The sequence below is a fragment of the Triticum aestivum genome, chromosome 3A (assembly GCF_018294505.1).
Source record: "Triticum aestivum cultivar Chinese Spring chromosome 3A, IWGSC CS RefSeq v2.1, whole genome shotgun sequence".
In the NCBI taxonomy this organism is placed as follows: Eukaryota; Viridiplantae; Streptophyta; class Magnoliopsida; order Poales; family Poaceae; genus Triticum; species Triticum aestivum.
In genome coordinates this window covers 352,887,117-352,959,205 of record NC_057800.1, presented here as the reverse complement: position 1 = coordinate 352,959,205, position 72,089 = coordinate 352,887,117, and the positions used below count along the sequence as shown (strand labels likewise).

General features: G+C 48.2%; 1 protein-coding gene across 2 annotated transcripts; it reads left to right on the top strand.

Annotated features, from left to right (window-relative positions):
* Nucleotides 1-20,096: 20,096 nt before the first annotated feature.
* On the top strand, nt 20,097-51,684 carry LOC123061286 (condensin complex subunit 2). 2 transcript variants are annotated; one of them, XM_044484339.1, is made up of 13 exons: nt 20,097-20,479; nt 20,570-20,671; nt 20,788-20,905; nt 21,561-21,631; nt 21,711-21,771; nt 21,866-22,060; nt 22,148-22,425; nt 23,305-23,464; nt 23,538-23,794; nt 23,873-23,903; nt 24,628-24,767; nt 37,860-37,970; nt 38,042-38,362. In XM_044484339.1, exons 1-13 carry the CDS (start codon nt 20,180-20,182, stop codon nt 38,081-38,083), a joined length of 1,866 nt encoding a protein of 621 aa, XP_044340274.1. In that variant the 5' UTR covers nt 20,097-20,179; the 3' UTR covers nt 38,084-38,362. The 2 variants fall into 2 exon arrangements, with proteins under 2 accessions (XP_044340274.1, XP_044340273.1); XM_044484338.1 differs by lacking the exon at nt 38,042-38,362 and adding an exon at nt 51,287-51,684 and having other exon boundaries at nt 20,098-20,479.
* The last annotated feature ends 20,405 nt before the right edge of the window (nt 51,685-72,089 follow it).

Sequence of the window (72,089 nt, the reverse complement as noted above, 5' to 3'; positions counted from 1 at the left end):
GGACGACCCGGCGGCGGTTCAAGGACAACAGACAACAACTCGAGACATAGGCGAAGCTTGTTTGCTCCCTAGTCATCGAAACCCCATCAATTCCATCACAACTAGACGTAGGCTTTTACCTTCATCGAAGGGGCCGAACTAGTATAAACTCTCTTGCGTCCTTGTGTCCGCTTTAACCCCTTCAAGCTAACCCGTCGCGATGGCTCCACGACTAAGTCCTTTCTCTAGGACATCTGCCATGACAAAACCACGACAACAAGGCCGAAGAAAAGTGGCATCATGGAGGGGCGTGGTTGATGCCTCGTCTCAGCTAGACACCGTATTCGGTGGTCTGCTAAGACAAGGATCACGCCACCCGTACGACAAACGAGACCTGATGCAATGAAGGGTGCACCTCGTCTCATCTGGATGCCGCATTCGGTGGTCCACCAAGTCAAGGGCAAAGCATCATGGTGCCGAAGAAACGTGACATCATGGAAGGGAGTGGTTGATGCCCCATCCTAGCTAGACGCCGTATTCGGTGGTCTGCTAAGACAAGGAGCACGTTGCCTGTACTCCAAGACCTATACGCCATGAAGAGTGCACCTCGTCTTGGCTGGACGCCGTATTCGGTGGTCCGCCAAGACAAAGGAAACACATCGCGGGGGTCGTGGTAAGGGTTGGTGAAGACGTGTCATCGCGTAACACCATCTTCTTCGTATCACGGGCTCCGTGTTGCGGGCAGCACCGGGGGCGTGTGTCATCTTCATGGACTCCAGGTCGCGGGCTCCGTCTTGATGAGGTAGACATCGGTGGTGTCGTCCCGCGAGCTCCACGCCTCCATCCATCGCGGCACCAGCTTGATGATGCTGGCAATGGACGTCGTCCTAGCGAGCTCGGTGTCACCATCCATCACCGCATGGCGGCGGCATCCTCGCTAGCTCCAGGCCTTCGTCCTCCATAGCACGAGTTTGATGAAGAAGACAACGAGCATCGTCCTAGCAAACTTCGAGTCGCCATCCTCCGCGACACGTAGCAGCATCCCCGTGAGCTTCACGCCACGATCCTCCGCGGCATTGGGTTGTTGATGTTGGCGATGGGAGTCGTCTTGGCGAGCTCCGCGCCACCATCCTCGATGGCGCTGGCTTGATGACGAAGTCGAGGGCGTCGTCTAGGCAAGCTGCACGCCTCCGTCCTCCATGGCGCCGGCTTGACGAAGTAGATGGTGGTCGGCCTCCCAGCAGGCTTGATGCCTCCTCCTTGTTGTGTGCGTCCATGGGCGAGTGTGCGCCCATGTGTGAGAGCGCCACATCGGTCGCCACTTCGTCTGCTGCATCTAGGTGCGTGATGACCTACACACATAGAACAACAATAAGATTATTGCATCACCAGAAATCCTCCTATGGGCATGTTCATCTGCTCACCGCTGCTCTGCTTCCGTGTGAGGGTGTCGTCGCCGTGTTCCCTTGGCGCATGCGCCGCTGCATGAGTGCGCCCTCCGATCTCCTCAACGCTGCCACCAGAGGCGCGGGGTCCTTCTCTTGTTGCCTACGTGAGGTGCTCTTCTTGGTGTGTTGCGTGCCTTCTGTCTCCCTCGCAAGTTGTGTTCTTGCGTGAGGTTCTCCGTCTGTGAGTCTTGCTGGGTGTTGCGGGCAGCTGCGTGAGATGTGTGCTTGCTACCTGCATACACAAAAGAGATAGATGTACATATCGGGCCTCCACGGATCCTTCTTGGTGCATGCACTGCCGCCGTTGCCTGACGAGCGTGCCGCCGCCGTGGGTGTGACCTTCATGTTGTTATCGACGCTGCCGCCACGCCGCGTCTTCTGCGTCCCCTCTCTCCTCTGGTACATACATGAGGTCTCGGCTCGCCGTCCGTTGCCACCGGGTACATGGCGACCTCGTCTTTAACCCAGCCATGCTTGCTTTGAAGGAAATATGCCCTAGAGGCAATAATAAATTTGTTATTTATATTTCCTTATATCATGATAAATGTTTATTATTCATGCTAGAATTGTATTAACCGGAAACTTAGTACATATGTGAATACATAGACAAACAAAGTGTCACCGGTATGCCTCTACTTGACTAGCTCATCGAATCAAAGATGGTTGAGTTTCCTAGCCATAGACATGAGTTGTCATTTGATTAACGGGATCACATCATTAGAAAATGATATGATTGACTTGACCCATTCCGTTAGCTTAGCATTTGATCATTTAGTATTTTTCTATTGTTTTCTTCATGACTTATACATGTTCCTATGACTATGAGATTATGCAACTCCCGAATACCGGAGGAACACTTTGTGTGCTACCAAACGTCACAACGTAACTGGGTGATTATAAAGGTGCTCTACAAGTGTCTCCGATGGTACTTGTTGAGTTGGCATAGATCGAGATTAGGATTTGTCACTCCGATTGTCGAAGAGGTATCTCTGGGCCCTCTCGGTAATGCACATCACTATAAGCCTTGCAAGCAATGTAACTAATGAGTTAGTTGTGGGATGACGCATTATAGAACGAGTAAAGAGACTTGCCGGTAACGAGATTGAACTAGGTATTGAGATACCGACGGTCGAATCTCGGGCAAGTAACATACCGATGACAAAGGGAACAACGTATGTTGTTATGCGGTTTGACCGATAAAGATCTTCGTAGAATATATAGGAACCAATATGAGCATCCAGGTTCCGCTATTGGTTATTGACCGGAGACGTGTCTCGGTCATGTTCACATAGTTCTCGAACCCGTAGGGTCCGCACGCTTAACGTTCGGTGACGATCCGTATTACGAGTTTATGTGTTTTGATGTACCAAAGGTAGTTAGGAGTCCCGGATGTGATCACGGACATGACGAGGAGTCTCGAAATGGTCGAGACATAAAGATTGATATATTGGATGGCTACATTCGAACACGGGAAGGGTTTCGGGTGATCTCGGAGAAAACCGGAGTGCCGAAGGGTTTACCGGAACCGCCCGGGGACTAATGGGCCTTGATGGGCCCTAGTGGAGAGAGAGAGGGGCCGGCCAGGGCAGGCCGCGCGCCCCCTCCCCTTGAGTCCGAATAGGACAAGGAAGGGGGCTCCCCCCTCGCCTTTCCCCTCTCCCAGTCCTTCCTCCCCCCTCCTAGTGGGACTAGGAAAGGGGAGTCCTACTCCCACTAGGAGGAGGACTCCTCCTCTTGGCGCGCCCTCCTAGGGCCGGCCGGTCTCCCCCCTTGCTCCTTTATATACAGGGGCAGGGGGCACCCTATGGACACACAAGTTGATCATTGATCTTTTAGCCATGTGCGGTGCCCCCCTCCACCATAATCCACCTCGGTCATATCGTAGCGGTGCTTAGGCGAAACCCTGCATCGATAGCTTCATCAACACCGTCATCACGCCGTCGTGCTGACGAAACTCTCCCTTGAAGCTCTACTTGATCGTGAGTTTGTGGGACGTCACCGAGCTGAACGTGTGCAGATCGTGGCGATGCCGTACGTTAAGTACTAGGATCGGTCGATCGTGAAGACGTACGAATACATAAATCGTGTTGTCATAACGCTTCCGCTTACGGTCTACGAGGATACGTGGACAACACTCTCCCCTCTCGTTGCTATGCATCACCATGATCTTGCGTGTGCATAGGAATTTTTTGAAATTACTGTGTTCCCCAACATGCTCTCCATCACTGCTACCTCCGTCGTGGTATTTGTTGAGTGCATGATGGCTGGATGTGGTGGATGCCTGGTCGCCATACACGCTGCCGCCGTGGGCGCGTCTCGCCCGGCTGGCCTTCGTCTTCTCTCATTTCTCTCCTCTGTTGCTTACCTCCTGTAACACAAGATAGATGAAGGATATGGGTAGCAAAAGAAACTAGTGAGCGGCGCTTTCTCCTCGTTCTTCGTCTTGCCGGGCACTTGCTCACCGTGGGCAACATTGGATCATCGGCAACGTACTGCTGCCACCGCCATCATGGTGCCCGCATCACTACTGTCACGGGCGCGTTTCAACTTCCATGCATAACGGTGCGGTCGGCGACACCTCTGGCACGGCGTTGATGCGAGGTCTCGCACCAAACCTTCGCGTCCTTCGGTTAGGCCACAGTTGTGTCTTGCCCGTATGTGCCGTCGTCACCGCCTTGGTGCCTCCTCGCGATCCGGTTATCATCCGTCTCCTGGACGCTGCCCCCATGGCGCGTCTCCTCTGGGTCGTGGTATTTGCTGGGTGCCTGAGATGTGTTGCTTTGCTGCATGGGTGCCTCCTTGGATTGCTGTTACACGTGTAAGATGAAAGACAAAAGGTCCAATAAATTAGCGGGGCTTGCTTTGCTCCCTGTTCTCCATCCCGGCAGGCGCCGGTTTGCTTGCGGGCAGTTGGAGGCAATCCATTACGGGTGCGCCCATCGTTGTCATCAAGTGTGTGCCTCCGCGTCGTCGTTGCTGTCATTGCCGCATCTTTGTTGTCTTGCATGCCACCGCTGCCGCAGGCGCGTCCACTGCGTGGCTTCTCTTCTCCTGATGCTTCGTGCCTCAGCCTCCCCTTCAGGTCGTGTCATCGTGCCTTTATATAGGTGGCTGGCTGATGTATACTTCCTCCGTTCCTAAATAATTGTCTTTCTAGACATTTCAAATGGCTACCACATACGAATGTATGTAGACATATTTTAGAATGTAGATTCAATCATTTTGCTCCGTATGTAATCACTTGTTAAAATATCTAGAAAAACAAATATTTAGGAACGAAGGAAGTACAAGGCAACATGTATAAAAATCTCGGAGGCAATCTCATCCGATCAGTTGTACGTGGGCTCTTGCTCGGCAAGTTGGCGTCTTTAAATTTCCTTTTGCGATCGCCTTTCCTTTTGATACAAGTCGTGTCGTGCAAGAGAACGTTAGCTTCTTGCTCTTTCCAGGTATATGCATGGAAATCAAATCCAATGGAAGCTAGCAATCCTACCAGCCGCCCTATACGTACGCACCGTAACGCAGTTGACCTTGTACGTGCCAGGTACCGGCATAGTAGTGAGTCCAAGTACTTTTTTTTAACACAGTATAGACGGAAGCGCTCATATACATACGCATATACTTATCCTTATGAATGCACACACGCATACCCTACTCCTATGAGCACCTCCGAAAAACTAAGCCGCATATCATCTTAAAATTTACGAAGTCGCCATAGGCACCTTGTCGTCGACGGGAACGTCTCCTCCCGCTGAATGCGCATCGCCGAAAATCCTGAAATAATTTCAGGAATAAATGCGAGCACCAGGACTTGAACCCTGATAGCATGGGGATACCACAATCCCTCTAACCATCCAATCACAGGTTGGTTCGCACGAGTCCAAGTACCTATCTATTTAAACAACAAAGAAAAACACGCACATGTACGCATGATTAGCTAGGTACATCGGGTATTCGGGTATGTGTACATACGCGAGCTTGCCGGTATACAAATATGTAAGTACGAGCACCATGTATGTGGCTGAATACATGCATGCACATATATGCGGTGCACCATAACTTATTGTTAGAAAAGAGAGAGGATTGATGGAATTATTCGTTGTATTGCTTGAGGCTCGTGGGCATATATATAGGAGTATATGGTCAATTTGAAGTACAAGACAAGCCGAAACATATCCTAGTCTATCTCGTATTTCCTAACTAAACATAATACTCAACATCCCCCACAGTCATAACGGTAGCGACGCATACAATAAGACTGGAGAATAATCTGAAGGCAAGCCGACGGACACCCCCCACAGTCGAAACAGTCGATGCATCGCGGAGTCGTGGCTGGAGTGGAAACCAACAAGATTTCTCAAGCAAGGTGGTAGCCCTTTGTGCCGTTTGTCGATGTAGCCGGGAGCGTGGGTGGTGGAGCCGTGGTCGAGGTAGCCGTGCGAAGAATGCCGCGGCGCCAATTGGCGCGAGGTCGAGGTCGAGTCGGGGTAGCCGGTGTCGAGGAAGTCGCCGTGGAGCCGCATGCGCAAAGAGGCGCCGAGTTAGTCATGGGCGCAGTGGTGTCGAAGTGGTGGTGCGCCGAGAAGAAGATGTTGTTGACGACGCGTCACAACGGGTTTGCCAAGCCTGGGGACACATCATAGACGAAGGCACGCAGCGGTTTTGTCAGCCCCGGGCATGCGTAGACGGACGAAGACGAAGTTGACAAAGCGGCGCACCAGACTTGCCAGGCCCGGGGACAAGTCGTGGATGAAGGCATGCTTCGGTGTTGCCAGCACCGAGCATGCGTAGACTGGGACCTGCACGAGTTGTACGCCATGTCGAAGAAGTCGGAGAAACCAGCAGAGAAGGACTCGACGACGGTTGCGGCGCAAATCAGCGTGGGGCCGATGTCGCCCGCGGTTGTCGGAGTAGACGAAATTGTCGGGGTAGATGACGGCGACGCTGGCGACAGGCTAGTGCTGGACGAAGACGAAGGAGGTGGACATGCGACAACGGCGGCTACGGGGGTAGCGGCGGCGACCAAAGAAGAGCGGCGGCGGCAGCCTGACGGCAGCAGCGGCGGCTAGGTTAGGAACGCGGCGGCGGTGCTCGAAGTAGCCGAAGAACCCGGACAGCGTGACGAAGACCGGCGCGGACGATGGCGTTCTCGCGTCAAAGAAGATGGCGCGGCGCATACCACGGAAAGTCGACGCGCGGGGACGGCGGTGGACCGCTGGCCGCGGCACTATGACCCGAAGGGGCGACGTAGCGGCGACGGGCAGGTCGGGGCGACGGTGGAAGACCTCGGGGCGGTCGCAGGGACCGCAAGCCGCGACGCTACAACCCGAAGGGGCTGCGCAGCGGCGGAGCGCGGGTTGGTGCAATCGCGGGGACGGCCTCGGAACGACGGCGTGGATTGCGTGCAATGCTCGCTATGACCCGACGGGACGATGCAGCGGCGACGCGAGGGTTGGTGCAGCCACGGGAACGGCCTCGGGGCGACAGTGGACCGCCGACCGCGGCATTACGGTCCAAAGAAACTACGCAGCGGTGACGCGTGTCGGTGCAGCCGGGAGAAGAACCATGGGGCGGCGTTGCGGCTTGACGGGGCCATGCAGCGGTGGCTTGTTGCTTGATCGGTTGAGACGCACTAAACTCGGGGACGATTTTCGCAGAATCTACGAAGGCGCGTGCAACCGACGGATCAGGTTAATCGCGCAGCTTAGATGAAGCGGATCACAAACAGTTGGGTGATCAATCCAATCACTCGAGAGGTTGGGATAGCTGCTCGGCTGATGATAAAGATGCCTGGGTAGTGCGTTCCGCGGCCGGACACGCCTCTGACTGCATTGAGCCAATGCCAGATTACGTGATGTAGATGGCCTCGTGCACTTCCATCCAGTACACGCACGAGCAAAGGACTAATGCAAGTCTGTATTCGGCGTGCGTGAGACTCGCCTTGGGCCGCACCGTGTGGATAACCATGTCGGGACTCGGGGCAGCGCGTTGCACCAACGCACCACGTGTGTGTCGTCTTGCAGGGAGGGGCATGATGGAGCCGAGCTGAATGAAGGCGAGGTGGAAGAAGGGTCCCGATCCAATCAAGGCAACGATGGATGGCGCAGAACGACGCGAGTGACGGATGCGCGGACAGCGGCCGTTCCGGGCCATCGCATGTTGCGCGAGGCTGTCGTGTCAGAAAAGAAGCCGCGTAGTTGTGCCGATGTTGGAGTAGAGGCGTGCGGGGTCGACGGCGGCGGCCGGCGACGCAAACCGATCTTAGATCAAAAAATTAAAAATTAACCGCCAATGAAGATGACCGGCGGAAAAGAGAAAATCCAAATCAAAGGACGAAAAAAAGACTTTCTAGGGCAGTCGGTCAACACGACCGGCGAACGAACCCTAGGTACGGGCGGCGCGGCCCCTGGCGGCGATCATGGAGACCGACCGTCCCAGGGGCGGCGTGGAGCGGAAGCGACGGCGGCGGCTAGGGTTTGAATCGGTTAGGCCGATACCATGTTAGAAAGGAGAGAGAGGATTGATGGAATTATTCGTTATATTGCTTGAGCCTCATGGGCATATATATAGGAGTACATTGTCAACTTGGAGTATAAGACAACCGGAACATATCTTAATCTATCTCGTATTTCCTAACTAAACATAATACTCAACACTTATGCATGTGCAAATACGTGGGCAACTTGCCATGCTAATTTTTTTTGTCTTTATATTTTAACTTCCCTTTGCATAGATATAGCCTGCATCAAAACTCATAAAAAAGATAAAAATTATTTTATGCTATAATGTTGGTGATTATGTACAAAAGCTTGATAAGATTTGAAGACCAATGTAATAATAAAACACTTATTATTTAAATATATTTATAACAAAATGTTCAGCCTTGTTTATTTTTTGATAATATTACTGCTTCCAACCCAACATTATAATTACTACTAGCCAGTAAAATCGTGTATTTCGAGAAAGTGCAAATGGGTTGTAATTTTTCAGGAAAAAATAAATGAGCCGCATTGATGTTACATTATTTGTTTACATAGGCCAGAAAATTCATGTATTTCGAGAAAGTGCAAATGGATTGTAGTTTTTTAGAAAGAAAAAATAAATGGGCCGCATGAACGCTACATTATTTGTTCACCCAACTCGGCAATGGATTGTAAATTCTAAAAAAAGTCGGTTGAATATGTGCCACATTTTTGGAGACTGAAACATGGGCCAATAGGTTGAAGCCAACGCAAGGCGTTGTCAACTTAGTCAACAAATGGTTCTGACATCGATAGCCGTTGGATTTACATTCAACGATAGACATCCATCTTCAATCTCTCGTCTTCTTTCTTCAGTGCCGCCGGGACCACCTGCTCCCGCCTTTGGCTACTAGCAGCTCTGGTTAGCATGCTTCGCTGTGAAGCGCTACCCCACCGCCGGTAGGTCACCCCTCCACCCCCTGCACACCTCATGTTATTCTCCGCCTAGTGCAGAACCACGTTGCACCAGAACCAGTTAACCCTCGTACACCTCTCCGCCTGTGACTCCACTGCCGCGCCTTCCCATCTCCGGCTCGTTGTCGTCCGGGGCCTCGCCGTCGTCCACCACCTTGGTGTGCTCAGTGCGGCGTGGTCAACATGGTCAAGGAACGATTTCCATCGGAAGAGGACTATACGTAGAGAGGCTGACAACTGGGTCCACGACCGTAGCAAGGAAGTGTCTCCTTATTACGTTCAAAATAATGATTCCTCCACCTGATAGCGGGGACCCACCAGAAGGGCCTCTGTATTTTGCGAAAAAAACATTTCCCCCTGACAACTGGGACCCACTAGCTACATCTTTGCACGAAAGGAAGTGTCTTCTCACCCCCTGACAGCTGGGACCCACCAGGTTGAAGCGAAGGTAGCGTTATCTGTCTGACCATGAATGTGTGGAGCTCCGCTCCCATGGCAAGACCATTTCATACCATTCACCACATATGAATCTTGACCTGAGCTAGTGCACTAGTTTCCCACAAAGCCATATCCCCTTTATGTTTGGATACGAAGCTAGATGCCTTCGGCTGTCTGGTTCTAACTCTATTCAGAGACATCCGCAAATGATAAGCATATTTTACCGTAAAGATGCCGTTCTTTGTAAAGTTCCAAGATCATGAGCTCTCGGGCCCCCAATTGCAATTTGCGTGATATCTAGGGCATCCGTCGGGGTGAACATGGCCTCCACTTTTTCCTCATTCCATTTTGTTCTACCATCACTCAGAAGGTCAGCGACCTTAGTAATTCCATGTATGTAAATCTGGCCCAATGGTTGTGAGCATCCACTTCGAGGTATCCAGGGATCTTGGTGAATGTTGATATGAGCTCCATCCCCAATTCTCTAGATCAACCCTTCCCTGAGAAAATCACGTCCGTGTAGTATGCTTCGAAAAGTGTATGTCCCCGATGATGGACAAGTGTCAAACATGATTGTATCATTCATGAAGTACCGCGCTTTTAGCACTCTCGCACATAGAGAATTAGGGACTAGTAAAATGCGCCATGCTTGCTTGGCCAACAAGGCTTGGTTGAACGCTTTGGGGTCCCAAAACCCCATCCCACCGTCACGCTTGCTAGCACACTGTTGGGTAACGTAGTAATTTCAAAAAAATTCCTACGCACACGCAAGATCATGGTGATGCATAGCAACGAGAGGGGAGAGTGTTGTCTACGTACCCTCATAGACCGACAGCGGAAGCATTATGACAACGCGGTTGATGTAGTCGTACGTCTTCACGGCCCAACCGATCAAGCACCGAAACTACGACACCTCCGAGTTTTAGCACACGTTTAGCTCGATGACGATCCCCGGACTTCGATCCAGCAAAGTGTCGGGAAAGAGTTCCGTCAGCACGACGGCGCGGTGACGATCTTGATGTCTACCGTCGCAGGGCTTCGCCTAAGCACCGCTACAATATTATCGAGGAGTATGGTGGAAGGGGGCACCGCACACGGCTAAGAAAACGATCACGAGGATGAACTTGTGTGTCTAGAGGTGCCCCCCGCCCCCGTATATAAAGGAGCAAGGGGGGGTGCGGCCGGCCCTAGGAGGAGGCGTGCCGGAGGAGTCCTACTCCTATCGGGAGTAGGACCCCCCCTTTCCCTAGTTGGATTAGGACTTGGGGGGAAGGAGGAGAGGGAAGAAAGGAAAGGGGGGGCGTCGCCCCCCCCCCTCCTTGTCCAATTCGGACTTGGGGGGGAGGGGCGAGCGGCAGCCCCTAGGCCTCCTCTCCTCTTTCTCCACTAGGCCCATTAAGGCCCATTAGGTTACCGGGGGGGTTTCGGTAACCTTCCGGTACTCCAGTAAAATGTCGATTTCACCCGGAACACTTCCGATGTCCAAACATAGGCTTCCAATATATGAATCTTTATGTCTCGACCATTTCGAGACTCCTCGTCATATCCGTGATCACATCCGGGACTCCGGACAAACTTCGGTACATCAAAATATATAAACTCATAATGAAAATGACATCGTAACGTTAAGCGTGCGGACCCTACGGGTTCGAGAACAATGTAGACATGACCGAGACACGTCTCCGGTCAATAACCAATAGCGTAACCTGGATGCTCATATTGGCTCCTACATATTCTACGAAGATCTTTATCGGTCAGACCGCATAACAACATACGTTGTTCCCTTTGTCATCGGTATGTTACTTGCCCGAGATTCGATCGTCGGTATCTCAATACCTAGTTCAATCTCGTTACCGGCAAGTCTCTTTACTCGTTTCGTAATACGTCATCTCGCAACTAACTCATTAGTTGCAATGCTTGCAAGGCTTATGTGATGTGCATTACCGAGAGGGCCCAGAGATACCTCTCCGACAATCGGAGTGACAAATCCTAATCTCGAAATACGCCAACCCAACATGTATCTTTGGAGACACCTGTAGAGCTCCTTTATAATCACCCAGTTACATTGTGACGTTTGGTAGCACACAAAGTGTTCCTCCGGCAAACGGGAGTTGCATAATCTCATAGTCATAGGAACATGTATAAGTCATGAAGAAAGCAATAGCAACATACTAAATGATCGGGTGCTAAGCTAATGGAATGGGTCATGTCAATCACATCATTCTCCTAATGATGTGATCCCGTTAATCAAATGATAACACATTTCTATGGTTAGGAAACATAACCATATTCGATTAACGAGCTAGTCAAGTAGAGGCACACTAGTGACGTTTAGTTTGTCTATGTATTCACACAAGTATTATGTTTCCGGATAATACAATTCTAGCATGAATAATAAACATTTATCATGATATAAGGAAATAAACAATAACTTTATTATTGCCTCTAGGGCATATTTCCTTCAGTCTCCCACTTGCACTAGAGTCAATAACCTAGATTACACAGTAACGATTCTAACACCCATGGAGCTTTGGTGTTGATCATGTTTTGCTCGTGGAAGAGGCTTAGTCAACGGGTCTGCTACATTCAGATCCGTATGTATCTTGCAAATCTCTATGTCTCCCACCTGGACTAGATCCCGGATGGAATTGAAGCGTCTCTTGATGTGCTTGGTTCTCTTGTGAAATCTGGATTCTTTTGCCAAGGCAATTGCACCAGTATTGTCACAAAAGATTTTCATTGGACCCGATGCACTAGGTATGACACCTAGATCGGATATGAACTCCTTCATCCAGACTCCTTCATTTGCTGCTTCCGAAGCAGCTATGTACTCCGCTTCACATGTAGACCCCGCCACAACGCTTTGTTTAGAACTGCACCAACTGACAGCTCCACCGTTTAATGTAAACACGTATCCGGTTTGCGATTTAGAATCGTCCGGATCAGTGTCAAAGCTTGCATCAACGTAACCATTTACGATGAGCTCTTTGTCACCTCCATATATGAGAAACATATCCTTAGTCCTTTTCAGGTATTTCAGGATGTTCTTGACCGCTGTCTAGTGATCCACTCCTGGATTACTTTGGTACCTCCCTGCTAGACTTATAGCAAGACATACATCAGGTCTGATACACAGCATTGCATACATGATAGAGCCTATGGCTGAAGCATAGGGAACATCTTTCATTTTCTCTCTATCTTCTGAAGTGGTCGGGCATTGAGTCTTACTCAATTTCACACCTTGTAACACAGGCAAGAATCCTTTCTTTGCTTGATCCATTTTGAACTTCTTCAAAACTTTGTCAAGGTATGTGCTTTGTGAAAGTCAAATTAAGCGTCTTGATCTATCTCTATAGATCTTAATGCCCAATATGTAAGTAGCTTCACCGAGGTCTTTCATTGAAAAACTCTTATTCCAGTATCCCTTTATGCTATCCAGAAATTCTATATCATTTCCGATTAGTAATATGTCATCTACATATAATATCAGAAATGTTACAGAGCTCCCACTCACTTTCTTGTAAATACAGGCTTCTCCAAAAGTCTGTACAAAACCAAATGCTTTGATCACATTATCAAAGCATTTATTCCAACTCCGAGAGGCTTGCACCAGTCCATAAATGGATCTCTGGAGCTTGCACACTTTGTTAGCTCCCTTTGGATCGACAAAACCTTCTGGCTGCATCATATACAACTCTTCTTCCAGAAATCCATTCAGGAATGCAGTTTTGACATCCATCTGCCAAATTTCATAATCATAAAATGCGGCAATTGCTAACATGATTCGGACAGACTTAAGCATCGCTACGAGTGAGAAGGTCTCATCGTAGTCAATCCCTTGAACTTGTCGAAAACCTTTTGCGACAAGTCGAGCTTTGTAGACAGTAACATTATCGTCAGCGCCAGTCTTCTTCTTGAAGATCCATTTATTCTCAATTGCTTGCCGATCTTTGGGCAAGTCAATGAAAGTCCACACTTTGTTCTCATACATGGATCCCATCTCAAATTTCATGGCTTCAAGCCATTTTGCGGAAGCTGGGCTCACCATCGCTTCTCCATAGTTCATAGGTTCATCATGATCTAGTAGCATGACTTCCAGAACAGGATTACCGTACCACTCTGGTGCGTATCTTACTCTGGTTGATCTATGAGGTTCAGTAGTATCTTGTTCTGAAGTTTCATGATCATCATCATTAGCTTCCTCACTAATTGGTGTAGGTGTCATAGAAACCGGTTTCTGTGATGTACTACTTTCCAATAAGGGAGCAGGTACAGTTACCTCATCAAGTTCTACTTTCCTCCCACTCACTTCTTTCGAGAGAAACTCCTTCTCTAGAAAGTTTCCGAATTTAGCAACAGAAGTCTTGCCTTCGGATCTGTGGTAGAAGGTGTATCCAATAGTTTCCTTTGGATATCCTATGAAGACACATTTCTTCGATTTGGGTTCGAGCTTATCAGGTTGAAGCTTTTTCATGTAAGCATCGCAGCCCCAAACTTTTAGAAACGACAACTTTGGTTTCTTGCCAAACCACAGTTCATAAGGCGTCGTCTCAACGGATTTTGATGGTGCCCTCTTTAACGTGAATGCGGCCGTCTCTAAAGCATAACCCCAAAACGATAGCGGTAAATTAGTAAGAGTCATCATAGATCGCACCATATCTAGTAAAGTACGATTACGACGTTCGGACACACCATTACGCTGTGGTGTTACGGGTGGCGTGAGTTGCGAAACTATTCCGCATTGTTTCAAATGTACACCAAACTCGTAACTCAAATATTCTCCTCCACGATCAGATCGTAGGAATTTTATTTTCTTGTTATGATGATTTTCAACTTCACTCTGAAATTCTTTGAACTTTTCAAATGTTTCAGACTTATGTTTCATTAAGTAGATATACCCATATCTGCTTAAGTCATCTGTGAAGGTGAGAAAATAACGATATCCGCCACGAGCCTCAACATTCATTGGACCACATACATCTGTATGTATGATTTCCAACAAATCTGTTGCTCTCTCCATAGTACCAGAGAACGATGTTTTGGTCATCTTGTTCATAAGGCACGATTCGCAAGTACCAAGTGATTCATAATCAAGTGGTTCCAAAAGTCCATCAGTATGGAGTTTCTTCATGCGCTTTATACCGATATGACCTAAACGGCAGTGCCACAAATAAGTTGCACTATCACTATCAACTCTGCATCTTTTGGCTTCAACATTATGAATATGTGTGTCACTACTATCGAGATTTAATAAGAATAGACCACTCTTCAAGGGTGCATGACCATAAAAGATATTACTCATATAAATAGAACAACCATTATTCTTTGATTTAAATGAATAACCGTCTTGCATTAAACAAGATCCAGATATGTTCATGCTCAACGCTGGCACCAAATAACAATTATTTAGGTCTAATACTAATCCCGAAGGTAGATGTAGAGGTAGCGTGCTGACCGCGATCACATCGACTTTGGAACCATTTCCCACGCGCATCGTCACCTCGTCCTTAGCCAATCTTCGCTTAATCCGTAGTCCCTGTTTCGAGTTGCAAATATTAGCAACAGAACCAGTATCAAATACCCAGGTGCTACTGCGAGCATTAGTAAGGTACACATCAATAACATGTATATCATATATACCTTTGTTCACCTTGCCATCCTTCTTATCCGCCAAATACTTGAGGCAGTTTCGCTTCCAGTGACCAGTTTGCTTGCAGTAGAAGCACTCAGTTTCAGGCTTAGGTCCAGATTTGGGTTTCTTCTCCTGAGCAGCAACTTGCTTGCTGTTCTTTTTGAAGTTCCCCTTCTTCTTTCCTTTGCCCTTTTTCTTGAAACTAGTGGTCTTGTTGACCATCAACACTTGATGCTCCTTCTTGATTTCTACCTCCGCAGCTTTCAGCATTGCGAAGAGCTCGGGAATTGTCTTAACCATCCCTTGCATATTATAGTTCATCACAAAGCTCTTGTAGCTAGGTGGAAGTGATTGGAGAATTCTGTCAATGACGCAATCATCTGGAAGATTAACTCCCAATTGAATCAAGTGATTATTATACCCAGACATTTTGAGTATATGCTCACTGACAGAACTGTTCTCCTCCATCTTGCAGCTATAGAACTTATTGGAGACTTCATATCTCTCAATCCGGGCATTTGCTTGAAATATTAACTACAACTCCTGGAACATCTCATATGCTCCATGACGTTCAAAACGTCGTTGAAGTCCCGATTCTAAGCCGTAAAACATGGCACACTGAACTATTGATTAGTCATCAGCTTTGCTCTGCCAGACATTCATAACAACTGGTGTTGCTCCAGCAGCAGGCCTGGCACCCAACGGTGCTTCCAGGACGTAATTCTTCTATGCAGCAATGAGGATAATCCTCAAGTTAGGGACCCAGTCCGTGTAATTGCTACCATCATCTTTCAACTTTGCTTTCTCAAGGAACACATTCAAATTCAACGGAACAACGGCACGGGCCATCTATCTACAATCAAACATAAGCAAGCAAGATACTATCAGGTACTAAGTTCATGATAAATTTAAGTTCAATTAATCATATTACTAAAGAACTCCCACTTAGATAGACATCCCTCTAACCCTCTAAGTGATCACGTGATCCAAATCAACTAAACCATGTCCGATCATCACGTGAGATGGAGTAGTTTCATTGGTGAACAACACTATGTTGATCATATCTACTATATGATTCACGCTCGACCTTTCAGTCTCCATGTTCCGAGGCCATATCTGTATATGCTTGGCTCGTCAAGTATAATGTGAGTATTCCGCGTGTGCAACTGTTTTGCACCCGTTGTATTTGAACGTAGAGTCTATCACACCCGATCATCACGTGGTGTCTCAGTACAAAGAACTTTCGCAACGGTGCATACTCAGGGAGAACACTTCTTGATAATTAGTGAGAGATCATCTTAAAATGCTACCGTCAATCAAAGCAAGATAAGATGCATAAAGATAAACATCACATGCAATCAATATAAGTGATATGATATGGCCATCATCATCTTGTGCTTGTGATCTCCATCTTCGAAGCACCGTCATGATCACCATCGTCACCGGCGCGACACCTTGATCTCCATCGTAGCATCATTGTCGTCTCGCCAATCTTATGCTTCCACGACTATCGCTACCGCTTAGTGATAAAGTAAAGTATTACAGCGCAATTGCATTGCATACAATAAAGCGACAACCATATGGCTCCTGCCAGTTGCCGATAACTCGGTTACAAAACATGATCATCTCATACAATAAAATTTAGCATCATGTCTTGACCATATCACATCACAGCATGCCCTGCAAAAACAAGTTAGACGTCCTCTACTTTGTGGTTGCAAGTTTTACGTGGCTACTACGGGCTTAAGCAAGAACCAATCTTACCTAAGCATCAAAACCACAATGATAGTTTGTCAAGTTGGTGCTGTTTTAACCTTCACAAGGACCGAGCGTAGCCACGCTCGGTTCAACTAAAGTTGGAGAGACTGACACCCGCCAGCCACCTGTGTGTAAAGCACGTCAGTAGAACCAGTCTCGCGTAAGCGTACGCGTAATGTCGGTCCGGGCCGCTTCATCCAACAATACCGCCGAACCAAAGTATGACATGTTGGTAAGCAGTATGACTTATATCACCCACAACTCACTTGTGTTCTACTCGTACACAACATCAACACATAAAACCTATGCTCTGATACCACTGTTGGGGAACGTAGTAATTTCAAAAAAATTCCTACGCACATGCAAGATCATGGTGATGCATAGCAACGAGAGGGGAGAGTGTTGTCTACGTACCCTCGTAGACCGACAGCGGAAGTGTTATGACAACGCGGTTGATGTAGTCGTACGTCTTCACGGCCCAACCGATCAATCACCGAAACTACGGCACCTCCGAGTTTTAGCACACGTTCAGCTCGATGACGATCCCCGGACTTCGATCCAGCAAAGTGTCAGGGAAGAGTTCTGTCAGCACGACGGCGTGGTGACGATCTTGATGTTCTACCGTCGCAGGGCTTCGCCTAAGCACCGCTACAATATTATCGAGGAGTATGGTGGAAGGGGGCACCGCACACGGCTAAAAAAACGATCACGAGGATCAACTTGTGTGTCTAGAGGTACCCCCCGCCCCCGTATATAAAGGAGCAAGGGGGGTGCGGCTGGCCCTAGGAGGAGGCGCGCCGGAGGAGTCCTACTCCTACCGGGAGTAGGACTCCCCCCTTTCCCTAGTTGGATTAGGACTTGGGGGGAAGGAGGAGAGGGAAGAAAGGAAGGGGGGGGGGCGCCGCCCCCCTCCTTGTTCAATTCGGACTTGGGAGGGGGGAGGGGCACGCGGCAGCCCCTAGGCCTCCTCTCCTCTTTCTCCACTAGGCCCATTAAGGCCCATTAGGTTACCGGGGGGTTCCAATAATCTCCCGGTACTCCCGTAAAATGCCGATTTCACCCGGAACACTTCCGATGTCCAAACATAGGCTTCCAATATATGAATCTTTATGTCTCGACCATTTCGAGACTCCTCGTCATATCCGTGATCACATCCGGGACTCCGAACAAACTTCGGTACATCAAAATATATAAACTCATAATGAAAATGACATCATAACGTTAAGCGTGCGGACCCTACGGGTTCGAGAACAATGTAGACATGACCGAGACACGTCTCCGGTCAATAACCAATAGCGGAACCCGGATGCTCATATTGGCTCCTACATATTCTACGAAGATCTTTATCGGTCAGACCGCATAACAACATACGTTGTTCCCTTTGTCATCGGTATGTTACTTGCCCAAGATTCGATCGTCGGTATCTCAATACCTAGTTCAATCTCGTTACCGGCAAGTCTCTTTACTCGTTTCGTAATACATCATCTCGCAACTAACTCATTAGTTGCAATGCTTGCAAGGCTTATGTGATGTGCATTACCGAGAGGGCCCGGAGATACCTCTCCGACAATCGGAGTGACAAATCCTAATCTCGAAATACGCCAGCCCAACATGTACCTTTGGAGACACCTGTAGAGCTCCTTTATAATCACCCAGTTACGTTGTGACATTTGGTAGCACACAAAATGTTCCTCCGGCAAATGGGAGTTGCATAATCTCATAGTCATAGGAACATGTATAAGTCATGAAGAAAGCAATAGCAACATACTAAACGATCGGGTGCTAAGCTAATGGAATGGGTCATGTCAATCACATCATTCTCCTAATGATGTGATCCCGTTAATCAAATGACAACACATGTCTATGGTTAGGAAACATAACCATATTCGATTAACGAGCTAGTCAAGTAGAGGCACACTAGTGACGTTTAGTTTGTCTATGTATTCACACAAGTATTATGTTTCCGGATAATATGATTCTAGCATGAATAATAAACATTTATCATGATATAAGGAAATAAATAATAACTTTATTATTGCCTCTAGGGCATATTTCCTTCACACACATCTTCTTCCACGCTATCCAATGAACCTTCCTTTCACCATTTATTGCACCCCACCAGAATTTCGAAGAGATCGAAGTCAGGTTCCGACACCTCTTCTTAGAGAGGTGAAAATAACTCATGGTGTAGGTCGGTGTCGCCTGGAGGACAACTTTTACTAACACTTCTCTGGCCGCCTTCGACAACCCTTGTCCCTTCCATTCACTAACTTTACCTTTGGAACATTCAGTAACATGCTTGAAAGTGCCATCCTTGGACCTTCCAACCAGTGTTGGAAGCCCCAAAAATGCTCACTAAGAGCCTCAGACTGAATACCACCCGTCTGCTTCACTTGCTCCTTCATCTCGCTTTGACTCCCCTTCCCAAAAAATATAGATGACTTCTGCAAGTTTACTTTTTGTCCTGAAGCTTTCTCTCTCATATTTGAAAAGTATCTGCTTGAGAGTCTCCATATTTCCCCTTGAACCCTCAAGAAAACACAAGGATGTCGTCTGCAAACAGAAGATGAGTAATATGGGGGCCAATGCTCCCAAACTCGTCTCCTTTAATTTGCTTGTGTTGTTGTGCTTTCTTTAATAGTGCCGAAAAGCCCTCCACACACACAAAAAAGGATAAGGTGACAAGGGATCGCCTTGATTGAGACCACGTGAAGGTGAAAAACTTCTCGAACAACCCACATTAAGCTTAACAGGAAACCTTGCTGACGTAACACATCGCATGATCATAGAGACCCATTGGGGGAGGGGGGCAAAACCAAACCGAACCATCATCTTTTCTAGGAAAATCCACTCCACCCTGTCATATGCCTTCAACATATCAAACTTTGCTGCTCACATACTCTTCTTCTTCCTCCTCGTAGTACGTATTGCATGTACACACTTGTATGCTACCAAGACATTATCCGTGATCAAACATCCCGGGACAAATGCACAAGAAGGAGAAGTCTAAAGGACATCCTCCCTATTCTTATTTCAGAGGAAAAGACATAGTAGATTGAACTGAAAAAGTAGGAGAAAAAAAAAGGCTTGTTGAGGATATAAAATGGCTAAGGGCTTATTTATAAGAGAAAAGTTGAGAATTGGGAGAATATATGTGTTACCGTTGCCACGCACGGGCAGTGTCCTAGTATGCTAAAAAAAGAATACCATGAATTTTAAGGTTCTTATTGGGTTGAAAATTTTGGCCTAAACACATGGGCACGGTAGTACCGAGGAAAAGAAAAGCAGCCCACTGGATCGGAGAGAAAAAAAAAAACTGCCCGTTGGATTCGCGAGTCGCCGATTGCCGCTTCTAGCGGCTCCCGAAAATTTGAAAAAAACCCCGGAGGGATGGCTATGGAGCCTGAAACTCCCAAGCGGTGTGGAGTAACCCCCGCAAATCCCCCGAACCCGATTCCCTTTCCCTCGCCGCCGTCCTTCCCCACGAGATGCCGCCCGCCGAGGACGCCTCCGCTGCCGCCCCCCCGCAGGCGCCGACTCCGCCTCGCGCCCGTGGGATGGCGGTCGGCTCGAGGCTGCTGCTGCAGTCGCCGCCGCCTGCGTTCCCGCTCGGCTCCAACGACGACCAGCTCGAGCGCGCTCGCGCTCGCGCCATGGCCCGCGCCGCCTCCGTCCGTCGACGCTCCCTTGCCGCATCTCTCGCGCCCAAGACCCCGCACCCCAACCTCCTCAACCGGGACGAGGTCATGGACCTATTCCATAACTGCATCAAACTCGCCTCGGAGAACGTACCTGCCTCACCCACCGTCAAAACCCTACATCGCTCCTGGATCTTACTAAGCTTTTTTTCTTCTTCTCTATCCGTGGAAATTTGGCAGAAAATCAACCAGAAGAATACGTGGGAGCTGGGGCTCATCGACCACCTCAGCGAGATCATCCATGCCGGGGAGGAGGAGGACGACGAGACCAACTTCCAGAAAGTGCGCGTGATATGATCTTCCGTTTCCTTTCTTATTTTCAATTTGGGAACAGCTTTGTGTTTCTTTTTCTTATAAAATAATAAGATTGAGGAAACAAATTATGGTTTTGCGACCAGGCTAGCTGCACGCTAGAGGCTGGCGTCAAGATCTATTCTCTGCGTGTGGATTCGGTGCACTCTGAGGCGTACAAGGTGCTCGGTGGTATCAACCGCGCAGGAAGGGGGGAAGAGACTGGTATGTATCCACTTGCGTTGTTAGTATCTTCTAATTGTGCACCAATTTGAATTTATTTATCTCGTTTAAGAGGCTGGTATGTATCACTTGCGTTGTTAGTATCTTCTAATTGTGCACCAATTTGGATTTATTTGTCTTGTTTAAGCGGCTTGGTATAAATTGCAAATACTCTTATAATGCTGGAAACCAACTTTGCAAGCTAAACTCTGAAGTAAGCTGTCATACATGACGTCCGTTTGTGGTTTACTGATAAGATCAGTTTCTAAACTGATGCAAAGGAAAATAAGAACATCTTTTAGGTTTTTAATTTAAAAATATCACCATATCAGGACGACCTTAGCACCTTTTTGTTAAGGTAATAATTACAGTGTAATATTACCATTTCTTTGGGAAACCACTCGGTGCTACATTACCATGTTACACTGGTTTACACGAGTGTGCACTTTGCATGAGGCATCGACCTTCTGAGAATGACGTAGGTCTGGTTTGGTACATCTTTTTTTTATATTGTTATATGACTATTGTTGTGAATTTCCTATCTGTTTACTATTGTCATAAACTTAGCTTTGTGTTCATAGTTGCAAGTTTAATAACCATAGAAAAATATAAGCTACACAACTACATTACAGTGTTTTGATTTGGAAATTGTAACAAGATTTGGGAGAAGGTGGCGATGCAGAGCCTGCACAAGAAGAAGGCGTCAACAAAAAGGATGATGATAGGAGGGTACATTTCTTTAATACGATTTTTCACTACCTGTACTTCACTTGTTCTTTATCTTTCCAATGCTGTTTCGGCTATGCAGATTTCACCTGCTTCGACGCTGGAGTCCTCGTTTGAGGCTCTTAATGTGAAGAAGTTTGATGGTATGTTTCAAGCCTTTTCTCATTGTGCTTCTGTGGAATTTATTAATTCTATAATGTGGCTGAAACTACAAGGTCATTTTATTTGCAATTATAGCTGCCTTCACGGTGGATCCTCTATACCATCAGACCACTGCTCAGTTTGATGAAGGTGGAGCAAAGGGGCTCTTATTGTATAATCTTGGAGTATATGGCAGTTGTTGTGTGCTTTTTGATTCGTTTGAAGCGCCAGACAAATGCATCTTATCTGATCCTGAGAAGGCTGAGGTGATTGATCTTTCATTTGCTAAAGGTAATATCAGTTTGTCGCTCTGCTGTGTATGCTCTTTACATGTTGCTTCCAATGGGATTTCAGTGAGTCGCTACTACTCTTTGACAGAACAAATTGAGCAAATGATAGTTCACATGCCTCTATCCAATGACATCTCTCCTACCTTGAGGGATATCGTGGCTCAGTTTGATGAAGAGAATAAAAGGCCATCACATGATGCATCTTCCGGGCAAATGCTGGTGATGGAAGATCAGGTGGTTGACAGTAATGATGACAGCATGCCACCTGATTGTGGAACTTGGGATTTTGGTGGTTGTGATGATCAGGACAGTGCATATGATGAAAACTGCAACCCAATGAATTTCAACTCAACAAACTATGAAGAGGTACTTGTAAACTAGACAAAATTGAGACATGGTCCTTCAGAAAATAGTTACTACCTGGTTAGGGATCTATCTGTTATGTACTTATCCATGCACTCCCTCCATTCCACAATAGAAATCCTCTTAGCCTCTCGAACTTTCCTCAGAAATACTGGTCTTTCTAAACTATGATGAAAACTGCAACCCAATGAATTTCAACTCAACAAAGTATGAAGAGGTACTTGTAAACTAGACAAAATTGAGACATGGTCCTTCAGAAAAATAGTTACTACCTGGTTAGGGATCTATCTGTTATGTACTTATCCATGCACTCCCTCCATTCCACAATAGAAATCCTCTTAGCCTCTCGAACTTTCCTCAGAATACTGGTCTTTCTAAACTTCCAACACAACTTTAGTGACGGTGTTCCAGTTTATCGCTTCATCAATGCCATCAAGAAAAGAGTTAATTAATCCTTCTTGACTTCTTGTGCTTCCGTGCCTTGCTTTTAGGAAGAAAAAGAGGCAATTTAATTCCTTGGTGATAAAAATGATAAAGGCATGAAAATAACTGAAGGGTAACATGGACATCTCACTCACACTCTTAACTCCAATGTCCAACTCCCAAACGATATCTTTTGAAACGAGGGAGTATTTGAAGGCATATGAGGAAAAGTCAATTAGTCATAGGGTAGAATTATTGATTTACATTTTGTATCTTGTACCTCAAGCATTTCTTTTGTTGTTATAATCTGCTGCCTACAACTGAGTATTGCTATTTCTCTTCTATTAGAACAATACCCACATCCAAGGTAGTACAAAAGAACAGTTATAGTTTGTTACAGGTTCAAAGTTCCAAACCTGATTCTACAAATTTGTTGTCTTGATGTGTATTGGTATACAGGGAACCGATGACTATGAGTACACTTTCCAGGGTCCAGACGGTCCTGATGTGGATGAAAGGCTCGAGAAAATTGCAGATTTGTTGTCACTCGGTGCGGGATTCTCTTCCAAAACAAATGCTTGGGCTGGACCCGAGCATTGGAAATATCGAAAACTTAGAGGTAAACCCTGGCCAGTCCTATTTTGATTCCATTTCAAACTAGCTTATTTAATACTGAGTTTACCATTGTCTAGATCTGGAGCCTGCCCAAACTTCTTCTGGTGATTTGGAAGTAGCAAAAAAGTCAAAGAAGAAGAAAGGCAAACAGGAGCCTGATATTGATTTCACCAAAGCATTGGAACATGAGAAGGCAAATGTTTTTGCACCTCCCAAGAACCCAAAATCATTGTTGCTGCCTGCAAATAAGGGTAGCTGCAACAATAAACTTCCAGAGGATTGTCATTACCAACCCGAAAGCCTTGTTAAATTATTTCTTCTTCCAGATATTTTGGTAATGCTTACTTTCATGAAAATTATTCTTGATACGGGCCTAGGATCGGCTGTAATAACTGTGCGCCTTTTTTTGCAGTGTCTGGCTCAGAGAAGAAGAAAACCACTTGGTAAGTTTTGTTACATTCTCGCATTCTTATTTGAATTGAAGATTTCCTCTACCTGCTTAACACTCTATTGTACTTCTTTCTGGACCTGCAAAAATGGAAGCTTGAAAACAATAGGTTTACTTTTTTTCTTTCTATTTATACTATATGTGTCTTTACAAGTTAAAATTGTTGTTCCTCGCGTATCATATTGCATCATTGTACTTCTTTCTGGACTTGCTGGTTTTGATTAAAGACTTTATTGCTCTATTTACACAATCCGGGAAAGATTTAATCTGTTATGAACATTGATGTTGGGTAGCATTCCGTTAGCAGTATGTCTCAGCTTACAGTTGATTTTTGTAATCTAAAAAAATGGTAGCCCGGTGCACGTATCTCCTGCTTGCGCAGGGTCCGGGGAAGGGTCCGACCACTTTGTCTTTTGTACGCAGCCTTTCCCTGCATTTCTGGAAGAGGCTATTTCCAGCAAATTATTTTATAATCTGCTGCAGAAAAATAGCCTCAAAAGTTAAAAAAAATTGTCAAGAAAATGATAATTTTGATAAAATCTGGCTAGATGATCCCATTTATCAGAATCCGCCGCAATGCGAAACGAAGCCTGCAGCTCATACTAGGTTATGCCTTCATGAGTACTATTTGCCTATATTTCTGTTGATGTGATTTTGTTATTTTTTCTGACATCACTTATCTGGCACAATGGTCCACGGTGCCTTTGACCTCCTTATAGATGATTCAAGGGACAACAGCGATGACTTTATGCCATCCAGACCTTGGGACAATGATGACCTGGGCAATGATCATGTTGATGAAGGGGATGCGGCTAGTGATGTGGAAGAGCCAGTAAATCTTATTGCCAAACCAAGACAGGTACATCCCTTCTGCTTTCAAGACATTCATCTCTATGTACTTATATTTGGACGTTGTCCTGTATGTTTATCTTTCTGTGTCCATCTGAATGTCGATGGCCAGAAAAATCATCAAATGAACAATATTGCAGGCTTAAATGGCAGATAGTGGTTTAATCTCCACCGAGCAATTACTATCACCGGCTGTATTTAGTGCTCGTGATTGTCTTTGCCATATTATGTTACAAGTTTACAGTAATATACTGATCCAAGGTCAAGACATGTATAGCAAACAATATTGAAATAAGCAGTTGGAAATTTGCTACATGGCTCCAAGTCAGGCAGTGGGTTGTATGCACTAAGGCGCTGATGTGGACTTGTGCACCAAGTTCTATAGTTTACCATATAATGGTATGCAAACCTCTGAAATGACTTGACAACATTCAGACAACATGCATGTAAACATGCCATACAATTTCAGGTCAAAATTTTACCCACACATCAAAGACCAAAAGGGACAAATTCAGCAGTGAATATTTCCAAATCTGAAATGAAACAATGTTCTGGTGCTATCTAGTACTCCCCACTTCCCAAAATCTTCGGCACATAAACTTCTCTAAAAAAGCCGAAAATGTAAGGCAGATTTGGAACTCTACCTTCTGCCTCCCAACACACGGTATTCTCTCCCGTACAGTAAAGCCAGATTTGGATCTCTACGTTGCGGTTAGACAGAGCCCACCTTGTCTAGCTCTTCCCGTGCAATTTCTCCTCTAGAGCCACCCTGTTTGCTATTTTCATGGACCGGACAACCACGTTTGTTACAGGATATCGTCTATAACTGTGCGGTTCAGCAATGACCATCTGCATGCTAATTTTTCTGCCAAAAGTTTACGCGCCATAGATAATCATAAGGAGGGAGTACTATGCTTAGTCAATTTTTTTCTTTATTGTTTCGTAGTGAGAGGATTGAATTTGGATCTGATTTTTCATTTCATGGTAGATGCATGTAGGAAAAAAATAGATGTTTTCCTTAACTTTTTGAATGTTGAACTAAAGGTGTGGTGCGCTGAGCCGCTGATTGCACCTAAAATCCTCAGTGCTCTCAAGTCTCTCAAAGGATCTGATAGGATCTGAGATCCTACCGGGTCTAGCTCGTAGGTTGTAGGGGTGGAAGGGGGATTGGCGAGGAGGAAGGCGAGGTCGCCGGCGCTGGGGTGCCGTCGTCACGTGTACGAGAGAGAGAGGAGAGCAGGGTGCGGCGGCTAGGGTTAGGTCTCCCGGCTCCCTTCGGGAAGCCGAGCAAATATGATTGCTTCTCCTTAATCTCAAAACGGGTCCTTACATGAGTTTATATAATCTCCAAATATGATAACTGGGCTAAGCCCCTAATAACGATAAGATAACTGGGCCAGACCCCTAACAGCTGTAGTATATGCCGGTCATAACATTGTTATGCCTAGACTAATCTCATGCATGCAACGTGGTAGCTTTGTTTTCTGTTTAAAATAATGTGTGCATGCGGGATGATGTGACCCGGGCATGCACATAGCTAGGTTGTGGATCAAGTGCTGTAGTACGCACTGACCACGTCTTCCTTTCTTTGTTTCTCCTCCTGGTGGGTGCATGCGCTGTAAGTCGTGGTCGTGGGATGGCGCGGCCATCGCGGATCATGGCGCGCCCGCCAGGAGGTAGCTAGTTCGTTGTAACAGATAAAGAGAAGAGAATGGAAAACAGAAAAGCTGCGCAGTTGGTGGCAGCACAAAAAACACTCCCTCTCCAGTTCGTGTTCATCGCTCCCTCTCTTTGATCTTCGTTTGATCGCTCGCCTTGACAACGACAATTGGCATCAGAGCTACGTGGTTTTCGATCCACTCTTTGGTCGCCGGCGGTGTTCGATCCGCGCGTACCATGTTTGGCGACGAGTCGGATAGGAAGAGCAAGAGCGGCACTCAGTCGCCGCCGAAGACGCTTTCATCCAAGGCGCCGCTCGCGCGCTTCACCGGCAGCGGCGAGTATCGCGTGGTGGAGCGCGTCGTGCGAGAGGAGTCGGGGGTGTCCATGATGCTCACTCGCACGAACTACCAGGAGTGGGCGCTTGTGATGCAAGTCAAGTTGCAAGTCGCCCGCGTCTGGACTGCGGTGACTGACGCCGCCGCCGACGAAAACGACGACCGGCGAGCGCTGCAGATTATCCTCACCAAAGGACACATCGAAGACGGCGTGGGAGACCATCAAGACCACGCGGATGGGCAGCGAGCACCCGCGCGAGGCCAAGGCGCAGGTGCGCCGGCGGGAGTTCGAGGACCTCTGTTTCAAGGACGGGGAGTCCATCGAGGACTTCGGGCTGTGGCTCTCCGCCCTCGTCGTTGATCTGGAGCTGTATGGCGACCCCGTCACCGAGCACAAGGCGGTCCAGAAGTTCCTCCGCGTGGTGCCACGGCGGTATCGCCCGATGGCCATGGCGATCGAGTCTTTGATCGATCTAAAGACCATGTCCATTGAAGAACTCGTCGGATGCCTCTCTGCCTGCAAGGATCACTACGACCTCGACGACGGCGCGCAATCCACCGGACGCCTTCTGCTCACTCATGAGGAGTGGCTGGCCTGAGAGAAGCTGGCGGCGGTGGCGGTTCATCGTCCGGTAGCGCCGGCGGTAAGAACAAGTCGCCAGGCAAGCCCAAACCTCACGGCTGCGGCGGTGGCAGACCTGTGCCGGGCAGTGGCGGCGCGGGAGGATCCGGCGGCTCTGGCGGGAAGAAGAAAGGCAAGTGCCATTACTGCAACAAGCCGGGCCACTGGAAAAGGGAATGCCGCACCCGGATCAAGGACGAGGATGAGAAAGGCAAGCAGGGCCAAGCACATCTTGTCCGTGACGGCGACGAGCACCATGAGGGTCTCATGATGGCCACGGTCACCAAAGAGCTCGCCGCCGGGGGTGTGGTACTTCGATACAGGCGCAACCAGTCACATGACGTGCCAGCGTGGGATGTTTACTACTATTGATGAGTCAGTACAAGGCAGTGTGAAGTTTGGAGATGGCTCTCATGTTGCGATCCGAGGCAGGGGTTCAGTCATTTTCAAAGGACAAAGTGGTAATCAGCGTGCATTGTCAGAGGTATATTTCATTCCAAGTCTCAACAGCAACATAATTTCCGTGGGTCAGTTGGATGAAGGGGGATGCAAGATAGAGATACATGAGGGTCTGATGACGATCTACGACCCTGGACGGCGCATGATGGCTCGTGTCCGGCGCTCCCGCAGCCGCCTATACACCGCAGCCCTCACCATTGATGCTCCAATCTGCCTTCTAACGAAGAGCGACGATGAGACCTGGCGTTGGCTTGCTGGGATGGGACATCTCCACTTCAGAGCATTGCGTACTATGGCCTCCGAGTGCATGGTGTGTGGCATGCCGCAGATCGATCGTGTCGACGAGTACTGCGACGGATGTGCCCTCGGCAAGCAGCACCGAGCTCCATTCCCGCAGGTAGCGGCGTACAGAGTTGAGCATGGCTTGGTGCTTGTACACACTGATTTGTGTGGACCGATCAGTCCAGCTACTCTTGGAGGTAACAAGTACTTTTTGCTTGTTGTTGATGACTACAACCGATACATGTGGTTAGCTGTGCTGAAATCCAAAGATGAGGCCTTCAGTTCTTTCAAGAAAATTCAGACTTTGGCTGAAACTGAAGGAGATGCAGGCTGCGTGCGTTCCGGTCTGACAGGGGCGGCGAGTTTAACTTCGGTTACTTCATGGATTACTGCAGCGAGCATGGAATCAAACAGTACACGACCGCGCCGTATTCGCCACAACAAAATGGCGTGGTTGAGCAGCGTAATCAGACTGTCGTCGAGATGGTGCGGTGTTTATTGAAGAGCATGGGCATGCCCGCTGTCTTCTGGGGGGAGGCTGTCAGAACAACGGTCTACATCCTCAACCGTTCCCCGACGCGCAGCCTCGACAGTGCTACCCCTTACGAGGCGTGACACGGCCGTAAAACCGAATGTGCAGCACTTGCGCACTTTCGGTCGCACGGTTCACATGAAGAAGCTAGGTTCGGGAGTAACCAAGCTTTCGGATCGATCAACACAGATGGTCTTCATCGGCTATGACGAGGGGTCAAAGTGCTATCGGGTGTATGATCCAGTGGGCAAGAAACTTTAGGTAACACGTGATGCTTTGTTTGAAGAAAGCAGGCCATGGACTTGGAGCACCCGGGGCACGTGGTCACCACGGCGCCGGCAACATTTACCGTGGTTTACACCATGGACGATGCTGTCCAGGAGATCGACAGTGGGTCGACCACGCCGTTGGTCACCCCTCGGAGCGCGACGACACCCTCTACACCAGCCTTGGGGACGCCGCAATCGCCTGCAGTTGCCACGCCGGTGGTGGACGCGCCCGAGTCGTCGCAGTCCGAGCCAGTGACACCCACGGACTCGCCGAGGGCTAGCGGGGACACGCCTCCGTCACATGACTCCAGGCACGATGTGCCAACGGGGTAGCCAGTTCACTATCGGAGCTTCATGAGCGTGCTGGAGGAGACCGAGGATCAGGCGGTGCGCGAGCAGTTCGAGCGGTGCCTGCTCGTGCGCTGTCTGTTCAGCGCCGAGGAGCCGCGTGGCATGGACGAGGCGCTCGCAAGCAAGGTGTGGAAGGGCACCATGGACGTCGAGATGCAGTCCATCATCGACAACAAGACATGGGAGCTCGCTCAGCTCCCAGTTGAACACAAAGCGATCGGTCTGAAATGGGTATATTGCGTCAAGCGTGATCCGGCGGCCAACATCGTCAAGCATAAGGCTCGCCTCGTCGCCAACGGATATGTCCAGCGCCAGGGGGTGGATTTTGAGGAGGTCTTCGCTCCAGTAGCTCGCATGGAGACAGTACGGCTGCTGCTAGCTCTTGCTGCACACTCTGGCTGGGAGGTCCATCACATGGACGTGAAATCTGCTTTTCTGAATGGTGATCTTACTGAAGAGGTGTATGTCGCTCAGCCGCCGGGGTACGAGGTCGCCGACAAGGAGGAAAGTGTACTGCACCTCCGCAAGGCGCTGTACGGACTGCATCAGGCCCTGCGCGCTTGGTACGCGAAGTTGGACGAGTCGCTGGCTGCTCTCGGCTTCACGCGCAGTCCATTGGAGCATGCCGTCTATCGACGCAGGGACGCGCACTCGTATTTGTTGGTGGGGGTGTATGTGGACGGTTTGATCATCACAGGCACAAGTGCAGCAGACATAGTTTCCTTCAAGGAGCAGATGCTACAACTCTTTAAGATGAGCGACCTTGGGCAGCTAAGTTACTATTTGGGCATAGAAGTGCAACAAGGAAGCAGCGACATGAGCTATGCTGGCAAGGTGTTGGAAATGGCAAACATGAGCGGCTGCAACAACTGCCACACGCCAATGGACTGTGGCCTCAAGCTGAAGAAAGAAGATGGTGAGGAGCCCTTCGAGGCCACATTGTACCGCATGGTGATCGGGAGCCTGCGCTACCTGGCGAACACGCGACCAGACATCGCGCACTCAGTCGGCATCGTTAGCCGGTTCATGGAGAAGCCTAGCACATAGCACTGGGCAGCGGTCAAGCAAATCCTAAGGTTCATGGAGAATCCTAAGGTACATCAAGGGCTACAAGAGAGGCTAGGGTAATGCTGACTTGCTCGGGTTCAGCGACAGCGACCACGCCGGCGACACCGGTGATCGCAAGAGCACCTCCGGGCATGTCTTCTACTTGGGTAAGAATCTAATCACCTGGAGCTCTCAAAAGCAAAAGATAGTCGCTCTTTCCTCTTGTGAGGCGGAGTATGTGGCCATGGCAGCTACAACATGCCAAGGTGTGTGGCTGAGCCGGCTGTTGGAGAGTATGACAGGAACTGCACCAGCAAAATTCAGATTGTTGGTGGACAACAAGTCAGCTATAGCCTTGAGCAAGAATCCTGCCCATCATGATCGAAGTAAACACATAGATGTGAAGTTTCATTTTGTCAGAGATTGCATGGACAAAGGGGAAGTGGAGATCAATCATGTGGGGACGCAAGACCAACTGGCTGATGCACTCACAAAGGCACTCGGGCGGGTTCATTTCATCGAGATGAGACAGAGGCTTGGAGTGATTGGCTTGGTGCAGTTAGATTAGGGAGGTGAAATGTTATGCCTAGACTAATCTCATGCATGAAACATGTAGCTTGTTTTCTGTTTAAAATAATGTGTGCTTGCGGGATGATGTGACCCGGGCATGCACGTAGGTAGGTTGTGGATCAAGTGCTGTAGTACGCACTGGCCACATCTTCCTTTCTTTGTTTCTCCTCTTGGTGGGCGCATCATTGTGAGTCGTGGTCGTGGGATGGCGCGGCCATCGCGGATCATGGCGCGCCCGTTGGGAGGTAGCTAGTTCGTTGTAACAGATAAAGAGAAGAGAATGGAAAACAGAAAAGCTGCGCAGTTGGTGGCAGCACAAAAAACACTCCCTCTCCAGTTCGTGTTCATTGCTCCCTCTCTCTGATCTTCGTTCGATCGCTCGCCCTGACAATGACAAACATCTCTCCCCGCCTGCACAAATAGCTCGTCCTCGAGCTGGAAGGAAGCGCTTGCGGAACTCCTTGAGGTGATCAACGGGCGCCAAACACCTCCGCGTCAGCTGGGGCGGGCAGGTCGCCGAGCCCGGCGGCGGTGTTGTCCTTCTCAATGTAGTCCACAGTCTCCAGGTAGAAGAGTCGCGGGCAAGCGTGGCCGGGCACGTAGGGCTCGTCGCAGTTGAAGCACAACCCTTGGCGGCGACGCTCGAGTTGCTCGGCTGGGGTGAGCCGGCGGAATGGGCGCGGCGCGGTCGCGGCGAGGGGCGCTGCGGAAGCCTGAGCAGGCCGACCTGCGCGGAATTTCCGGCCAGGGTGGCGGCCTAGAACGCGCGGGCGTAGTACATAGCCGTCTGGACTAGCGGCCCGGGACGGTGACGCCTGCTGGATGGCCACCGCGCGGCGCTAGAACGCGCGGGCGTAGTACATAGCCGTCTGGAGGTCCTGTGGCCCGCGCATCTCCACGTCCACGCGGATGTGGTCCGGTAGGTCGCCGATGAAGAGCTCAGCCCCCTGACGAGCCGAAAGTCTTGCACTGTGGTGAGGAAAGGAAGGCGCCCAAGCTCCGCCAGACGGCTCCCGCGTATAGGCGGACCGAAGCGCAAGAGGCATAAATCGCGGAAACGCTCCCATGGAGGCATGCCGCCCTCGTCCTGTTCGAGGGTGTAATACCACGTCTGGGCGGCGCCTCGTAGATGATAGGAGGCGATCCATGTGTGGTCGGACGCGAGCATGCGTTGCCCCCTGAAAAATTGGTCGCATTGGTTGAGCCAATTCAGGGGGTCGACGATGCTGTCGTAGGTTGCGAACTCCAGCTTGGAGAATCTCGATGGTGGCTGGGCGTGGACGACGGGCGGATATGTGTCATCCGCGCGGAACAGTGAGGGCGACGACGCCGAGTGTGTGGGCTGCAGAGTACCGCCATGGAAAAGGGCCTGTCCACACCAGTGTAGGGACCCGCGACACCCGAGGACCCGCCGAACTGCATGGGCGGGGGCGGCGCCGGCGGTGACAGCACGTGCGGCTGTCCTGAGGCCATCGTGTAGACCGGCTCGATGGACCCGGCGAGCCATGCCGGTAGCGGAGATGGCGACGGGGGGAAACAAACCTGGTGGATGGGCACCCCGGGCGCGCCGTTGACGGAAGGCCCGCCGGTGGTGATGGCGGCGGCTGCTGCTGCAACGACATGATGGATGCGACGGAGGTCACCGGTGGTGGCGGCTGCCACGGGAGCTGCTGCGGCCCCGTGATGGTGGTGACGGGGGCGGGCGGCTGCAGCCCATAGTGCCCCGCGAGGAAGGTGCGGATGCCCTGGACCGCCTGAGTCAGGTCCTGGAGCGCCGCCGTCATCTCCTTCGGCGTGAGCACGGCGGTGGCGGGCGCGGGTGGCGTCTAGGCGGCGAAGGAGACCGGCCCAGTTAGGGGCGGCGTGCTGGCTGCGGCGGTCATCGGCGACGAAGAGACGATCGGCAGCTGGAGGGAGGGGGTGGGCGGTGGCGCGGACATGATCGAGCCTGAGACACTTGATACCGGATTGATAGGATCTAAGATCCTACCAGGTCTAGCTCCTCGTAGGTTGTAGGGGTGGAAGGGGGCTTGGCGAGGAGGAAGGCGAGGTCGCTGGCGCTGGGGTGCCGTCATCACGTGTGCGAGAGAGAGGGAGAGCAGGGTGCGGTGGCTAGGGTTAGGTCTCCCGGCTCCCTTCAGGAAGCCGAGCAAATATGATTGCTTCTCCTTAATCTCAAAACGGGTCCTTACATGAGTTTATATAATCTCCAAATATTTTTTCGAGAAAACGCAAGAGAGTTTGCGTTTCATTGCATTGAACAGGAAGACATCGGGGGTACAACCTCCAGGAAGGAGGGACACACACACACGACCGTCCTCACCAAGCGACTACAACTAGGTAAGGAGGTGCCCTCAACTACAATACACAACGACATTAGGCCTCGCCCAACCAGACCTCCAGCCAAAGATGGCGATGTGCCGAGACTCGGAGCAACTGGGCAGCATCACCGCCATTGCTAGACACCACTAGGGGCGATTGCAGCTCCAGGACTGCCCAGGCCAACGTACCACACACCCATGTGCCTAGGAGTCGGCAGGTGAAAGGCAGGGCCCGACAGGAACTGGCATAACATTCGTTGGGGGAGCGCTGGCGCTGGCATACGTTGCGACCTGCTCCCTGTGCAGCCGTCGACACCAGAGCGATGCATCACCAGCCACCATCTGCCGCATCAAACTCCACATGCAGCCAAAGCAGCGCCATCAAGAGGGTAACGGCGTTGAGACGCCGCCGCTGCCCGGTCCGGGAGGCCGGAACTAGGATTTGTCCCGGTGCTCTAGGAGGAGGTCCGGTCAGGGTCATGCCAACGCCTCCAAGGAGGTGACGGCACCCTCAGGCGTCGCTGTTGACAGCGCAGGCCATCGCTGTGCGGGGATTTTGCCCCGACCCATGAGCAAGGACCTCAGATGCAGATTCAGACTGGACATGGCAGAGAACGCCGGAGAAGACAGACACACATGGAGGAGGGAAGCCTAGGAACATCGACAGTCGCAGAAGTGGGCACCGGCTAGCGCAGCGCCAGCAGGCCGGCCACCGCCGGGAGCGCGTTCAGCAGGCGACAACAGTCACCTGCACCGCGCCGTCGCTGCGCCTGCTCGCAGCCTCCGCCACCAGGATTCGCCGGGGCACATCATCGCAGCAACTGTCAGGGTTGTCGCGCGCGTGCTCACCAACCCAACGGCGACCACTGGCGGCGGCTGGGAGGGGAGGGAGAAGGGTGGGCAGGGGCAGAGTGGTTGACGCGGGCCAGGGCGGGCCCGCGCGGCCTAGATCTGGGCACCTGCAGCTTTGCCGCTCGCTGCAGCGGCCAGCCGTCGCCAGGCAGCTCCACTGTGCGCGCGCACCGCGCCATCTTGACCTCCCCTGCACGCAGACCGCCGTCCGCCGCGCCACCGCACGCTCCAGCGCGCCCAACACCTGCGCGCGAGCACGCGAACAAGGGCCCCGCCGCCGCCGTCCACCGGCGTGGGCTTCGCCCGCCGGCATCCTCCGGCGGCGGCGAGGGGAGGGAGGGGGCTTGGGTGGCGGCTAGGGTTTCGCCACCCGAGTCTCCCCTGGGAGCGACGCGGGGGCTTGGGGAGGGCATAATCTCCAAATATGATAACTGGGCTAAGCCCCTAATAACGATAAGATAACCGGGCCAGGCCTCTAACTGCCTGGCTGTAGTATATGCCGGTCATAACATGATCTAAGCACAATCTTAGATGTTTTTACACGAAAGGCTTATATAAAGCCCCAAACAGCCGGCACCCGACCATACAAACACCGCACTGAGTTCGTCAGTATAACAATTACAGCCCAAAACAAATCAAACAATAAAAGAAATATCAAATGTCTGATACGGCGACAACTTAGCACTCGGCACGAGCTAGGATTGACCCTTAGCCACCCTAATTGTAGAGTGAAGAGCTCTGATTACTGCCATCGGTGCTCCCAATGGTGCTCTGCCTTCTTTGCCAATGGCATCCTAGTGCCATGCAATAGAGATAAGTTGCTCCTCTAACATGGTATCATGAGCCCTGGTTTAGTTTTTTTTTTCTCTGGACGTGCAACTTGTCCAAATCAATCTTGATCAAATTCTTCTTTTTCGTCTCGTCACATCTGGATTGTTTCCACCGCTCCATTTTAGTTCATACCTTGTTGTCTTCTCTGTTTTCCTTGCTCAAATCGGATCACGACCTCGACCCGGTGGTGAGATCAGACTGAGTTTTTTCTAACGTATCACTATTGGACGAATCAGGCCGTTGCTAGGCCGGGCCTCCAACTCGTACTCTGCCTTCTGGCCCTCGCCGCTGTGACTCATGCCATTTGGGAGCTTGGCTGGCTTGATTTTTTCTTCTGCTGCCACCATCGCCATTCTCTCTAGCCCGTCGCCTTGTCTAGTATGCGCTTCATAGTTCTATATTTTCCGTTGTGTCCACCAAATTCGTTGCTCTTTCGTGTTTCTCATGCCATGCGAGGCCAGTAGGCCACCAAACCTTTATATGTCTGCCTTCTTTTCTGGTCCTAGTCCATTTCTAATACAACTTTTGTGGTCTTTCTGGTCCTTGTTGTCTTCAATAGGATTTTTATGGCCTCCTTTTGCATCGTCGTCGATCTATGTCCATTTTATTGCCGCCGAGTTTCTTTGCTGCCAGTTTCTTGGGCTATGATTTCTTGCACAATGCTTCATTCTCTTTATGTGCCGTCTTCTTTCGATGACCCATCTTCTCTTGTATCTTCCCATGATGCATTATCTTCTTGTGAGGTACTGCCTTCTCGCCCCCCCCCCCCCCCGGCTTGATTTAACAGTTTTTTTGGTCTATTTTACTATATATTTGCCCCATGTGGTGTATGCAATAGAGGTAAGTTGCTCCTCTAACAGGAATCACCCCACTTGACGGTCAACTTGTTTCTAATATTCGACAGAGCCCAACTCTGTGCTGCGAATCATGTCTAATTGATCCTACGTCATTGACCTAAGGTGTCTCCACTTAAATCGAAGAAATCACCAAAACAAGAATGGTTCCAGTTGCACATGAGGAGTTCCCTCGCGCAGCTCCACATAAACTTGGTCATCGGGCACCAATACGCAATTCCCGGAACTTGGCCCATTCCCCTTCTAGATCTGATCACTAGAGGGCAAATTGCCTCGAAATAACTTCCGTGGGAAGATCTTAACCTTTAGAGGGATTGATCTTTGTTAGATGTAGCAATCATAAACTTTCAATAACAAAAGAATTGTAGTGTACACAGAAGAGTATTCACAGGAGTGCACCCTCTGACTGGACAACATATGTCCAGGCCACCACATGCACAAACAAAGTGAGCACATCTATGAAATTGTTCATGATACTGGACCACCGTATTAGATGACATGCCCACTCGGTCTCTTACTGCATTAAAGCAGGGGCAGGAAGTGATAACATTGTAACAGCTACGCTTTTCTTGTCACAAATATTGAATAATGCTTAATGGCAGTGCTAAGCCGAGATGGTGAGTTAAAAGCCATTTTGAAGAACTGTCTCTATCTACTTTTTAGCTATTTTGACTTGCGCTAATCCATCAATTGTATTTGGAATTTAACGATGTATCACCCCTATTGATTCAATCTTGTGCATGATCAATCACTTCATATTCAACCTGCACATAAACTTTGCTTTGTGCTGCTTAATAGTTCCCTAGATTAGGAAATCACATGTTAAATACCTGGGGTGTGTTCCCCACCAAACATTTGGCTAGACAATTTTGATCAAGGTTTTGTGTGCCCAAGAGTTGGCCAACCTTGGCTAAATTTTTTTACTAGAGTGGGTAAGGAGCTATTGGCATGCCAAAAAGTTCAGAGCCATCCAAACCAAGTCCAAAGTCTTGGCCATGGCCGAAAAATTGGGAAGGCACATGTTGGCTACAACCAAACATACCCTTTAACCTGTGCCACTGATGTCCAAATTTCACTCCTATTCATTGGGCACTGACCCAGGTTGTTTTCTTAGTGTGGGCATATTTCTGTATGCTTTGATTGTATTTTCACTTTTCTGGAATCAATGGCTAATGCGTTAAAAATCACATATGAATGTCTGATGCTTTCATGAGTTCATGGCTCTGCATAGAGTTGTCCAACAATTCGTCAGCCACTTGGGGTATTAGTTTGTCCGACTTCATCAATAGTGTGGTTTCAATATGCTCTGGATCTGGCCTGTACCTTTGCAATATTATTGCTAGTATTTTGGTTTGGGTAGTATGTTATCATAAGAATTTGGGTTAAAATGGATTGTCAGGATAAAGTTTCAGTCTTAAGTGGCTAGTTCGGTCTGTCCATGGGCATGCTTTGTAATTTAGTAGAATGCAAGGAAATATAATTGTCCTTTTGACCTTTTCCTCATAAAGAGTCTTCTCTATCACCACCACCACCATCACCACCACCAACAAAGCCTTTAGTCCCAAACAAGTTGGGGTAAGCTAGAGGTGAAACCGATAAGATCTCGCAACCAACTCATGGTTCTGGCACATGGATAGCACACTTCCACGCACCCCTGTCCATGGCTAGTTCTCTGGTGATACTCCAGTCCTTCAGATCCCTCTTTACGGACTCCTCCCAGGTCAAGTCTTCTCTATCACCAGTAGTTTATTTTTAGTTTTTTACCTACAATCATCTGATCTTGCTTTCAAGCCAGCCAATATCTATCGACCCTCTTCTGCACATTATACCCTGTTATGAACTACTGTTTCTGACACTGATGATGCCACATAATGTCTGTGCAACATCGGGTTAGTCTATACTCAACTACCGAGGGCTCCTCCAATCTACAGTTGTTGGCCTTTGGGCAGCGTGCTAAGCCCAAACAGTTATATACAGAAATTTTTATTGTTCCAGGCTGATGACTCTTATAAGTCTGAAATTGACTTATGTTGCTCTTTGTGGTATAACCAATTTACTTTTGGGCTGTTGGTCAGTTCTGAGCAGATGCCTGTTTTCTTTGTGATTGAATCATAGGTCAATAAGATCGATGTACAATATGACAAGGTATCGAAACAAGTCGATGTTCATGCATTAAAGGAATTGCTCTGGAATCACATTCATACATCTGCTAAGACTGCTGATCTGGTAATACATGTGCTTTGGTTACTACTAAGTACTATCATAAAATATAGGTCTAACTGTCATTTTTTATGTAGATTAGCTGTGGCAAGTACTTGTTTAGGCTTGATGGATTATGACTTTTTTCCTATTCATTGCAATGCTACATATCTTGATGGATTTTTTGATATATTACATACGGGGCCACTGTAATCTAATACGGTATATACCAAGTAACAACCATGCTATTGCCATTCACTGGCTTTCTTGGTCCAAAACAGTTTTTGGTAATCAAGTTGCTTAGACTAAGGTGACATTTTGGGTCTGAGTTTTCGTATTTGATAGTATACTATACATATTATATATTTGTAAGGATGTTCTATTTGTCTTACTGTAATAAGCAATAGCCTTACTGCTCATCGCTGGAATGTTTCAAATTGCTATGGGCGGGATGTGTCCAGCCTTTGAGGGACTGAAAAGAAATACCTTTAGCCGTCGAAAACAAATTTGTTGTGGTTTAACAATTTTTTGGGTGCCACATATTCTTAGTTTGATTTAAGAAAACATAAGAATTTTCGTTGTGACCAAACGCGGAATATTTGAAAAAAAGGATCATTTGCAACACAGGCAACTGGAGTTATGTAGTACTTACATTCATATGCACCTACATACCTAATACGTTGACCATGTTTTATTGATACCTTTAAACAAAAAACAAGGGTTTTAATAATAGTATATTACTTAAAATCAACCCTCCTACTTGACTTTATACTCCCTCTGTCCGAAAAAACTTGACCCAAGCTTGTCTCTCAAATGGATGTATCTAACACTAGGTGCTAGATACATCCATTTGAGGGACAAGTTTTCTCAGACGGAGGGAGTATTCATGTGACGCCCCCGATTCAATCGTACACTAATCATGCACGCAAATGTGTACGATCAAGATCAGGGACTCACGGGAAGATATCACAACACAACTCTACAAATAAAATAAGTCATACAAGCATCATAATACAAGCCAGGGGCCTCGAGGGCTCGAATACAAGTGCTCGATCATAGACGAGTCAGCGGAAGCAACAATATTTGAGTACAGACATAAGTTAAACAGGGTGCCATAAGATGGCTAGCACAAACTGGGATACAGATCGAAAGAGGCGCAGGCCTCCTGCCTGGGATCCTCCTAACTACTCCTTGACATCGTCAGCGGGCTGCACGTAGTAGTAGGCACCTCCGGTGTAGTAGGGGTCGTCGTCGACGGTGGCGTCTGGCTCCTGGACTCCAGCATCTGGTTGCGACAACCAGAAAGAAAGGAAAGGGGAAAAAGGGGGGAAGAAAGCAACCGTGAGTACTCATCCAAAGTACTCGCAAGCAAGGAACTACACTACATATGCATGGGTATATGTGTAAGGAGGCCATATCGGTGGACTGAACTGCAGAATGCCAGAATAAGAGGGGGATAGCTAATCCTGTCGAAGACTACGCTTCTGGTAGCCTTCGTCTTGCAGCATATAGAAGAGAGTATAATGTAGTCCTCCAAGTAGCATCTCCAAGTAGTATCTCCAAGCAGCATCTCCAGGTAACATCTCCAAGTAGCATCTCGAGTAGCATAATCCTACCCGGCGATCCTCTCCTCGTCGCCCTGCGGAAAAGCGATCACCGGGTTGTCTGTGGAACTTGGAAGGGTGTGTTTTATTAAGTATCCGGTTCTAGTTGTCATAAGGTCAAGGTACAACTCCAAGTCGTCCTGTTACCGAAGATCACGGCTATTCGAATAGATTAACTTCCCTGCAGGGGTGCACCACATAGCCCAACACGCTCGATCCCATTTGGCCGGACACACTTTCCTGGGTCATGCCCGGCCTCGGAAGATCAACACGTCGCAGCCCCACCTAGGCAAAACAGAGAGGCCAGCACGCCGGTCTAAACCTAAGCGCACAGGGGTCTGGGCCCATCGCCCTGAGCACACCTGCACGTTGCGAGGGCGGCCGAAAGCAGACCTAGCCTAGTGGCGTTCCAGTCCAATTCGGCGCGCGCCGCTCCGTCGCTGACGTCTGAAGTGCTTCGGCTGATACCACGACGTCGGGATACCCATAACTACTCCCACGTAGATGGTTAGTGCGTATAGGCTAGTAGCCAGACTCAGATCAAATACCAAGATCTCGTTAAGCGTGTTAAGTATCCGCGAACGCCGAACAGGGCCAGGCCCACCTGTCTCCTAGGTGGTCTCAACCTGCCCTGTCGCTCCGCCACAAAGTAACAGTCGAGGGCCGTCGGGAACCTAGGCCCACCTCTACCGGGATGGAGCCACCTGTCCTTTCAGCCCCCTCGTCAGAATCACTTGCGGGTACTCAATGAGCTGACCCGACTTTAGTCACCATCTGTATAGTATGTATGTAAGTATAGTATATACCCGTGATCACCTCCCAAGTGATCACGGCCCGATAGTATAGCAAGGCAGACTGACAAGAATGTAGGGCCAATGATGATACACTAGCATCCTATACTAAGCAATTAGGATTGCAGGTAAGGTATCAACAGATGTAGCGACAATGTCAGGCTATGCATCAGAATAGGATTAACGAAAGCAGTAACATGCTACACTACTCTAATGCAAGCAGTATAGAGGAGAATAGGCGATATCTGGTGATCAAGGGGGGGGCTTGCCTGGTTGCTCTGGCAAGAGAGAGGGGTCGTCAACTCCGTAGTCGAACTGGGCAGCAGCAGCGTCGGTCCCGTAGTCTACCGGAGAGAAGAGGGGGAAGAAACAATGAATACAATGCAAACAAATGCATAACGATGCATGACATGACAAGTAACAATGCTAGGTGTGCCCAATCGCGGTAGTAGGTGATACCGACGAAAGGGGGAAACATCCGGGAAAGTATTCCCGGTGTTTCGCTTTTTCGGACAGATGAACCGGAGGGGAAAAGTTGCGAGTTCGATAGGTTAGGGGTGTGTGGCGGACGAACGGACCGCGTATCCGGATTCGTCTCGTCGTTCTGAGCAACTTTCATGTTGAAAATATTTTAATCCGAGTTACTGATTAAAAGATATGATTTTCTAAAGATTTTATTAATTTCTGAAATTTAATTAATTATTTAATTTAATTCGAAAAATGGATTAATGACATCAGCATGATGTCATGCTGATGTCAGCAGTCAACAGGGTTGACTGGTCAACCTGACCAGTGGGTCCAGGGGGACCCACCTGTCATTCACTATGATTAACTAAAACAAATTAATTAGTTTAATTAGTGATTAGATTAATCTAATCAGGATTAATTAACTTAATTAATTACTTAATTAATTAATTGATATTTTAATTATTATTATCTATTTATTTTATTTTTAATATTATTATTATTTTTTTATCGTCCTGGGGGCGGGCCCCTCTGGTCAGTGGCACAGGGGGTTAGTGGGTTTGGGCATTCGGGTGCGGGCGTGCGCCCGAGGGGCGTAGCGGGCAACGGGCGCCGTGTGCAGGGGGGCAGGCGCCACTCGGGCGGGCGTATGCCCGAGGGCACTGGGCGCGCGTGGCGCACGCCGGCGCCGGCGATCAGGCAAGAGGAGGCGATGGAGGGCCGACTGCGGTGGCGGCGGGTGCGCGCCTGGGCACGTCCAGGGAGCGGCGTGCACGACCGGGGTGCGTCCGATGCGCGAGCATGGCCGCCGGGCGCGTGCGGGGAGGTGACCGCAAGAGGTGGCCGGAGCGGGGGGGTGTGGGAAGCGACCTACGTCGACCGGATCACAGGGGAACGGAGCAAAGACGGACGAGGCCTCACCGGGGCCTGTAGTTGTGCAAAAGTCGGCTCGGGGAGGGGCCGGGGATGCGTTTCCGGCGACGAGGACGTTGGTCGGCGACGGCGAGGCAGAGGCCTCAGGCGGGCGTCGCGCGACGGAGAAGAAGGGGCAAGGAGGCGACGCAGATGGGTACCAGCGTCGGGGGCGCGACGGTGACGAGGCACTCAAGTGGCAGCGTCATGGCGAGGGCGACGGGAGGTGTTGGGGCGGCGTCGACGAGGTGATGCCGCGGAGGGGGACGGAGGCGCGGCGGGGCAACAATGGGCGACGTTCGGGCCGCCGGCGACGAGGGCGGCGGGGCCATGGCGCGCAACGGCAGCGGGAGGGGTCGGGGGCGTCGGTTGCCCCCCGATCTCGATCCGTTCGTGGGGGCGGGGGAAGGAGCGAGGGAAGTGGGGTTTCGTCCCCGATCCAGATTGGATCGGGAGTGGGAGAGGGAGTGGGGGGTTAGGGTTTCTGGGGTGTGGGGCTATGGCCTATAGGCCAGGGGGTTATGGGGGGGGGGAACCGGGGTGGGCCGGCCTGGCCGGTTGGGACGTGGGGCGGCCTGGTGCGGAGGCCAGCTGGGCCGCTCGGCCCAGCGTGGGGGGGGGTGTTTCTATTTTTATGTTTTTTTTAGCTTTGTTTTCTGTTTTCTTTTCTTTATCTATTTTCTTTTCTATTTTATTCTTTTAACTTTGTTTTATAAAATATAAATACAACTCCTAAATTAATGTTATAATTTATTCTACTGCCCCAAAAAGTTTGACACCTAATAAAAATAGTTTGCATTATTATTAATTATAAAAGGCATTTAATTAATTGTCACAGCTGCTGTTTTAATTACTCTAGAGCCTTTAACATATTATAAAATTGTGGTTTCTCCACAATAATTACCTGTGCATTATTTTGTTCACTCCGAACATTTTAGTTTTAAAAATTGAAGACTTTTATTGTTTGCCTGATTTTGAACTTGAATTTGAATCGGTTTCGAACTAACTCGAGATTAGCAACTATAATTGAGGTGACGTGGCATCATTAGCAGAGGAGCACTGTAGCTTAATTACCCGGGCGTCACAATTCTCCTCCACTACAAGAAATCTCGTCCCGAGATTTAAGAGGGGAAGTGTGGGGAAGGGATTAGGTTGCGAAATTCTAACGGGTCTTGTTGGTCTTGGCTACTCTTCTCGAAGAGGTCGATCCATTACATGGTTGTCTTCACTTCTCTGCTTCAGGTCATCATGGTGATGTCGTTCTTTTCTCGGGAACTCCAACGTACTTACGAATAGGTAAGGGGGCAGCTCGGCTACGACAGAATGCTTATGAGGGAACAATCTGGGGGTTAACCCATGAATGAGCATAAGATTATCTCTTGAGTCGAACATATCGAATACATCAAGAGTAAGGTACGAAGGTACAATAAGAGGTTCCAAGTGGATAGATAGTTGCTCGAAGTCTGACCCAGAGTGAGAGAGGGTTTCAGAGCAGCGAGAGTAAGTATTGCGTCTGATACCAGAATAGAGCATTAGGAAGGTGGCCCGTGAATTAAATACGAAGCCAAGCGCGAGGAATAACTTCGACAACAGGGTGTATAGGAGAGTCAGGTTTCGATCCTGTGGAACTGTGGGTTATGGGCCCACCATGTGGGTTAGAAGTAGGAAGGGCGGAGACGTCTTGCGTGATCATGCAAGCAAGGCAAGGCAGAGGCTAGCCTGTCGATTATGTCGGCAACAACGACGGTACCAAGGGCGAGGGACGAAGAGAACCATTTTCCTGCTCGTCGAACGAGGCGGACCAATAGGCAAGGTTCTCGTCCATCGGTGGTTACCGGAATGTCATCAACAATAGTAATAGGGTCTTACTTACAGAGTGGTACAACGAGGTGCTTACCTAAGCAGGGGATTATCACTGCTTAGATTGAGGTGAAGAAGGGTCAAACAGACCCATGGAAAGGAAAATGTGATCATTAGGTTAAACAGAACAATGGAAAGGAAAAATGTGTTTAAACACATATTTCGGGGGTATATCCTTCCCAAGGATAAGCAGAGCATGATATCCATGATAGGATATAATGTAGAAAACCCTTTAGGTAAGGGGAGAGAAATTTCATGACATTACCCATACAGCGGTGTTTGGATAATTTAGCAGGAAACATTTAGCATTGGCTTCAAATGTCCTTGTTGAAAATCGAAGTACCACAAACATGCTTCGAGATAGCATTACATGGTCTTCAAGCAAGTTAAGGCTTTGGAAACAAAAGGGTCCATCAGGAAGAACTTATAGAATAAGTCTTACAATTTCCTCATGGGTGAATGGATAACCTTGCTGAAAAGGAATCTATAATGATAGGTCCTCCAGCCGGGGGGGGGGGTGCTAGGCATGACATCATGTTACCGGGTCATCAAAGGATCAACATCATAACTCTTGGAAAGTTGTCCCAACCATCATATCCGACCAAGATTCAGATCCGATTGGTGTCATGATACCTCAGACTCAGGATGTCCGAGAAGAAAAGCTGCGGCACATATCAACGAAATGACATTGTAAGATTCTCGGGAAATGAACTATGAAGTGATTTCCGTTATCAAGAGTTCATCATTAACCCAAGGAGAGGACAAGGAGGTGTCTAGTGAACTCAACGGCAATTCACCGAGATTCCCAAAAGATGGATGTCCACAATTAAGTGAACAAGGAGATAACATTTGTCAGATCAAAAAATATAAGGAAGTATGCTCGAGGAAAACATACACAACTAAACATTGGTTGAAAGGTGCACCCGAAATATGGGCTGGGTCGCATGACCAACGTCGGAATGGTGATTCAATAATCAATAGTCTAAGAATTTCACTTCAAAGCAAGAGGCTTGCTAGAAGTTTTGAATTCACACGTCATAGCTCAATTGTCGGTATTCCGGTTGAGAACAATACGGGGGCCAAGGAATGAACGAAGATGGCAAGAAGTATTATGATATCAAGAATTCTTAAGAGGTGGTGAAATTCTCACCACATTCTTGACAAAAAGAGATGGTAATACTTCCGAGGTAAGGAAGATCAACTGCTGGGTAGCAGGGATCTCAAGGTTTACACAAAACACGAACAAGTTGTGTTGAATGGAAGGCAATAAAGTGGTCGATGATAATACAATTCATCGAGGCAAGGATGGTATTTCTCATCATGAATCCAATTGATATCCTGGATGAGCTCAGAATGATGATGATGATCACGACACATTTGTCGAGAGATTTCACGAAGATGTAATCGATCGACGATGACATCAAGTCAAACAATGATGAAGTGAAAGGTTATTGGAACCAAGGGTACGACACCACTCGAAACCAAGCTTGTTGTTCAAGGCGAAATGATATGACGATGAGGATCGACGTAAGGTTAGTCCATCGTCAAAAAGTGTGCTCCGAGAGGAAGGACCGGGTAGCACAGTTAAAATAATCACGACAATGATATAGCCAAACAGGCTAGGAATGGCGTGGTCGGGTACAAACTCGTACTTATAGAAGCTTACTGAAGAGTTTTTGAACCATAGTGCGGACTCGGTTCAGTTATCGATGTCTTTGAGTGTTTAATAACTCAGAGCCCGTGAAAAAATGGAATCAGTGGGAATGTAGCACTAGATGAAGAACTCATAAGAAGTTATGCAGTTCCAAGATAATCTCAAGATACCAAGGGGGGTAGTACTCGACACAAGATCAAGGTAAAGGTTGGACTGGTGTATCGATCCATAGAAGACAATTGTTTTAACTTGTCCGAGAAATGGAATCAAAGAAGAATAATCATGGTCGGAACCACGGTTGCAAGGGATCAATTCATAGATACCATATGTTAGCTATCAAGGAAATAATTATTATTACAAGAAGCTTCCATGATAGGATATACATCGCGTCCATGGGCATGAACACAAGGTTCAAGGTCGACTCCCACTTCTCCAATGCATACCCTTTCATTCACTTCTCGCTTTCGATGAAGTTATAGCGTTGAAATTTTTATCTGGCCAAATACCAGAAGAGTACGACTCGTGAAAACTTTCGAGTTCACACATATTAAGGAAGGCACAGGTTCAACCCATCGGGGCATCTTAGAATCATATACCAGAATCTTTAGAAGTAATTAACTCAAGCTCGAAGGCAGAGCATGGTTGAGAAGCAGACGATACAATTTACCAAAGGCATTATGTATCCGAGAAAAGGCTCACAAGTTTATTGACTATGAAGGGCGTTGTCAGATAAAATCCAACAAAGGATCTGGTGGTCCACAAAGGATCTGACGTGAGCCTCGATACTCAACTAGAGGAAGCAGATTATAGAAACAACTGACTAACTCAATTGTCAAATGCAAAGGAATTATGATTTCCAAATCAAGGGATCGGAAGCAATGCTCTGATTAGGGGTGGATAAGTTGAATAGTCTTAGGGTACAATCAAAGACAATTGGATTGGTCGAGAACCAATTCCAGTTAAAAGGATGGCAGCTCAGCCAGAAAATTAATTTATAAGGATCAATGATGATTGCGTGTATTCGCAAACATATTGAGTCAACGGACTCAAAATGATAATGACAAGGAATGTCATTAAGACTACGAGACTTATGGGATTAACCATAATGCAAGCAAGCAAGAATTTCAAGAGCCAAAGGCTCTAGAGGATTTTCGGAAGATCGAATATTATTTTGAAGACTTTTGCGAAACACATGAACAACTGGGGATAAGCGGATACTCGACAAGTGCGAGAATTATCCATAGGGGTATTCAGGTGACAAGGAATTGCAAGACAGTAGGCACAAGATATTCTCGGATCAATAGAGAGAATTTTGGGGTATCTTGTAATAACAAGATCAACTGGGAATAAAAGTAAGAACGTCAAGTGTATGTATTTATCCATAGGGATATTTCGATGGTAGGGAATTGCAAAAGCAACGGACACAAAGTCTCAAAAGAGTTTCGGCGAGTAACTTCGAAATCTTCTGGTGCAGTCGGCGATCACCTGGACTGAAGGGGCTCTCCGGGAGAAAGTATTTTCGAGAACCTAAAGTCAGATTTTAGTAGAAATCGTTTAACCCGAGTAGAAGAGAGTTCAGAGTCCCAGAGTAAAGGTCGAGGAGTAAAGATCCTACTACCACCCAATGGCGACGTGGGCCCATGGGCCGCACAGCCATGTTAGTAAAAGTTTTGTAAAGTCTAGACTCGACTTCGGCCAAGGAGTTGGAAGGGGGATTCCTACAGGCAGTCGGCTCTGATACCAACTTGTGACGCCCCCGATTCAATCGTACACTAATCATGCACGCAAATGTGTACGATCAAGATCAGGGACTCACGGGAAGATATCACAACACAACTCTACAAATAAAATAAGTCATACAAGCATCATAATACAAGCCAGGGGCCTCGAGGGCTCGAATACAAGTGCTCGATCATAGACGAGTCAGCGGAAGCAACAATATTTGAGTACAGACATAAGTTAAACAGGGTGCCATAAGATGGCTAGCACAAACTGGGATACAGATCGAAAGAGGCGCAGGCCTCCTGCCTGGGATCCTCCTAACTACTCCTTGACATCGTCAGCGGGCTGCACGTAGTAGTAGGCACCTCCGGTGTAGTAGGGGTCGTCGTCGACGGTGGCGTCTGGCTCCTGGACTCCAGCATCTGGTTGCGACAACCAGAAAGAAAGGAAAGGGGAAAAAGGGGGGAAGAAAGCAACCGTGAGTACTCATCCAAAGTACTCGCAAGCAAGGAACTACACTACATATGCATGGGTATATGTGTAAGGAGGCCATATCGGTGGACTGAACTGCAGAATGCCAGAATAAGAGGGGGATAGCTAATCCTGTCGAAGACTATGCTTCTGGTAGCCTTCGTCTTGCAGCATATAGAAGAGAGTATAATGTAGTCCTCCAAGTAGCATCTCCAAGTAGTATCTCCAAGCAGCATCTCCAGGTAACATCTCCAAGTAGCATCTCGAGTAGCATAATCCTACCCGGCGATCCTCTCCTCGTCGCCCTGCGGAAAAGCGATCACCGGGTTGTCTGTGGAACTTGGAAGGGTGTGTTTTATTAAGTATCCGGTTCTAGTTGTCATAAGGTCAAGGTACAACTCCAAGTCGTCCTGTTACCGAAGATCACGGCTATTCGAATAGATTAACTTCCCTGCAGGGGTGCACCACATAGCCCAACACGCTCGATCCCATTTGGCCGGACACACTTTCCTGGGTCATGCCCGGCCTCGGAAGATCAACACGTCGCAGCCCCACCTAGGCAAAACAGAGAGGCCAGCACGCCGGTCTAAACCTAAGCGCACAGGGGTCTGGGCCCATCGCCCTGAGCACACCTGCACGTTGCGAGGGCGGCCGAAAGCAGACCTAGCCTAGTGGCGTTCCAGTCCAATTCGGCGCGCGCCGCTCCGTCGCTGACGTCTGAAGTGCTTCGGCTGATACCACGACGTCGGGATACCCATAACTACTCCCACGTAGATGGTTAGTGCGTATAGGCTAGTAGCCAGACTCAGATCAAATACCAAGATCTCGTTAAGCGTGTTAAGTATCCGCGAACGCCGAACAGGGCCAGGCCCACCTGTCTCCTAGGTGGTCTCAACCTGCCCTGTCGCTCCGCCACAAAGTAACAGTCGAGGGCCGTCGGGAACCTAGGCCCACCTCTACCGGGATGGAGCCACCTGTCCTTTCAGCCCCCTCGTCAGAATCACTTGCGGGTACTCAATGAGCTGACCCGACTTTAGTCACCATCTGTATAGTATGTATGTAAGTATAGTATATACCCGTGATCACCTCCCAAGTGATCACGGCCCGATAGTATAGCAAGGCAGACTGACAAGAATGTAGGGCCAATGATGATACACTAGCATCCTATACTAAGCAATTAGGATTGCAGGTAAGGTATCAACAGATGTAGCGACAATGTCAGGCTATGCATCAGAATAGGATTAACGAAAGCAGTAACATGCTACACTACTCTAATGCAAGCAGTATAGAGGAGAATAGGCGATATCTGGTGATCAAGGGGGGGGGGCTTGCCTGGTTGCTCTGGCAAGAGAGAGGGGTCGTCAACTCCGTAGTCGAACTGGGCAGCAGCAGCGTCGGTCCCGTAGTCTACCGGAGAGAAGAGGGGGAAGAAACAATGAATACAATGCAAACAAATGCATAACGATGCATGACATGACAAGTAACGATGCTAGGTGTGCCCAATCGCGGTAGTAGGTGATACCGACGAAAGGGGGAAACATCCGGGAAAGTATTCCCGGTGTTTCGCTTTTTCGGACAGATGAACCGGAGGGGAAAAGTTGCGAGTTCGATAGGTTAGGGGTGTGTGGCGGACGAACGGACCGCGTATCCGGATTCGTCTCGTCGTTCTGAGCAACTTTCATGTTGAAAATATTTTAATCCGAGTTACTGATTAAAAGATATGATTTTCTAAAGATTTTATTAATTTCTGAAATTTAATTAATTATTTAATTTAATTCGAAAAATGGATTAATGACATCAGCATGATGTCATGCTGATGTCAGCAGTCAACAGGGTTGACTGGTCAACCTGACCAGTGGGTCCAGGGGGACCCACCTGTCATTCACTATGATTAACTAAAACAAATTAATTAGTTTAATTAGTGATTAGATTAATCTAATCAGGATTAATTAACTTAATTAATTACTTAATTAATTAATTGATATTTTAATTATTATTATCTATTTATTTTATTTTTAATATTATTATTATTTTTTTATCGTCCTGGGGGCGGGCCCCACTGGTCAGTGGCACAGGGGGTTAGTGGGTTTGGGCATTCGGGTGCGGGCGTGCGCCCGAGGGGCGTAGCGGGCAACGGGCGCCGTGTGCAGGGGGGCAGGCGCCACTCGGGCGGGCGTATGCCCGAGGGCACTGGGCGCGCGTGGCGCACGCCGGCGCCGGCGATCAGGCAAGAGGAGGCGATGGAGGGCCGACTGCGGTGGCGGCGGGTGCGCGCCTGGGCACGTCCAGGGAGCGGCGTGCACGACCGGGGTGCGTCCGATGCGCGAGCATGGCCGCCGGGCGCGTGCGGGGAGGTGACCGCAAGAGGTGGCCGGAGCGGGGGGGTGTGGGAAGCGACCTACGTCGACCGGATCACAGGGGAACGGAGCAAAGACGGACGAGGCCTCACCGGGGCCTGTAGTTGTGCAAAAGTCGGCTCGGGGAGGGGCCGGGGATGCGTTTCCGGCGACGAGGACGTTGGTCGGCGACGGCGAGGCAGAGGCCTCAGGCGGGCGTCGCGCGACGGAGAAGAAGGGGCAAGGAGGCGACGCAGATGGGTACCAGCGTCGGGGGCGCGACGGTGACGAGGCACTCGAGTGGCAGCGTCATGGCGAGGGCGACGGGAGGTGTTGGGGCGGCGTCGACGAGGTGATGCCGCGGAGGGGGACGGAGGCGCGGCGGGGCAACAATGGGCGACGTTCGGGCCGCCGGCGACGAGGGCGGCGGGGCCATGGCGCGCAACGGCAGCGGGAGGGGTCGGGGGCGTCGGTTGCCCCCCGATCTCGATCCGTTCGTGGGGGCGGGGGAAGGAGCGAGGGAAGTGGGGTTTCGTCCCCGATCCAGATTGGATCGGGAGTGGGAGAGGGAGTGGGGGGTTAGGGTTTCTGGGGTGTGGGGCTATGGCCTATAGGCCAGGGGGTTATGGGGGGGGGGAACCGGGGTGGGCCGGCCTGGCCGGTTGGGACGTGGGGCGGCCTGGTGCGGAGGCCAGCTGGGCCGCTCGGCCCAGCGTGGGGGGGGGGGTGTTTCTATTTTTATGTTTTTTTTAGCTTTGTTTTCTGTTTTCTTTTCTTTATCTATTTTCTTTTCTATTTTATTCTTTTAACTTTTGTTTTATAAAATATAAATACAACTCCTAAATTAATGTTATAATTTATTCTACTGCCCCAAAAAGTTTGACACCTAATAAAAATAGTTTGCATTATTATTAATTATAAAAGGCATTTAATTAATTGTCACAGCTGCTGTTTTAATTACTCTAGAGCCTTTAACATATTATAAAATTGTGGTTTCTCCACAATAATTACCTGTGCATTATTTTGTTCACTCCGAACATTTTAGTTTTAAAAATTGAAGACTTTTATTGTTTGCCTGATTTTGAACTTGAATTTGAATCGGTTTCGAACTAACTCGAGATTAGCAACTATAATTGAGGTGACGTGGCATCATTAGCAGAGGAGCACTGTAGCTTAATTACCCGGGCGTCACAATTCATTAGCAACACGGGCAACTGGAGTTATGAACCTATATTCGCATGCATCTACATACCTACTCCGGTAGTGGCATAGTGCACTCATGCATTTAAACGGCCTTAAAAGAACATTGTTACTTAACAGGTTTGAGTACATGTACATTTTTGTCAGGGGAATAGAATAAGTTTACATGTAAACAATTAACATCGCCATGTGCACACATTATATTACATTCTTCACTAGTATTATGATTTCCTTACTTTGTTGGTAAGAACCATTTTCCCTGCCCGTCTTCTGGTTTGGGTACGAAATTACTTGCAGTATTTAAGCCTGATTGTACTTGGTCCTGCAGGAAAGAGATGGCATAGAACCGTCTCTGTGCCTGACGAAGGTACTGCATGATCTTCCATGCAGTAACAGAGATGTTTCAACGACTGAAATCTCGCCACACCTCTATTTCATTTGTCTCTTGCATCTGGCAAATGAACACAGCTTGACGCTGCGCGACCGCCCGACGCTGGATGAGGTCGACATATACATTCTGATTTCACCGCTTGTGAAGTAATCTCTGCTCGTCTGATATTTTATTATGCTACCACTGCATTTTGTATCATGTATTTATTTGATGCCATTTCTAATTGATCGGGATTTCCCAGGATGTATATGCTAACCTGCAAGTGCTTGATGGCTATCTGTAATCACCTTTCGTGGCATGGCTTATGTGATGAACATCGACATGTTTTGCAGTTCTTTTCCCACATGTTCTGCCCTTGTCTGGTATCTCACCAATAGCAAGAGAATTAATGGTTGAGCTTTTGGTTGACATGCCTTATTTTTTGAAGACGAGGCATGACGTTATTTGTCACTAAGACATTGCTAATTGTTCAAAGTAATTGCAAGAGGCAAATGACAAGTAGTAGAATTGTCATTTTCATTGATAGGATTTGTTACATCCCGTAGAGACGCGAAGGTACAAAGGGACGCGAGAGCGTCGGGGCAAAGGATGCCAAGGGAGAGGCTGCGTCGGTTCCCTTCTAATTAAGCACACATTTAATTCTAACACTTGTCGTAATCTCTGCTTGTCCATGTAGTATCATTAGCTCGAAAGAGTCTCCTTCAAAAACCCCGTGGGAAAAATTTGAGGAGTAATGTAGAATATGTTGCTAAAACTCTTTCAAACCTAGTGGGAAAAATAAGGAGAAAATGATGCAACATATAATGGTTATTATCTTTTTTAACTCAATACGAGAAAACTCAGAGTTTAGAGGACAGTAAATATGTCGTATATACTTTCTTAAAAACCCTGTGAGAAACAGAAAATAAGACATATGGCCTTGTGTTGATATTACCTCATTAAAAACCTTTTTGAGAACCTGTATAGTAAACTTGTGAAGGAAAAAAGAGTAATATGATGCCTTGAACATGAACAATTCAGAAAGATACTCCCCCTAATTCTTGGGTATTTCAAAGCCGTCGAATACTAATTCTAGGAACGAAGTTGGTAGAGACTTTGTGAACAAACGTACAAGTTTGTTGTATGATTTGACTTGCAAGATGAGCAATATAGTGATATTGCTTATTTTGTAACGTGTTTGCATCCGGGCAACACAAGAAACATTTTCGTTGAGATAATGGTTGGTGGATGTAGCCATGAGGTCTGTTTTGAAGACTCTTCATGAGAGGGCTATCACGCCAAGTAGGAACACTAAGCTTGTCTACAATCTGACATAGTGAGGATCTGATCGATGTATCCAATGATATCGGTGTTCATATTTCTGTGAAACTGAAAAACCAGGACAAGATGTTTGATGCCTTTGGAGATATTGATAGATATTCTTGAGTCCCAACCAATTGTGTTTGGTGGATCCAGTGGCATTATGGAACATTGAGTCCCAATATCTCATTTCCATCATCTCTTGGTCTAAATAGATCTTTCTCTACGTCTAGAGAATGAACTACCATGAGAGTTATGGATGGATAAGATTTGTCCACATTAAATTTCTCCAATATATTTTGGATATATACAACATAGTACACCATAATGTATGAATGAAGGTGCTCAAGTTGTTGTCACGAGTGGTATTTTGGTTTACCAAATCCTTCATTTTAAACTCCATCATTTAGATGATTACACGCGTCGTCATTGCAGACAAACAAACATGGATAATCATCATTGTAGGGGTCAGTTGTACCATATGTATCGACAACAATAAGTCGTATGGTGACTTACTGATTTCACACAATGTATGTTGCATTTTGCATTTCGATTCAGAATTGAGATTCAATCGGAAATCAATCATATATGTCTATATCTAGTGATCCACATGGATATGTAATCACTACATCTATCAACTGCAAAGATAGATGACTTTGTACTGCCAATGATATAAGTTATCGAAAAGAGATTCCACCTCTGGAGAATAGTTGGGTATCTGCGTGAACCCTTGTGATACAACACTTGCTCTATGTTTCATCACCTGCGTGAACCCTAGAAGAAAATTGATGTAGGTATTGCTTATGAATACCTTTCCATTATTGAGCAAGATCATTTCTACCTAGATTATACCTTTTGTTTGAGTTCAGTCCGAGTGTTGATCACACTTTGCCATGGCCATGGTCTTTGGATCTGAATCACTTGAAAGGTTTTTTCAATCTAGTTGAGAAATGTATGTCAACAATTGTAGACTTCTGGCTATATGTTTCTCCAGAATCTATATATCATTATATAGTTGATGGAAATATCGTTACCCATGGTGACTGCTCGCAATTTCCCAATGCGGTTGAGTCGGGTATTCCGATGTCCCGATTATTGTGTGCACTATGACCTGGGTTGGTGGAGGTTTCCCATCCACTGGGTGTATACTACCCATTAGGTGTTTGTCAACGTAAAGTTGACATGCATTTACTGATTCAGAAGCCTTGATACCCTTGCTTGCAAGATGCTGAATCCTGATGTACTATTGTCGTACTTCTTCCCCTGTTGCTTTGAACGGGGAGTTGAGTGGTTTTACTTGGTACCTCCACTCTTCCCGACATATTTTTGCAGGATTGTAGGATTGTGCGACACCTTTATAATCAGTAAATGAATCTGGCAGGTTACTTGCAATGTGTTGCAAATCTTTTGAACGCATGGTTCCGATCTTTGAGTACATGGATTTGAGGCAGAAATGTGTTGAACATTACACTAATTTCCTGGCATTCTTTATGGTACTTGAAATCTCCTCCTAATGCCTGGAAATGTTTCTCATTTAATCAGCATACTGGCCTTGAATAACTCCCCATGTGAGGGGCTTGAGGTATTGACGGTAATACAGTTATTCCTCAGATAGATACCAACTATATGTTGAGGGGCCAATGATGTATGCCGGATGGTTATATCGGCATGCAACCGAATTACTGCGGATGGGAAATACTTGGTAAATTTCCATGTATCAAAGATAGAGGGGAATAATATTATGCAGTTTGGTCATGAGTGTGTAAGGCTGCATGACTCCAACGTAAAGTTGGTAAGTTGCAATTCGAAGTAAAGATCATGCAATGAGCTAAATTCTTTGGATGGAATTCTACCAAACCATTTTGAGTCTAGACATTAGGACAAATTGCTAAACTTCAATCCGAGAGCCATAGAGAAGGCACTCAAGAAGAATTATGCAATGCTATCCATACGATTTGCTTGAAATCGATGTCAGGATAATGAGCCAATGGTTTCGTGTGAATAAAGCACACAGTTAAGACCATCATGTAGATATGTCTTTTACAACCACAGAATACCTGAATAGTCCACTCAATGGTTGGGAAGAGCCACTTATCTCGACTTGATGCATTCAAGGAGTCTGAGTACTTCATCATACACTTTAAGGTGTGCGAACCTTAAAATTTGCCTCCCCGTGTCACATGTAGTGCACACAAAATCCAAATATTGTTAGAATTTAGCATCATAATGATCATAAACCATCGGAATTGCTGATAGTTTCGGTTTCAACCCAATGTCAATGATGACCAAAGCGGGAATGCCAAGTTTGTCATGCAAAAGACACTCTGAAAAACTATCTCGCATGCAACATGTGCTACGGGTTTCGTAGTATGTGTAGTGCAATGCCAATGATACATAGAGAATATGCTTGCCATATCCGTTGCATATGGTAAAGAGAAGATATTCCTCTTTGTTGTCATCACAAGTTTCACTATGGAGACTATTTTGACGAATACCTCTATAGTTTAGTAGGATACGAGTTAAACCTGGGAAGCGATAAAGCATCCCGACGTTACTCGAGTACCCACAAGGACAGTAAATATGACTTGGGTTGAGACAACAAATATGACATCGCGTCTAGCGATTTTAAAATATCTCTTTTTTCTCAATGAGAGTGGAAACATTTCACTTCCCCGAGTATAGAGTTTGTGGTCGATATGTCCACAAGGCACATATCATCTTTCATCAGATTGACTCCCGTAGAAATCTATATATAGACATGAAAATTCTCAATATGAAAATCACTGTCAGATATATAGAATACATACAAATGTATTTGTACCAAAGTGCTGATACAATATATTGTGATATACAATACATGATGACAACAATACTTACGTTGTTGTTACAGCATCATAAATGAACATAAATTATATTTACCACTCAGGAGATTGAGAGACTATTCATAGTCTCCAAACATGTCGGTTGAGGCATATTCAACCACACGTTCTCCGTGCCCATATGATCCCGTCATCACTGGTGATGTCGGGTTGAAGGTTGAAGTGAGCTTCAAACCTTTGTAAGAGTTAATCTAGTTGTAGTATTAGGTATGGTCACGTAGTAGTCCAAAGAGTCCTAGTACTAGTCGGTTTAGTGTTCACGTAAGTAAATCAGACAAGTGCTTGTACGAGTCCGGGTCTCCGTCGTGTTGGTTGCCGACTCGGCGACGTGTTGGACGGGGTGGCTGTATCCCTTTATATACTGAGCAAATAAACGAAAAAGGTGCAAGTCGACCGCACCACAAAAAGAGTTTCTTCTGTTCATTCGCAAGCTTACGTATAGAGAGTCACCGGCTACACACGTACGTACAAGCCAGCCAGATCGATCAAGCTGCTTGCTTGATAGCTAGCTAGTTTTGCACGTATTTTGTGTAGCTTCTGGGCAATTTGGTCTAGTGATCAAAAGCCAACAATTGGTATTAGAGCCTCGACGAGCTACGATCAACGATGACGGACAGCGACGCAGAGTCGGTCAAGTCCGGCAACGGCGGTTCCAAGGCGAACAAGAACGGTGACAAGGTGAATAAGGGCGGCAAGTCAGCGACCGGTGGTGGCGGAACGGGCGGCGCCAACGTGCAGGCGCATCGCAACATCCCCATCCAGTACCCGATGCTCACCGACGCCAACTACGGCGTGTGGGCAGTCAAGATGAAGATTATTCTCCGAACCCTTCGAGTGTGGGAGGCCATCATGGACGAAGACGTCGACGAGGAGTGCGACGAAGGTGCCATGGCCGCCATAGCCCAGTCTGTGCCAGATTTCGTGCTGATGACATTGGCGGAGTTCGAGACAGCAAGAGAGGCGTGGAACGCACTCAAAGAGATGAGGATCGGAGAAGATCGCGTCACGAAGGCTCGGGCACAAGTGCTGAAGCGCTAGTTTCACAAGTTGCAGATGGAGGAAACTGAATCGGTGAACGACTATGCCATGCGTCTGACTACATTGGTGGGGGAGATCCGCGTGCTTGGTGCAAAGCTCGAGGAGACCGAGATTGTGGAGAAGTTTTTCAACTCAGTGACTGATAAATTCACGTACATTATCGGCATGCTCGAGCAGCTTTACGACATCGACGACATGACCATAACAGAGGCGATCGGACGCTTGCGGACATGGGAAGAGAATGCCCGTGGCTGTCGGAAAGGCAAAGGAGGAGGTAGTGACCAACTCATGTACTCGCGCGCAGACTGGGAGGCCCCAAGTAGCAAAGGAAGGCGTGACGCTGGTGAAGGCTCAAGCAACGCGAAGCGCGGCGGACAAACCGGAAAAGGCAAGCCACAAAGTCGTGGTAAGGCGGACCAATCTAAAGAGCGGAAGCCACGGAACTTGGATATGTCCGAGGTCAAGTGTATAACTGCAATGAGATGGGTCACTTTGCGAAGGATTGTTCGGAGCCTAACAAGTGGGAGATCAAGGCAAATTTGGCGAAGCAGGAAGACGAACGTCCAGGTCTTCTGATGGCCGAAGTTTGTGATCTCGTCCAAACAGCGGTTGTGAAACCAAACCGGAAGGTGCTACTTCATGAGAAAAAGGTAACACCAAAGTTATCCGGAAACCAGAATGTATCGTGGTATCTAGACACAGGTGCCAGTAACCACATGACAGGGTGCAAGGAGAAGTTCCTCAAGCTAGAATATGATGTTCAAGGCTCGGTCAAGTTCGGTGATGGTTCAAATGTGGAGATTTGCGGGCAAGGTTCTGTCCTCTTCGAGGGTCCCACAGGAGAACATCACATACTCACCGGAGTGTACTACATTCCACGGCTTCGCAACAACATCATCTCTATCGGGAAACTTGACGAGAATGGATGCAAGGTGGATATTGAGAACGGAGTGATGACGATTTTTGACAACCTCCGAAACGTGCTAGCCCATGTTAATCGCACACGGAACAGGCTCTATATCCTCAACCTTGATCAATCTCAACCGGAGTGTTGGCTCGCCAAGAGTGATGATGATTCATGGTTATGGCATGCTAGATTTGGACACGTCAACTTCTATGCCTTAAAGAAGATGTCGAAGATGGAGATGGTATCTGGGATGCCGTTTATTGACCATGTTGATCGAGTATGTGATGGGTGCTTGGTTGGAAAACAACACCATAGGCCGTTCCCTGCTCAGTCTACCTATCGTGCAAGTGATGCACTCGAGCTGCTCCATGGTGATCTATGTGGCCCTATCACCCCAGCAACTCATGGAGGAAAGAAGTACTTCTTCCTTGTGGTAGATGACTACTCGAGATATATGTGGGTCATTCTCCTACGATCTAAAGATTAGGCGTTTGAAGCGTTCAAGAAGCTGAAGGCTGCAACGGAGATGGAACACAAGCTGAAGGTTCGCGCTCTACGGATGGATCGTGGCGGAGAGTTTACGTCGAACGAGTTCAACGACTACTGCGAGAAGATTGGCATAAAGAGGTTCCTCACGGCACCTTATACGCCGCAGCAGAATGGGGTTGTTGAAAGGCGCAATTGAACCGTCGTTGACATGGCGAGAAGTTTACTCAAGAGCAAGAACTTGCCGGGGACTTTTTGGGGAGAAGTTGTCTCGACAGCGGTCTATCTTCTCAACCGGGCTCCAACAAAGGCGGTGATTGGCAAGACTCCGTATGAAGCAATTTACGGACGGAAGCCGAATGTGTTTCATCTACGGACATTTGGGTGCGTGGCGCATGTGAAGACGGCGGAGCCGCATCTCTCAAAGCTTGCCGATCGCAGCACCAAGATGGTGTTCATCGGATAAGAGAGGAGTTTCGGCACCAAGGCATACCGCTTCTACGATCCACGAACCAAGCGTCTACGGATTTCACACGACGTCGTGTTTGAAGAAAACCAAGCGTGGAATTGGAGCGCAACATCCGACGATGCTCCAAATGGTAACATATTCATAGTTGAATTTCCAACTGATGATGATGCAGGGGAGGACGTCCAGGTGGTTGGCAAGACGCACAACCAAGGTGACCATAATGGTAGTGATCATCATGGTGACGACACCGACGACGACGCGCATGGGTCGCAAGGTGATAGCGACAACGACGCGCATGACACGGGTGGAGATCTCGATAACGAGGCGCATAGTGACGATGACAATCAAGATGATGGTCACGGTCACGACGACTACGCCGACGACGTGGGTGCCAACGACCCAGCATCTACCACGCCCGAGACTCAACCGTCTTCCTCAAGTGCATCGACGCCGACACAATTTGTGTCGCCTCCTTCGCAAGCCACAACGGATTCTTCCGGGCCTCGTCGCTACAAGACCCTCAAGAAAGTCTACAAGTACGCAAAGCCAGTTACGCTTGAGTACTCTGATTTGTGTTTACTCGGAGTTTAGGAGCCGGCGAACTTCGTAGAGGCGAGAAAAAGTTCAAGTTGGATGCACACCATGGATGAGGAGATGAAGGCGATCGAGAGCAATGGCACGTGGACTTTGGTAACCCGACCTCCGAACCAAAAGGCGATAGGTTTGAAGTGGGTTTACAAGTTGAAGAAGGACACGAAGGGTGCCATTGTGAAGTACAAGGCAAGACTCGTTGCAAAGGGCTACGTACAACGTCAAGGAGTTGACTATGAGGAGGTGTTTGCACTGGTTGCTCGAATCGAGACGGTAAGAGTGCTCCTAGCTTTGGCAGCACAAGAGGATTGGAAGGTTCATCATATGGATGTGAAATCCGCTTTCCTCAACGGCGACCTCAAAGAAGAAGTGTACGTGGAACAACCCCACGGCTACGAGAAGAAAGGCGAAGAAGGGAAAGTTTACAAGCTCAAGAAGGCACTTTACGGGCTGAAGCAAGCGCCAAGAGCATGGAACGCAAAGTTAGACCGAAGTTTGATCTCGCTCGGGTTCAAGAGATGCCTCCTCGAGCACGCGGTCTATACAAAGAACTCCAAAGGATCAAAGCTTCTAGTTGGAGTTTATGTCGACGATCTGATTATCACCGGAGATAGCGCGCAAGAAATTGAACGTTTCAAGGCGCAGATGAAGAAGAAGTTTAGCATGAGCGATATGGGATTACTCAGCTATTACTTGGGCATCGAAGTGAAGCAAAGCTCCGGGGAGATTTCCCTATGTCAATCGGCTCACGCGGTCAAGCTATTGGACAAGTGTGGCATGACAGATTGCTACGAGACACAAGCTCCAATGGACCAACGCCACAAGTTGAGCAAGCGTAGCTCAAATCCGCCGGTGGACACCACAATGTATCGAAGCGTTGTGGGCAGCCTAAGATATTTGGTGCATACCCGACCTGACTTGGCCTATTCAGTCGGGATCGTGAGTCGTTTCATGGAGAATCCGACAACCGAACACATGAGCGCGGTCAAGCAAATCTTGCGCTATGTGAAAGGCACTATTAATCTTGGCTGCACGTACAGAAAGGGAAATGAAGGATTGATCCTTCGTGGATACTCAGATAGTGACATGGCAGGTGATGTGGATGACCGGAAAAGCACAACGGGCATGATATTCTATCTTGGCCCAAATCCTATCAGCTGGAATTCTCAGAAGCAAAAGGTGGTTGCGCTGTCTTCATGCGAGGCAGAATACATAGCGGCAAGCACGGCGGCTTGTCAAGCAGTGTGGCTGAGAAGATTCCTAGCTGATCTTGCAAAGCGGGAGGTGCAGAAGGTGTCGTTGAAGATCGACGACCAAGCTGCAATCTCATTGTGCAAAATTCCGGTTCATCACGAGAGGAGCAAGCACATAGATACCCGGTTCCACCATATCCGGGAGTGCATTGAGGAAGGGATGATTGAAGTTCAGCACGTGAACACGAAGGACCAGCTTGCCGACATTCTCACGAAGTCCCTCGGTCGACAGAAGTTCATCGAGATGAGGAAGAAAGTGGGAGTACAAGCTATGGAGACAAAGCAACCAGATTAAGGAGGTGAATGTAAGAGTTAATCTAGTTGTAGTATTAGGTATAGTCACGTAGTAGTCCAAAGAGTCCTAGTACTAGTCGGTTTAGTGTTCACGTAAGTAAATCGGACAAGTGCTTTACGAGTCCGGGTCTCCGTCGTGTTGGTTGCCGACTCGGCGACGTGTTGGACAGGATGGTTGTATCCCGTTATATACTGAGCAAATAAACAAAAAAGGTGCAAGTCGACCGCACCACAAAAAGAGTTTCTTCTGTTCGTTCGCAAGTTTACATATAGAGAGTCGCCGGCTACACACGTACGTACAAGCCAGCCTCGTGTACGCACGCACGGCCAGATCGATCAAGGTGCTTGCTTGATAGCTAGCTAGCTTTGTACGTATTTTGTGTAGCTTTTGGGCAATTTGGTCTAGTGATCAAAAGCCAACAACCTTTGCCTTTGAGTTCGTTGTATCCCGGGAATTGATGATATAGAATAATCAAATGCTAAGATCTGAATCTAATGCCTTATAATGTACTCCCTTCGTCTGGGAAAAATTGTCTCTGGGGACATTTTTGCTAAAACCACCTCTCCTTTCCTCCGACAAACAACACACTCCCCACGCCAGAGTCAGAGCTCCCTTGCTCGTCTCCCCCTCGCCGGAGCTCTCCCGCGCCAGAGCTCACCTCCTCTGCTCCCCCGCGCAGCTCTCTCGTGCATCGCCGGAGCTCCCTCTCCCCACGCCACCGCCGCGTTGCTTCCCCCCTCGTCGTTCCTCTTATCGTTCCCCATGGCGAATCACGGCGAGGAAGGCTTGATTTTTCTCGAGCTGCCATCTGACGGTGTCCTTCCCCTAGGGCGGTGAGCCGGAGCTTCCCCTGCGCGTCATCGACCACCTCCTCACTGGCTGGACGCTGTCGACCACGAACCCAGTATTCTCCAAGCGCACGGCGCTGTGTTGGTCGCCGAGACGCCGAGGCTGAGGCGGAGCTCCAGGCCATCAAGGTCGTGTACACCGCCGAGTCCAACAAGTGCCGCTAACTCCCCGACTGGTCCAAGGCACCTGCCCCCGCCTCCGTCTGCCCATGGCCCAACCCAGTTCCCTCGCCCTCTCTTGCCAAGGTGCGGCTCCCCCCTCTTCTTGCCTCCCGCTTTCCCCTTCTTGTACTCAAAAATGCTTCTTTTGAGTACATTAGCTGCCAAATTTAGTCTATCTTGAAGCTTGGGAGCTTCTTTAGCAAGTTCACTGTAAAATTGAGTACAAGATCACTGAAAAATTTCTGAAGTGTATGTTCTGCAGTCACTGAATTTTCTGGAGTGCATGTTTACTGAATTTTCTGGAGTGTATGTTCACTGAATTTGGTTTTCAGTATTGTTAAGAGTTCAAATCAATAGTGCAGGTTCGTGTACATGGCCACCCCATGGCCATGCATTGGGGCGCTCCTGGGAGAGAAGATTCATGGCCATCCTAGCTAGCTGCTAGGTGAAGAACGCGTTAAGTTCTTGTTGTCCGTGGCAAAAGCTTGGACGATCGAGTAGGAGTAGCTAGCAGTGTTGATGGTGTGTGGTGTAGAGAACCATGCAGATGTCATCGGCAGGCATTCATAGTCTAAATTTCATTGATGTCAAATTTTATTTATGTGTCAAGTTTGAAATCAACTTGACTGAACATCAACTTGTTCTGGTTTAGTGTAGAATCACTTAAGTAGATGGAGTAGTTATTTTTTATACTCTCACTGAAGACTGTGTTGCTAAATTGACATCAAGTTTAGGAACAAGTGTGTTCCTAAATAATCTTCAGTTTCCACTATATTTACTGTCAAGTCTAAATTCTAATCTTTACTGTCAAGTCTGATTTATCTCTAAACATTGGTTACAGTAAATTAGTGGTTAACTGGACATAAGGATTAGATCTTAGCTAGTGCTCTTTTCAGATGGCTTGTTCTTAAAATTTGGTACTCCATTTAGAGTAACTTAATTCTCAATATTAACCGTTTCAGTTTCTAACAAGTTTCTTCCATGTGTTCTGAATTAAGTACAGTCAATGATGAAGTGATCTCTTCTCCAAGTTGCCTGAAATTGAATCAGTCATTTAGTTAACTTGGATTTTTTTTCCAAAATCTAGACATTTAGTCAAGTTTCTTCCATGTGTTCTGAATTAAGTACACTATGGGATCATTTTATTTTACTATACATTTGCTTGCAACTGGTTTTAGAAGTATTGCTTGTTTTCCAATTTATGCTCTTTTTGATCTTTTATGCATAATTTTAGAAGTATTGCTTGTCAAAAGAGTGTTTAGAGATTTTAGGGCCACGCCTAGAAAATCATACCAAGAGTACAAAAGATGAAAAGAGATCTTTCTTGTTGTGGCCAAAAGAAATGGATGGATATACGTAATGTAGGAGGAGGATCATGTTTTCAGTGCCTTAGTACACAAAAGTAGGCAAAGTTTTTGTAAGAATATACTTAAATCAAGTTTATTGAGTTAACCAAATCAAGTTTATTCAGTTAAGGACAAAATTATTTTGATCAAGTAATTACCGTGACAACATTGCAACATTTCTTCAGAGTACATGATCAATTTTGCCCCTTTTTGGTAAAGGGGTGCAGCAACTTTCTGGGATTTCTGAAACTGTAGTCACTAGGACAATATACAGTCACCTGCGACTTCTGAAACAATACTGTCACTTGGACAATTCAAAACAGTTAAGTGTTTCTGGGATTCTTTTTTCTTCAGGAAGGCATGGTTTTGTTTTTCTTCTTCTTTTTTCTCTAGTGTGCCATGTCTTTTTTAGACTAAAAGTGAATCAGAGCAAAAATCTTCTATGTCAGTGTGATAGAAATAAGAAGACAAAATTGGACTAAAATGAATGACTGAAGTTGGACAATTGGAAACATTAGGCATGTTTGCAATTGGACAAATGGTGTATAAATCCAAATAAATCAAATAAATTCAAATGATTCAAATAATCTTAGTTTGCAATTGGAAACTTTAGGCATGTTTGCAATTGGACAAATGGTGCACACTTGTTTATTTCCTCTCTATTGACCTAATTCTAGTGGAACTTTGGTTGGTTAGTGCTCTTCTGTTGCTTTCGACTAATCTTAGTTTGACGGACCTGACTTGTGCTCATTTGCAGTGGACTTCACATTCCAAAGGAGGGACAGAAGACCAGTCTACCTGACAAGGACATGGCATAGGTTGTAGACAAATACTGTGGGCTATCTCAGTTTAACTACGTATTGCTTCAAGTAATTGACACAACTGCAATTTTATAACTTGCCTATACCCATGTCCTACCTACTGGAGTAATTATTCATTGACATGATTAATTGACAGAATCTGGATTAATTGATTATTACCAAAATCTGAGTAATCTTCTCAAGTTACATGATCAGTTGTGCTTGACTGAAAATTTTGACAGGAGTAACAGAGGCATAACAGTAGAAATTACAGGTATAGATTGCTTTGTTCAACAAATTTCCTATCAGTCCAACAATGTTTTTGAATCTAAACTTTTTCAGTTAACAGAGCCTGAACCTGAACACGTTCAGTTAATAGAACCTGAACTTTTTAACCTTCCCTCTCCCTTTCAGGCGAATGTGGATGTTGCACACTATTGTGAAGGTGTAGCACTGCCCAATTAAATTTCCACTTCACATATCTACTTCAATTTCTACTACAAATTCACCTTTTCAACAGCAGACACGGGGCAGAGAAGTCAGACGGCAAGGAGGAGCGGAAGCATCAGATGGCGAGGACTCGATCGGGGGGCGTTGGCATCGCCCAACAACAGCAGCATCAGAGGATGGAGGGAATCGCGGCGACAGCAGAAGAAAGCGGCGGCCAGCGACTTGCCCAAATCACGCACTGGCGGCCATGGGCGCGAGGAAGTGGGCAGAGGATGAGGGCGCGGGCCGCACCAGCTAGGGACGCGAGCAGGGCGACGAGGGAGGTGCCATCAGCAGTGGAGGAGGCGTGCGTCTAGTTGGTTGCCACGGAGGAGCAGTCGCCTCCGTGTGGGCGGCGGCGCACCTCGCCTTCGTGCGTGCGGCGCAGGTGGGCAGGGGCGTCGCAGATTGGCAGCGGTAGCGCAGCGGCAACGCAGGTGGGCGGTAGCGCGCTGGGCTCTACGGTGGCCGCCGACTGCGCGCTGGGCTTGTTCCTGCCGTGGGCGTCCGTAGGAGGAAGAAGCAAAGGGATAATTAGTAGGAGATTTGAAATCCTAAGGGCTTTTTTTGCAAAAACCATAATGAACTACGCCGTGGACAACTTTTTCAGGACGGAGGGAGTATAAGAGAACTTTTTTCTGTTAGCGATGTGATCCTGACTAGAAGTGAATTCTGGATTGCACACATTATCCCATGAGACATAAGAGCGATCATGATGTCCGTGGCCCAGATAGGGCAGTGGTGGCCATTGAGGGCGAATGCCTCAAATTCTCTAGCCATCGGTTACCAGAGATAATTAATTTTACAACGAGTAAGTTAAAGACCATCATAGATGATGTTGTAATAAACTTAGCAAAATCAATGAGTATTTGAAGAAGTTAGCTTGAAACCATTAGTGTGAATTTTAAATTGCTAAGTATGACACCTTGAAGATAATCTCCAAAATATAATAGATCTGCAGCATAGGGAGTATAATATGATGAAATCAATAGATACTCACTCCTGATGCCTTATGTCATGACTTAATAAAATGTGTGGGAGAGCATTTTGTAAAGCAATCATAATGTCGAAACGATAAAATACATGCTTTATCAGTAGTCATCAATAATTTGTGTAGGCAGTAAATTCATATGACTACCTTGTGCTCAAGCATCAATTTAAAGAAATCACTTTGAATTTTGCATCCGTATTTGCAAGAACTTGAAAATCTCACTTGCAAATAGATGTATTAATCTCTACATGTGTTTAACATGGAGATTGATACATCATAGAAATATTCCGAAATGCATTGTACTCAACGGAGAAACAATACCATAGAAGTACTTAATTTATCTTTGCAAGAAATTAAAAATCTCAATCATTAATAAATGTAATTAATCACAACATGTGATAGACGTGGAAATATGTTACATCAATTTAAAATTTGGAATACATGGTACTCGACAGATAAACATTACTGAAACTGAAAAAGCCAAAAGCGAATTAGAAAAGAAAACGAAAAATGGCAATAGGCTAGCACAGTACAACCTACTTCCGTGGCTAAGCCACCTTCTTTATTTTTTCGTTTTTTTTCTTTTCTTTCCTGCTCTTACATCATAGGCTAGTGCCCACTAGCCAACTAGGCCTAGCGTGATGGCTTTTCAATAGCCTGTACCCATGAGTGAATGGATAAGGGAGGCGACCGAACATCTCGTTCCCATCGCGAATCGTCCCTAAGTGTATTTTCAGTCGTTGGCCTGCCAGAAACGCCTAAAATCATCGCCCGAGGGTGAGCCGGCGCAAAAAATGAGCCTGGGGGCGAGTTGGTCCCCAGCCGTCGGCCCCAGGGCCGTCCTCAGGCGCGTTTAAAAAATAAAAAGTATAGCAAATTTCGGCACAGTTCGGCGAAGTTCGGCTAAACACGACAAATTTCGGCCAACTTGGGCATATATTTAGACAAAGTTCGCCGATTTTCATTACATAGCAAATATATAATAAACTAATCTAAAAGAAACTGGCTGAACATCGAGTAGTCGCCGTCATCGCCGCCATCCTCGTCATCGGCCTTCTCCTCCTTGACGCGGGCGCCCCTGCTGGACCCGGCGTCGCCATGGCGGTCTGGTAGCGGCGACGTCGCGTCGTCGTCGTCGTTGCTGTCGTCGATGACAACGACTCCTCCTTCGTCGCGGCCCCGGCGGCGCTCCGCGAAGCGCTGCAGGGCAGCGCACAGGCGCTCCATCGCCATCTTGAGGGAGTCCTGGCGTGCCCATTCAAGGGCCGCGTCGTCGTCGCGCTCGACCTCGCCGTGCTCCATCTTCACGGCGGCGAGCCCCGGCTCTGCCTTCACCGGCGCGAGCCCCGACTCCGTCTTTGGCTTGACGAAGCGCGGAGGAGGAGCCGATGAGGAGGCGCGCCGATCGCCCTCGTTGATGACGATGCCGGCGCTGCGAGTGCGCCGGCCGAGCGGCGACTCGGCCGCGGGCTCGGCCTTGACGCCGAGCAGCGCCGGAGTGCCGGAGGAGTGCGAGGAAGAGCGCGAGGAGGAGGAAGAAGAGGAGGAGCCGAACCTCCTTGGCGCCCATGGCCCGTCGCGTCGATGGTGCGCCTGGGCGGCCGCCCTCGCCGGGGGGTACGCCAACGGCGGGTCGTTGCCGCCCTTGAGGTGCATCAGCATGCCCTCGAGTGTGCGGCCGGGGACGCCCCACCACAGGTGGCGCCCCTCGCTGTTCTTCAGGCCGCCGACCACCGCCGCGCCGTTGGTGGACGCCATCCGCTGCTGCTGACGGCGCTCGAAGTACGCCGCCCAAGCCGCATGGTTGTCGGCGGCGTACTAGGGGAGGGAGAGTTGGGCGTCGGTGAGGGAGGCGCGCACGACGTCGACCTCCTCGGCGAAGTAGGCAGGTTTGGCCACGACGTCGGGCAACGGGGGAATGACCACTCACCCGTTGTTGAGCCTCCAGCCCGTCGGTCCGGCGCGCATGTCCGGCGGCGCCGGAATGTTCGCCTGGAATAGGAGTCAGGACTCCTGTTCGCGGAGCGTGCGGCGGCCGAAGCCGTTGGCCGCCGCCTAGTCTCCGGGGAAATGCTCGGCCATCGGGGAGGGGAGGGAGAGGGGAGGGGCTAGGCGGCGGCACTCGGGAGAGGGGAAGGCTCGGCGGCGGCGCTCGGGAGAGGTATGGCTCGGCGGCGAGGGCTGGGCTGGTGTGGCCACAGGCGAGCGAGGCCACGAGTTTATATAGCCACGCCGCGTCCGTGTGTACGCGTGCGAGGGAGGGGAGGCGTCAGCGCGCCGTCCCGTGACGCACCGCCCATGAGGAATCAATGGCAAGGCTGACCGGCGGCGGCAGCCTTGCCATTGATTCCCCACGGGAACCAAGGCGTTGGGGGAAGACGAGGCGCGGTGTCGCTGACGCGGCTGGTCCACGGCTTTTTCGCGCCAAAACCACTCGCCCCGGTGCCCTCGGGCGCCCCTTAGCGCGCCGGGTTCGGTCTGGGTCCGCTGACGCTGATTTCGTCCCAGGCCGGCGAAAATCGGGCTTCTGGGGACGCGACTGAGCCGTTTTTTCAGCGCCGGCGCGAAAAAATCGTCTGGGGAGGCCTTCCTGGGGCGCGGCTGGAGATGCTCTAAGTTCAATCCACAGCTGTAGCTATCAGCACCACCACCACCAACCTCTGCCACCGGCGACTGTCTCACCAACGCGAGGTAGAAGGCCCCGACGCAACATCCTCGAAAGAAGAAGATCCTCCAGGAAGGTGTGTCCCGGGCGCGACTCCATTGGAGTGGCCATGTGCCAGCGGCGGGGCGACGACGGGCCGATGGAGCCGGTTGCTCCGTTGCCGAAGACGTCCCCAAGCGCAGCAGTCGCGCGGGGAGGCACAACCCGGGGCTAGCGCTCGACGGAGAAGCCCCAACGGCCACTGCCTCGTGTGCTGAGCGCGGGAGCATGACACGGCCGGGCAGCGGCCATGTGCAGGAGGGCACACAGCTGGGCGGCCGGGCGCGGGGGCACGTCACAATGCGGAGGCCGTGGTCTGGGGCGCGATGTAGAGGGCGCGAGTTCGGTGGCGTGAAGGGGCGCGGCGCGGCTGGGCGGCGGCCACGGCTGCTCGATGGCGAGGCCTCCGGCAGGCTGGGAAGCGGGCCGCCGAAAGCCATGAGGCGACATTGAGCGCCCGTGCGAGGCAAATGCGGAGTATTGGCAGGGTACACCCGCGGGTAAGCAAGGTCGGCGAGGAAGGCCGGCATGTGCGGCTGCTCGATGGTGGGAGCCAGGCCTCACACATCGTCGGTGGTCACGCGAAGGCGTAGGCGTGCCTTCCCAGAATCTCGGTGACAGTAGGCGCTGGAATCCAAACGACATAGCATCGTCAACGACGGCAGGCGTCAGAGATGTGGGCATAACCGCCATCTCTAGCATGATCTGTTTCTCTCAACGGAGAGCAACGGGCTGATAACGTGTTCAAAATAATTGTAAGAGGCAAATGACAAGAGTACAATCGTTGCTCTCAGTGATAGGATTTGTTACAATATATTATACATCCCATAGGGATGCGATGATACAAAGGGACGTGATAGCGTCGGGGCAAAGGATGCTAAGCGAGAGGCTGCGTCGGTTGCCTGAGGCAACCGTATATCTGTTAATAAGGGGAGATTCCCTTCTAACTAAACATGCATTTAATTCTAACACTAATCATCACTAAGGAGATTTTACAACGTGGCCACAGAAGCCAAAGACCAAGCAAATTCGTGGAGTAAACTTGCATGTAGCATTTCTATGACACACATCATGTCATTTCTTTATATCAAGAATGTATCATAAACTTATTGCATGTTCTTTTAGAAAAGAAGGATGACCCATGGCCTCTGCATCTTGAAGATGCATGCAGTCACTTTACTAATTAGTCAAAAAGACCTTACGAAATAATACATCAATACGTCTGAAGTCATCATTTTGGCAACATCTGTCGCTACTCCTATCCATTGATGAAGGGGTTCAGAAAGTGTGAGCCAAACATCCAGACTTCTCATCTAGCCTAACATCTAAAGCCGGAGGCTTCAACCAAGCCACATACATGATCTGGGCCACAAACCGGTCTCACGCACTCATAGGTCATCGTCGCTGTCTTCCATCAATCCATCTTCAGAGCAGGTATTGATACATCGACCTTGCCAGCCTGTCGTCGACGCCCCCATGGCGCCAGACAACGCCTCCTCCCTACACGTGTCCATCATCATGCATCCGTCGTTGAGACTTTGTGAAAGCACAAGTGCTCCCTGGGTGATTTTGGTAATTAATTTCAACATATCTCTTGTTGGACTAATGTTTTCATCTAGTATATTTCAGATAAGTTCAATAATGGAGTGGCATGGACAAGAGGATGTGGAACCCCTTCAAAATGCTAAGGATAAAAGATTGGCTCAAGCTCAAAACTCTGTATTTTACTTTTAGTGATCCAAGATCACATTGAGTCCATAGGAAAAGCCAATACTATTAAAAGGGGATGAGGTGTTGCTTAATGGCTTGCTTGCTCAAAGTGCTTAGTGAGATGCTCCAAAGCCCTCAACCACTTTTTCACATCCACATTTGTCCCAAACCTAAAGTCAAACTTGACCCTATCGAAATTTTCTATCCAGCGCCACCGAGTTCTGTTGGCATAGCCACTGCCGAACCCTAGCCAATTCGGTGTCACCGATGGGATCTTGGTCTCACCAAGATGTGCTTGCAAACTCTCTGTTGCCTACTGCAATAATTTCGGTCTCACCAAAATATGCAATCGATCTCACCGAGTTTGCTTTGCCAACTCTCTGTTTCACTTATTACCCAAATCGCCCCCCCCCCCCCGAGTTTGTGTAATCGGTCAAACCGAGAAGAGCCTTTACCCTAACCCTAGCACACCGGTCCTACCGAGTTGATCATATCGGTCCCACCGAAATGCCTAACGGTCACATTATGAACTAAATCATTCTGACCGAGTTTTCTAATTCGGTCCCACCGAGTTTGGTGAATTGTGTGTAACAGTTAGATTTTGTGTGGAGGCTATATATACCCCTCCACCCACTCTTCATTCGAGGAGAGATCCATCAGAACATGCCTACACTTCCATCATACATTTTCTGAGAGAGAACCACCTACACTTGTGTTGAGGTCAAGATATTCCATTCCAACCACATAAATCTTGATCTCTAACCTTCCCCAAGTTGCTTTCCACTCAAATAATTGTTCCACCAAATCCAATACTATGAGAGAGAGTTGAGTGTTGGGGAGACTATCATTTGAAGCACAAGGGCAAGGAGTTCATCATCAACACACCGTCTATTACCTTTTGGAGAGTGGTGTCTCCTAGATTGGTTAGGTGTCACTTGGGAGCCTCCGTCAAGATTGTGGAGTTGAACCAAGGAGTTTGTACGGGCAAGGAGATTGCCTATTTCATGAAGATCTACCCTAGTGAGGCAAGTCCTTCGTGGGCGATGGCCATGGTGGGATAGACAAGGTTGCTTCTTCGTGGATCCTTCATGGGTGGAGCCCTCCATGGACTCGCGCAACCATTACCCTTCATGGGTTGAAGTCCCATCAACGTGGATGTACGATAGTACCACCTATCGAAACCACGCCAAAAATCTCTGTGTCTCCAACTACGTTTGCACACTCCAATCCCATCCCTTTACATCCTTGCAAATTGCATGCTTTACTTTCCGCTGCTCATATACTCTTCTCATGCTTGCTTGATATGTATTGTGAATGTTTAAACTTGTGCTAAAACTCTACCTTAACTTGAAAGAAAATAAAACTCCACCCTTCTTTGTTAAGACTCTATTCATCCCCCTCTAGACACCTCTTCTCGATCCCTTTCAATTGGTACCAGAGCTTTGGTCTCCATTGCTTTGGTTTAAACACCTTTGGAGGAAGATGGATGAGTCTATGTTGGGGAGTCTTAGACATAGAGTGCCTATTCTTGATGGAGAGAACCTTCATGAGTGGAAAATTGAGATGCTTGAGATTTTCAATGAATATCATTTGAACAAGTACATTACTAGCCCTTGTGCACCTCATGTTGATCCTTTGCATCCTACTTTTGATGAGTCTATTGTCATGATCCGTAATCTTAGAACTGTCAATTTAATCACTAGAGGTTTGCCTAAGAACTTGCTTGCTAGCTTGCCTACTCTTGATTGTGCCTAGATCATATGGAGATTCCTTGAGTAACGATTTCCAAATTATTTCTTGAAAAACTTAGATGAGATTCTTCATAAGTCTATTGCCTTGAGTAAGATGAGTTCCAATGATCCCAAATTTGGTGATTGTCTATTTGAGCTTACTAATCTTACGAGTGCCAAAGGAGATGTTGGAATTATTAGCAGTATCATTTCAGAAGTCATTAGAATTCATAGAGATGAACATTGTGACGGTCATACTTCTAATGAATCACTCTCTCTAGGAATTGATCCACCACATGACGATGTTGAACATGGATACTATGATGAGGATGATGATAGTGACTATGACCTTGATGATGCAATGAGACACTTTGGTCTTAGGGCTAATCTTCGCGGCTACATGGCTGGAGGAAAGGAATGGGTTCTTGATAGTGGGTGTACCGATCACATGACCGGAGACAAGGATATGTTTCATGAGCTTGCTAAAAACGACGGCCCTCGAAAGTATGTCACTTTTGGTAATAACTCAAAGGGTAAGGTGGTTGGCCTTGGTAAGGTGGCCATCTCACATGATAGCTATATACAAAATGTTATGCTCGTTGAATCTCTTGGCTACAATTTACCTTCCGTATCTAGATTTGCTGACTTTGGTTTCAATGTCCTATTTACTGAAGTAGATTGCCAAGTGTTTCGTAGAGATAATCATAAAATGGTCTTTACTGGTACACGTAGAGGTGATCTGT

Excerpts from the sequence above, each read along its gene's own strand:
- LOC123061286 (XM_044484338.1), top strand. The coding sequence starts at position 20,180 with ATGCCGCCCGCCGAGGACGCCTCCGCTGCCGCCCCCCCGCAGGCGCCG. Across the intron at positions 20,480-20,569 it reads TCAAACTCGCCTCGGAGAAC|AAAATCAACCAGAAGAATAC; the intron begins GTACCTGCCTCA and ends GAAATTTGGCAG. Across the intron at positions 21,632-21,710 it reads AAAAGGATGATGATAGGAGG|ATTTCACCTGCTTCGACGCT; the intron begins GTACATTTCTTT and ends TCGGCTATGCAG.